At 49.8% G+C, this 71,288-nt stretch overlaps 1 protein-coding gene across 2 annotated transcripts; it reads left to right on the top strand.

Moving 5' to 3' along the window:
• The first annotated feature begins 29,440 nt into the window (after positions 1 to 29,440).
• On the top strand, positions 29,441 to 54,589 carry SMAD9 (SMAD family member 9). Of its 2 annotated transcripts, XM_036250265.1 has the most exons (6): positions 29,441 to 29,852; positions 36,982 to 37,233; positions 40,702 to 40,812; positions 42,490 to 42,711; positions 49,265 to 49,521; positions 54,428 to 54,589. In XM_036250265.1, the coding sequence occupies exons 1-6, from the start codon at positions 29,441 to 29,443 to the stop codon at positions 54,569 to 54,571; spliced, it is 1,398 nt and encodes a 465-aa protein (XP_036106158.1). In that variant the 3' UTR covers positions 54,572 to 54,589. The 2 variants fall into 2 exon arrangements, with proteins under 2 accessions (XP_036106158.1, XP_036106159.1); XM_036250266.1 differs by lacking the exon at positions 40,702 to 40,812.
• The last annotated feature ends 16,699 nt before the right edge of the window (positions 54,590 to 71,288 follow it).

Below are 71,288 nucleotides of genomic sequence, written 5' to 3'. Positions count from 1 at the left end.
TTTTAGAGGGAGAGGAAGTGAGAGGGAGAGAGAGAGAGAAACATGGATGAGAGAGAACATCGACTGGCCACCTCCTGCATGCCCCCCACAACCTGGGCATGTGCCCTGACCGGGAATCGAACTGGTGACCTCTTGGTGCAGGGTCGATGCTCAACCACTGAGCCCCACCGGCTGGACTTAGTTACAAAGTGTGATTTCAGACCACACTTTGGCTGCTTCAGGTCTGAGTTAGCAGGGCCACCACGCAGGCCTCCCCTGGGCTCGTCAGGTTGTTAATTAGGGCAGCTTAAAGACAAGTTGGATTCTAAGGACAGTGAGCTACAACAGTTAGCACGTGGCCCCTCGTCGTCCACAAAGGTCACCCATAGTTAGCAGTGGTGCCAGCACTCAGACGTACGCCTTCCTCCTCCAGTTGTGTGTTTTATCCACTTCTTCACATTGCCTGTTGTTTGTGGAGGCACTGAACTGTGGGCCCTTCCGAACCGGAGTAATAAAAGCCCGCCGGGGGTGTGAGTCTTCCCAGGCACACACTCGTCCGCTCAGCGCCAGTAATCCGGTCCAGACCGGCGGTGAAGGGGTCCTGCGTGCTCCACTGCGTAGGCCTACAGCCCACACGTACAGTCATTTTTACTGTAGTGGTTATACAGGGTGTGTGATGGACTCAGACAGCCGAGCGCGCTGTATCGCTTGCACTGTCTCCATCGACGTTTTCATGAACATCGTTGAACAAGGTGCGGTAGAGAGGCCGCGACCGTCGAAGCGTGAAGTGGCAGGGACGCCTGTGCTCACGGCGGAAAGAAGAGAGGTTGGAGTGTTAGGGACTGTTCGTCATCTTCCGAAGGCGGTGCTGATGTTCTCAGGGTTGTGAGTTGCTCGTCCTTAAAATGCTCCGCCAATGCCCTGGCCGGTTTGGCTCAGCGGTTAGAGCGTCGGCCTGTGGTCCGGAGAGACCTGGGTTTGGTTCCTGCTAAGGGCACGTACCTCGGTTGCAGTTTGTCCCCGGCCCTGGTTGGTCGTGCGAGTGGCAGCCACTCGATGTGTCCCTTTCACATCGATGTTTCTCTCTCCCTCTCTCCCTCCCACTCTATCTGAACGAAAAATGGAAAAATGTCCTCCGGTGAGGATAAAAAAAAAAATCTAGAGGTAGGTTCCTATCTTCCCTTTTTCTTAGCATAGCAGCAAATGTTATAGTTAAATTAGGACACCCCCCCCCCCCGTCAGAGACGGGGCACGTGTGAGTCAGCACACGTGGCCGGCGTCGCAGGAAAAGCGGGGGTGCAGAGGCTGCGCGGAGCTGAGGGCGTCCTTCAGCGTGGGCTGCCCTGTGCCGGTGGGACCCTGGCCTCTTGCCCTCAGGCTGTCAACCCAGCAGGAGCAGCCTGGTGCGAATGCTCTCAAATTCAGCCTATTTTCTTTTGTCAGACCAGCAGACAGTATTTCTTGGGACGGCAGAGTTTTCGTGATGAGCTCACGGGTGCCCTGAGGGGCAGGCTGGAAGTGGCTGAGCCGGGTGGGGGTCCGGGTGGACGTGAAGGTCTCGCAGCCCTTCGGGGTATCGGGGATCCAGGTTCCTTTCCAGGCTCCCATTCTTTTCCATCTCAAAATCAGAGTTTTAAAAAGCCCTCTGATTTCGTCACAGGGAGACTTGATTTGTGAAGTCCCTGGAAGGTGTTGATGAAGTAAATTATCACAGCATTGGCAGGAGGTATTTTTTCTTTTTATCCTCACCCGAGGACATTCTTCCATTTTTTGTACAGATAGAGTGGGAGGGAGGGAGGGAGGGAGAGAGAGAGAGAGAGAGAGAGAGAGAGAGAGAGAGAAACATCGATGTGAAAGGGACACATCGAGTGGCTGCCACCCGCACGACCAACCAGGGCCGGGGACACACTGCAACCGAGGTACATGCCCTTAGCGGGAACCGAACCCGGGTCTCTCTGGACCACAGGCCGATGTGCTAACCGCTGAGCCAAACTGGCCAGGGCAGGAGGTATTTTTTTAAATTTTTTTTTATCCTCACCCGAGGACATTTTTTCAATTTTTGTACAGATAGAGTGGGAGGGAGAGAGAAGAAGAGAGAGAGAGAGAGAGAAACATCGACGTGAAAGGGACACATCGAGTGGCTGCCACCCGCACGACCAACCAGGGCCGGGGACAAACTGCAACCGAAGTACGTGCCCTTAGCGGGAACCGAACCCAGGTCTCTCCGGACCACAGGCCGACGCTCCAACCGCTGAGCCAAACTGGCCAGGGCAGGAGGTATTTTTTTATCGTGGTAAAATATGTATAAAAGTCACCATTGTAACCCTTTTAAGGTGCACACTGTTGTTGCGTTAGGTGCGTTCACAACCACTGTCCAGCTCCGGAACTTTCCCATCGTCCCAGACGGTAGGTAACTGTCCCCACGAAACAGAAGGTCCCGTCCCCGTCCCCCCAGCCCCCGGCGGTCCTCATTCTACTTTCTGTCCCCGTGAACGCACTGTCCTGGGGGCCTCGTGTGAGCGGGGTCCCGTGAAGTTCGCTCCTTTGCGTCTTGGTCAGCTGCGTAGTGTCCACGAGATTATCCTGCTGTGACATGTCAGAGGTCCCGTCGCCCAGAGGACGAATACCGCACAGTTCGTGCCCACGACGTCTTGTCTCCGCATTCGTCTGCTGGCGGACACTTGCATCGCTGCCATCCTGGGCTGAGCCATGCTCTGGGCATTGCCGGGCAGGTGTCTGGGCTCCACACCGCTTAGCATCTGGACCTGGGGGCGCAGTGGCTGGGCCCCACGGCGATTCCGCTTTAATTTCCGAGGGGCTGCCAAGCTGAGACACTTCACGTCGGCACCTCCCGGGATGGCACAGGGCGCAGAGGTGCTGGCATTTCACAGCCTTGGTGCATAGGAGCCATATAATGGACAGAGGTAACTCACTGTGGTTTTGATTTGCATTTTCCCAGCTGTTTAGCATCTTACCACGTGTCCACTGGCCGTTGGTATGTTTGTATTCTTTTGGAGAGATGTCTACTGAAGTGTATGGCACACTTTCGAATTGGGTTGTTTTTTTGTTGTTGAGCTGTAGGAGTTCTTATACATTCTGGATTTGAATCCTTCAACAGATACATGATTTGCAGGGAATGTAATTTTTGATGGAAAGTTTCTAAAACCTATTTCATATATCTTCCACCTATTTGTTTATATGGCTTTTTGCATCTAATAATTAATTTTGTTGGTTTCATGACATATGGTCATGTAAATAAAAAATTTAAGAAGTTTTTTTTTTTTGGTTTCACCCTGGACGGTTTGGTGCAGACTGAAGGGTCACAGGTTCAATTCCCAGTCAAGGGCATGTACCTGGGTTGCAGGTTTGATCTCCGGTAGGGGTTGTGTGGGAGGCAACCAATCGATGTCTCCCCCCTCACCCCCCCAACTCTATCTGAAAAACAAATCAGCGGAAAATATCCTCAACTGAGGATTAACCGAAAAGAACAAAACGCAAAAAACTCTTTTGTTTTGTTTCTGAAATGCACCGCTCTTAGGTCCCATTGATTTTAGACAAATCATGTTTGGATTTGATCCTCTCTAACCAGCACACAAGATGTATCACTGTGTGACACAACATTCGGCGGCATGGCCTTTATTCTGCAAAGAGAATTAGAAGGTCCATGTGCCCTTTCCGCTCTGCAGATTGGATCATTGAAGAGAAATTAGCTGCCATTCCGTTGGCTGCTTTCACCCCCCGTGTCCTCTTCACTAAAAGCTGTCCGGGGAGCCGAGTGATACAGCAGAGAGGTTAGAAATGAAACATCTTGAAAAATGGATTCCAGTTCTGCTTTTGACGTGTTGCTGTATTGATAGTGTTATAAAAAATTCAGCCGCAGAGACTTTTTATTTATTTATTTTATTTTAATTAATTAATTTATTTTTGTTATGAGGTGTTTCTCCTTTTCCCCCCACAGATTCCCCCCTCCCCCTCCCTCCCTGCCCTGTCCCTCGCTTTGTTGTCCATGTCCACTGTTCATGCATATAAGTTCTGTGGTTTATCTCTCCCCCACCATCCCCTCTTCAGGGGATTGTCAGTTTGTACCCCACTTCCACATCTCTGGGACTACCCCTTCCTCAGACTGTTATGTTCATTACATTCCACAAATAAGTGAGATTATATGATACTTGTTTTTCTCTGTTTGGCTTGTTTCTCTTAGGATAATACTTTCCAGGTCCCTCTGTGTCGTCTCAAAGGATAAGAGATCTTTCTTTCTTACAGCTGCATAGTACTCCATTGTCTATATGTACCACTGCTTTTTTATCCATTCATCTACTGGTGGGCACTTGGGCTGTTTCCAGATCTTAGCTATTGTAAATAGTGCTGCTACAAACATAGGGGTACACATATTCTTTCTGATTGGTGTTTCAGGCTTCTTAGGGTCTATTCCTAGAAGTGGGATCACTGGGTCAAATGGCAATTCAATTTTTAATTGTTTGAGGTAACACCATATTGTTTTCCATAGTGGCTGCACCAGTCTGCATTCCCACCAGCAGTGTACTAGAGTCCCCTTTTCTCCACACCCTCGCCAGCACTTGTTGTTTGATGATTTGTTGATGGCGGCTATTCTGACAGGTGTGAGGTGATACCTCATTGTTGTTTTAATTTGCATCTCTCTGCTGATTAGTGATGTTGAGCATTTCTTCATATGTCTCTTGGCCATTTGTATGTCCTGTCTGTTTAGTTCCTTTGCCCATTTTTAAATTGGATTATTTGTCTTCCTTTTGTTGAGTTGTATGAACACTCTATATATTTTGGAAATTAACCCCTTGAGTATTGTTACCTTATTTTGTGTTTTCAGTGCCTTCATGTTTAAAAAATAACCATATATATATGTATCTCCATGACACTTAATTTTTGCTTTTATTTTCTTTTAAACTTTATGAAAATGATTTTATACTCTGTGTAGTCTTCTAGGGTCTCCTTTGTTCTCCATTTAACATTCTGTCTCTAAGATTAATTCTTGTTTGTTGTTACAGTGAGTGTACTTTATTACTACATAATATTCCATTGTAAGATTATCTTGTCATTTATCTATTAATTTTCTAGTTGGCAGATGGGTTATTTCCAGATTTTTACTGTTTTGAATAATGCAGCAATGAAATTCACAGAGTATGTACTAGTGTCACTGGAGGAGTGTCTTTGAAAGGGTTTTGTTGTGACTGTAATCCAACAGGACAGGGATACAAATATGTCTATAAATCTACCACTTTCAAACCTCCAAAATATAATACTTGTTCCTACTTTGAGCAGTGACTGGTAAAATCCAGTGTATTTTTAGAAATGCTGATAGAAATCCAATACATTGATTTAATTAATCGTTTCTCTTTTTTACTTGAATTTTTGGGGGTGCTATTTGTTTGCAAAACCATACAGGATTCAAGGGTACAGCTCAATAAAGCATCTGCACACTGCATCATCACTCACTGTCACCCCAAGCAAACTCTCTGTTCCCATTATTCCCCCCTTTGCTCACTGGCACCTGAACCCTACCCCTCTTTTTCCTTCTGGATGTCACCTCACTGTTGTCTGTGTTTATGGTTACGTGTATATGTTCTTTGGCTGATCCCTTCACCTTCCTTCATCCAGTCCCCCCCCCCTCTGACAGCTGTAAGTCTGTTCCATGTGTCCATGCCTCTGGTTCTATTTTGTTCGTTAGTCTATTTTGTTCATTAGATTCCACATACAAGTGAGGTCATATGGTATTTGTCTTTATCTCACTGGGTTGTTTCACTCAGCATAATAACTCCAGGTGCCTCCATGCTGCTGCAAAAGTAAGAGTCCTTATTTTTTTACGGTCCTGTAGTATTTAATTTTTTATCCACTCATCTACTGGTGGGCACTTGGGCTGTTTCCAGATCTTGGCTGTTGTAAATAACACTGCTACAAACATAGGGGTGCATATATTCTTTCTGATGGATGTTTTGGGGTTCCTAGATATATTCCCAAAAGTGGGATCGCTGAGTCAAAAGGTAGGTCCATTTTCAATTTTCTAAGGAAACTCCATACTGTTTCCCACAGTGGCTGCACCAGTCTGCATTCCCACCAGTAGTGTACTAGGGGCCCTTTTTCCACATCCTCAGCAGCACTGGTCATTTGTTGATTTGTTGATGTAACCATTTTGGCAGGTGTGAGGTGATATCTCATTGTGGTTTTAATTTTCATATTTCTGATAATTAATGACATTGAGCATTTTTTCATATATCTATTGTCCATCTGTATGTCCTTTTTGGAGAAGTGTCTGTTTAGGTCTTTTGCCCAATTTTTTTTACCGGATTGTTTGTTTTCTTGGTGTTGACTTAGATAAGTTCTTTATATACTTTGGAAAGTAACCCCTTATCAGATGTATCATTGGCAAATATGTTCTCCCATACATTGGGTTGTCTTAACATTTTGTTGATGATTTCTTTTGTTGTGCAGAAGCTTTTAAGTTAATGTAGTCTCGTTGTTTATTTTTTCCTTTGTTTCCCTTGCCGTAGGAGATATGTCAGGAAAAATATTGCTACGAGAGATGTCTGAGATTTTGCTGCCTATGTTTTCTTCTAGGATTGTTAGGGTTTTGTGACTCACATTTAAGTCTTCAATCCATTTTGAGTTTATTCTTGTGTGTGGGGTAAGATGGTGGTTTAGTTTCTTCCTTTGTGGATGTGTCCAATTGTACCTGCACCATTTATTGAATAGACTGTCCTATCCTACTGTATGCTCTTGGCTCCTTTGTCACATATTGTTGACCATAAAGGCATGGGTTTATGTCTGAGTTCTCTATTTGGTTCCATTGTTCTATATGTTTGTACTTGTGCAAGTACCAGGCTGTTTTGATTACAATGGCTTTGTAGTATAGTTTGGTATTAGGTATTGTGAATCCCTCCAACTTTGTTCTTTTTTCTCAAGATTACTGAGGCTATTGGGGTCCTTTTTGTTCTATATAAATATTTGGAATATTCGTTCTAGGTCTGTGAAATATACTATTGGTTGTTTTTTTTTTTTTAACATGAATTGCATTGAATATGTGGATTATTTTGGGTAGTATGGACATTTTAATGATGTTAATTCTTCCAATTCATGAACTTGGTATATATGCTTCCACTTATTTGTATCTTCCTCAATTGCTTTCTTCAAGGTTTTATAATTTTTATAGTATAGGTAGGTATTTTAACTCCTTGGTTAAATTTATTCCTAGGTACCTTATTTAGTAGTTGTTACAATAGTAAATGGGATTCTTTTCTTAATTTCTCTTTTTGATATTTCATTATTGGTTTATAAAAAGCCACCAATATCTTTCTACTTTGCCAAATTCATTTACTAGGTCTGGTAGTTTTTTGGTGGCATATTTAGGGTTTTCTAGGTTCAATATCATGTTAATCTGTAAATAGTGACAGTTTTACTTCCTCCTTTCCAATTTAGATGCTTGCTATTCCTTCTTCTTGTCTCATCACTGTGGCTAGTACTTCCATCACTATGTTGAATAAAACTGGGGAAAGCAGACATCCCTGTCTTGTTCCTGATCTTAAGGGAAACATTTTTAGTTTTTGTCCATTGAGTGTGATGTTGTCCGTAGATTTATCATATTTGCCTTTATTACATTGAGGCATGTTTCCTTTATTCCCACTTTTCTAAGAGTTTTATCATAAATGGGTGCTAGATTTTATCAGATGCCTTTTCTGCATCTATTGATATGATCATGTGATTTTTATTCTTCATTGTGTGCATGTAATAATGTATCACATGTACTGATTTGTGGCTATTGTACTAACCTTGCAACCCTGGAATAAATTCCACTTAATCATGGTTTATGATCTTTTTTATGTTTTGCTGGATATGGTTTGGTAATATTTTATTGATGATTTTAGCATCTATGTTCATCAGGGATATTGGCCTATAATTTCCTTTCTTTGTAGTGTCTTTATCTGGTTTTGGAATTAGGATAATGATGGCCATGTAAAGTGAGCTTGAAAATCTTTCCTCCTCTTGAATTTTCTGGAATAGTATGAGAAGGATAGGTGGTATTCTGTGAATATTTGGTAAAATTCACCTGTGAAGCTGTTCAGTCCTGGACTTTTGTTTGCTGGGATTCTTTTGACTACAGCTTCAATTTCATTAATTGTAATAGATTTATTTGGTTTCTCTGATTCTTCCTTATTCATTTTGGAAGACTGTATTTCTCTGGGAATTTATCCATTTTGCCCAGGCTGTTCAATTTTTTGACACATAATTGTTCATAGTATCTTCTTATAATCCTTTGTATTTCTGTGATGTCTGTAGTTACATCTCCTCTTTCATTTCTGAATTTATTTATTCAGGTCCTCTCTCTTTGTTTTTGGATGACTCTGGTTAGAGATTCATAAATCTTGTTTATCTTTTCAAAGAACCAGCTCTTGGTTTCATTGATCTTTTGTATTATTATTATTTTTTAAGTCTCTATGTCATTTATTTTCACTCTGATCTATAATATTTCTTTTCTTCTCCTTACTCTGGATTTTGTTTGCTGTTCTTTTTCTAGTTCTTTTATGTTTAGGGCTAGATTGTTTATTTGAGATTTTTCTTGCTTTTTGAAGTAGGCCTGTAATGCTATGAACTTCCCTCTCAGGACAGCCTTTTCTGCGTCCCATAGTTTTTGGGTTGTTATGTGTTCATTTTCATTTTGTCCAAGTAATTTTTATTTCTTCCTTGATCTCATTGTTAAGCCATTTGATGCTTAATAACTTCCTATTTAGCCTCTATGTGTTTGAATATTTTTTAGTGTTTTTGTTTTTTTTTAATTGTAGTTGATTTCTAGTTTCATACCATTGTGGTCAAAGAAGATGCTTGATATGATTTCAGTCTTCTTAAATTTGTTAAGGCTCTCTTTTGTATCCTAAGTTGTTGTCTATTCTAGAGAATATTCCTTGTGTAGTTGAGAAGAATGTATATTCTGTTTTGGGATGAAATGTTCTGTAAATATAAATTAAATCTGTCTTATCCAGTGTGTCAATTAAGGTCACTAATTTTTTTGTCTAGATGATCTATCCATTGATGACAGTGGGTGTTAAAATCACATGCTATGATTGTATTGCTGTTGATCATTATCTTAAAATCCACCAATATGTTCTTTATATAGTTATATACTCCTATATTATATGCATGTAAGTTTACAAAGGTTGCATCTCTTGTTGTGTTGATCTCTTTAACATTGTGTAGTGACCGTTGCTGTCTCTTCTTATGACCTTTGTTTTGTCAGATGTAAGTATCGCTACCCTAGCTTTTTGTTGTTTGTTTCTATTTGCACAGAATATTTTTTCCACCCCCACCCCACTTTCAGTTTGTGTGTATCTTTTATTCTTAGGTGTTTTTCTTGTGGACAGCATATATATTTGTGTGTGTGTGTAAATGTTTTATTATCCATTCAGTTACCCTTTGTCTTTTGATTGGAGCATTTAAGCCATTTACACTTAAGGTTATTATTGATCAGTACTAATTTATTATCATTTTAATCTTTATATCTACATTTCTCTCTTTTTCTCTACTTCTTTTTAAAGCAGGCCCTTTAACATTATTTTCAGTACTGGTTATGTGATAATGAACTCCTGTAGCCTTTTTATTTTTTTATTTTTTGGTTTGGGAAGCTCTTTATTTTGCCTTCTATTTTATTTTATTTTATTTATTTTTTTATCCTCAACTGAGGACACTTTTGCATTTATCTTCAGATAGAGCAGGAGGGAGAGAGGGGGAAAGAGACAGAGAGAAACATCGATGTGAGAGAGATATATCGAGTGGTTGCCATCCACATGACCCCAACAGGGGTGGGGACAAACTGCAACCAAGGTGCGTGCCCTTAGCAGGAATCAAACCCGGGACTCTCTGGTCTGCAGGCCGACGCTCTAACTGCTGAGCCAAACCGGCCAGGGCTTGACTTCAATTTTAAGTGATAGCCTTCCTGGTCTCGGTTGCAGGTCCTTCCTTGTCATCACTTTGAATATTTCATGCCAGTCTGTTCTGGCCTGAAGTGTTTCTGTTGATAAATCAGCTGACAACATTGTGAGAACTCCCTTGTAGGTAACTGTCTCCCTCTGGCTGCCTTTAAGATTCTCTCTTTGTCTTTATCCTTTGCCATTTTAATTATGATGTATCTTAGTATGGGTGTTTTGGGGTTCATCTTGATTGGAATTCTCTGTGCTTCCTGAACTTGTGTGACTCTTTCTTTCACCAGGTTTGGGAGTTTTCAGCCATTATTTCTTCTAAAAGTTTTTTTTTTTTATCCTCACCAGAGGACATTTTTCCATTTTTTGTTCAGGTAGAGTGGGAGGGAGAGAGAGGAACAGAGAGAGAGAGAGAAACATTGATGTGAAAGGAACACATCGAGTGGCTGCCACCCGCACAACCGACCAGGGCCAGGGCCAAACTGCAACCGAGGTATGCGCCCTTAGCAGGAACCGAACCGGGATCTCTCAGGACCGCAGGCCGACACTCTAACTGCTGAACCAAACCGGCCAGGGCTCTTCTAAAAGTTTTTTTATCCTTTACTTACTTTCTTTTTCTTCTGAGACCCCTATGACGCAGATGTAGTTACATTTGATATTGTCCAAGAGGTCCTTTAGATGTTTTCATTTTTTAAATATTTTTTTTTGATGCTCTGCTTGGTTGCTTATGGTTATCTTGTACTCTAAGTCACTCATTTGATCCTGTGCTTCATCAAACCTGCGGTTGATTCCTTCTAGCGTAGTCTTCATTTGATATTGTATTCTTCATTTCTGACTGGTTCTTTTTCATGGTTTTTATATTATTTTTTATATATCTTTATTGATTTTTTTTTAGAGAGAGAGGAAGGGAGAGAGAGATAGAGACCTCTATGTGACAGAGAAACATTGATTGGCTGCCTCCTGCACACCCCCTACTGAGAATTGAGCCTGTAACCTAGGCATGTGTCCTGACCAGGAATTGAACCAGGACCTCACTCCATGGGACGATGCTCAATCCACTGAGCCACCCTGGCCAAGCTCTGTGTTATTTTTCGTGTTTGCTGTCTCTTTGCTTAAGTTCTCACTGAGATTATTCATTCTTATCCTAAGGTGCTTGAGCTTCCTTATAACCATTGTTTTAAACTGTGCATCTGGTATTTTGGTTGCTTCCATTTTATTTAATTCTTTTTCTGTGGATTTCCCTTGTTCTTTCATTTGGGGCATATATTTTTTTTTTACCTCCTCATTTTTTCTGTATGTATTAGGCAGATCTGCTATGACTCCTGAACTTGTTATGATGGCTCTATGATAAAGGTGTGCTCTGGCTCAGTGGCACAATCTTATCGATCACCTGAGCCCTGTGGTCCAGGGATGTTTCTTGTGGGTTACGCGCACCTCCTGCTGTAGTTGAGTGTTGAATGCTGTTGACTGTTTTGTAGGTGGAGTTAACCTTCGGGCTGGCTGACTATAGGGTTAAACCTTGATCACTGTGTATGAGACTCTGTACAGGGTCTGCCCCCAAGGCAGAGTTGTTCCCAGCAAGGTCTGGTGCCTGCCAGAATCCCCCTTTGGGTGTGTTGCTTGTGTGGCTAGTTGGGTCAAGCTCTGGTGTGTTCTGAAGCCCACCACTGGTTGTGTTGGTTCTGGGTTTACTTGGGCAGGGTTCAGGTACATGTTGATGTCAGATGTTGTGTGCAACCAGCCTTGAGCTACCATGGTGTTCACTGTTTGTGACTGTGTCTCCTGGACCTGGGAGGGGCCCATTTGTATATAGAGGTGGCTTCCTCCAGCTCAGAGCTGGGGACAGATTTGTGAAGGACCAGAGTGTCTTCAGGTCCACCTCCACCTGTCAGCTACTCTGCCTCCTCCTGAGGTTGCCTGGTCTTCCTCCAGAGCCTTCTGAAGAAAGACTGTGGAGGGGCCCAGGCTGACCACAAACCACAGCCCCTCCCACCAGTTGTGAGCTTGATAGGGTGGGGCAGCTGGGGTCGAGAGGGCAGAACTAGTGGGTCCCGTACTCGGGGATCACAACAGTCTGGCATCAGTGAGGGCAAAGTGGCTCCTACTCCAGAGCCCAACCAGCCAGTCTCCGCTGGAGTCTCCTACTCCAGTCCCCTCGGGCTCGCAGCGGGTTGGGTTGGGTCCTGTCAACGGTCCCCTCTGCATGGCCCCAGCTGCCCCAGGCTCAGGGACAGGTCAAAAGAGCCTGCCATTTGGGGGTGACTCCAGCCTGCTCTCGTGGGGGGGGGGGTAAGCACTTCATTCTATTTCAGATAAGAGCCTCAAAGGACTCACACTGAGTGTCTTAGCTTTGAGAGGTCTCCCCCCTCCTCCCTACTGAACTGAGCCCAACGGGGTGGAGTATCTGGGACTTGGCTGGGCTGATCCAGTCTATTGGGGGTGGTGTCTGCAAGCCTGTAGGAGGGGTTCGGGTACTTCTTTACTTTCCCAGAGTAGAGTCAGCTGAATGCACAGGGGAGATAGGAACACCCCCCTGGCGATGTAGACACACACCCCAGCACCCACCCTGCTGGTTCCTGGGCAAATCTTCCCAGGGGGACACGCTCCCAAAGTCCTAGCTCTGGGCAGCGTCTGGCCTCCCGTGCGACTGAACTCAGCAGGACAGGGAGCCAAGTGATCCAACAAGCGATGGGGGTGGGACGGCGGTGCTGGCTGTGTCGTCGGGGTGGGGAAAACTGGCCCTCTTCCCGAAGACCCACAGTTCAGTCACTGAGTCTCCACCCAAAGCCTGCCCAGAAAAAGAGGGTCTTGGGAGTCACTGTGGGTGCAGCCAGCAGCCGGGAACCAGACAGTGCACCCCTGCGGCTGCTGCCGTAACAATAGGGGTGCGTGTCCCTGGGAATGTGGTGTCAGGGGCTCCCAGGCAAACTGAATCCCCGCTGGTTTTCATCACCTGATGCTCTGTGGGCTCCCCTTCCCATCTTTGTTGCTCTGGGTTGGGGATCCCCTCTGGGCTGAGACCACATGCTCCTGGAGGAGGGAATTGGGCAGCGGCAGTACCTCTCCAACTTCCCTCAGTTGCCACCATACCTGGGTGCGGGGACCAGCCCTTTCTGTGTCTCCGGCCTTCTTACCAGCTCCATGTGGCTTCTTCTGTAAATCCTTGATTATAATAGTTCAGTTTAGCTAGCCTGCAGCTGGTTATTCAGGTTGAAGGATCTATAATTTATCTGTAATCCTGTAGGGGGATGGGAGCAGGTGAGTGTAGCTTCCCCCTGCCCTGAAGCCATCTGGAAATTAGTCCATCCAATCGCTCATTTCTACCTGCGATATATAGACTAGTCTAGGGTGCATGTCAGGTGGGATTACTAGGTCTTATGATACGTAAATTTCAGTTGCACAAGGTGATGGCTGGTTGTTTCCAGATGCTTGGTCTACCTATTCCCGCCAATTCCTGTTAATCATTTTACCAACACTTCGGATTTCAGACAAAATATGTTTTCAACAAGAAGTCTATTAACTTAGTAAATCTACTGAGGATGTAGTAAAGATTTTTTCTTATGTTCTAATTTTACAACCAGAATTTATTACCCAGATAAAGTGCCAAGATTTATAGAAAACTGGAGAACACTGAGTTCTCCTATATTCTGTCTGAGATCTTGCTGTGGAATGCCTTTATATTCTTCGCTTAAAAGAACATCTTGCTTAGTATTCTGTTTGCTTTGCTGCTCAACTGTGAAACTATTGATATATCCAGGTGTAGCTTTGTGCTTGATCATTATCTTTTTTTTTTAATCCTCACTCGAGGACATTTTTTTGATATTTTGTTCAGATAGAGTGGGAGGGAGGGACAGAGAGAGAGAGAAAAAAAAAAACATCGATGTGAAAGGGACACATTGAGTGCTTGTCACCCACACATCCCAACCAGGGCTGGGGACAAACTGCAACTGAGGTATATGCCCTTAGCGGGAACTGAACCCTGGTCTCTCTGGACTGCAGGCCAATGCTCTAACCACTGAGCCAAACCAGCCAGGGCTTGATAATTGTCTTTTTATTACAGATATTCCTACCCCCCCCATTGACACCCTTTTTCCTGTCCCCTCCCCCCTACACTGCACTGGAAACAGCCCAAGTGTCCATCAGTAGACGAATGGTTAAAAAAGCGATGGTACATGTACACAATGGAATACTATGCAGCTGTAAGAAAGAAAGATCTCTTATCCTTTGAGACGACATGGAGGGACCTGGAGAGTATTGTGCTAAGCGAAATAAGCCAATCAGAGAAAGACAAGTATCACTTGATCTTGCTTATTGTGGAAGATAATGAACAAAACAGACCCAGAGACATGAAAATAGGGAACAACTGACAAATCTCAGAGGGAAGGGGGTGGGGGAGCTATAAGAAATAAACCAAAGAACTTATATGCTTATAAGAATAACCAGTGGTCACAGACAACAGTGCAGTGAAGGGGGAGGGGACAGGAAGAGGTTCGGTTCCCGCCAGGGGCACGTTCCTTGGTTGCAGTTTGTCCCTGGCCCTGGTTGGAGTCGTGTGGGTGGTAGCCAGTTGACGTGTCTCTCTCACATCGATGATTCTCTCTCTCTCTTCCTCCTACTCTCCCTCCCACTCTATCTGAAGATAAATGCAAATAAATGTCCTTGGGTGAAGATGAAAAAAAAGTAAAAATTGAAACACACACACACACACACACCCAAAACCATCATCAGAACAATCATAACAGAATAATCTCTGGCTCCGCTCTCTATGGGGCTCACTGGGTTTGGCTCCGATGTTGTCGGATCTGCCCTCAGGGGTGGTTCCTGTCCCGCGGGGCAGTTCTCTGGTGCAGACCGATGTGATCACTGCCCCTGCCTGGACCCCGGCCTCCTGGCTGGAGCCCTGCAGGGCGGGTCCCAGGTCGTCCTATGGGCGGGGCTTCCCTACCCAGAGGCGGGGTCTCCTTTGGGGTGTCCAGTTGTAAGTACGGGTTCTGGGCTGCTTCCCCTCCCCCAGGGCACTGGGCTCTGTGGGTACCAGATCGGTCAGGGGGGCTTACAGAGATCCGGGTGGGGTGGGGCCTGTAGCTTACAGGAGGGGCACAGTCTCTTCCTCTCCTTCCAGGGGCCTCAGCTCTGCCTGGGTTGCTGACACTGTCCACTTTGCCTTTCTCCAGTGCCCCCTCCACGCTCCCCTCTCCCCACTCCCCTCTCCCTTCTCCCCAATACCCTCTCCCCTCTCCACGCTTTCTACTCCCCACTCCCCTCTCCCTTCTCCCCTCTCCCCTCTCCCCTCTCCCCTCTCCCCTCTCCACGCTCCCCACTCGCGGCGTTCCCAGTCAGCGATTCCCAAGTGGAACATTCTGCACAGTCCGAGTGCAGTCTGCTGGCAGCATGCGGATGGAACTTCCTTGGGCTTCAGCCATCCTGCGTCCTCCCTCTCTTTCTCCTTGTGCTTGATTATTTTAAAATTCAGCATCGCTGAGAAGCGATCTGCTGAGTACATCCAAAGCTACTGAGAAAACAGCGGCGTTGTCCCTGATACCGTGTGACCTCTTTCCTTCGTAAAATACTGGAACTTTATGGACAGTGGTGATGTCAGGTTTACAGCGCAGAGGATGGGTAAGTATTTAGGGATGCTGTCTAATGGGAAGTTTTGGTGGGTCTTGTCAAGTGTGGCCTTCTGTAGCCTAGCCTCACATCGAAGTGAGGCCTCGGTTTAGCTAGTTTGTGGGTTTACGCTGTCGTTCCTGATGCTTTCCTTCCACTTGCTAGGGAAGGCTCTGTGCTGGGCACCTCTGCTTGGCCTGTGCTGTGCTTCATGACTCTGACGTGGGGAAAGGAAATCTCCTTGTTGGTCTCAAATCAGTCAGTCTGCATGGGAAGAATCTTTGTTCTGCGCAGTGACTAACGTTGGTATTCCTGCGTACCCTCCTGCTGATGACTGACGCTGCTATTCCTGCGTACCCTCCAGCTGATGACTGACACTGCCCTTCGTGCGCACCCTCCTGCTGATGAGTGACATTGGTATTCCTGCGTACCCTCCTGCTGATGACTGACACTGCCATTCCTGCGTACCCTCCTGCTGACGACTGACACTGCCCTTCGTGCGTACCCTCCTGCTGATGACTGACGCTGCTATTCCTGCGTACCCTCCAGCTGATGACTGACACTGCCCTTCGTGCGCACCCTCCTGCTGATGAGTGACATTGGTATTCCTGCGTACCCTCCAGCTGATGACTGACACTGCCCTTCGTGCGCACCCTCCTGCTGATGACTGACACTGCCCTTCGTGCGTACCCTCCTGCTGACGACTGACACTGCCCTTCGTGCGTACCCTCCTGCTGACGACTGACACTGCCCTTCGTGCGTACCCTCCTGCTGATGACTGACGCTGCTATTCCTGCGTACCCTCCAGCTGATGACTGACACTGCCCTTCGTGCGCACCCTCCTGCTGATGAGTGACATTGGTATTCCTGCGTACCCTCCAGCTGATGACTGACACTGCCCTTCGTGCGCACCCTCCTGCTGATGACTGACACTGCCCTTCGTGCGCACCCTCCTGCTGATGACTGACACTGCCCTTCGTGCGTACCCTCCTGCTGACGACTGACACTGCCCTTCGTGCGCACCCTCCTGCTGATGACTGACACTGCCCTTCGTGCGTACCCTCCTGCTGACGACTGACACTGCCCTTCGTGCGTACCCTCCTGCTGACGACTGACACTGCCCTTCCTGCGTACCCTCCTGCTGATGACTGACACTGCCCTTCGTGCGTACCCTCCTGCTGACGACTGACACTGCCCTTCGTGCGCACCCTCCTGCTGATGACTGACACTGCCCTTCGTGCGCACCCTCCTGCTGATGACTGACACTGCCCTTCGTGCGCACCCTCCTGCTGATGACTGACACTGCCCTTCGTGCGTACCCTCCTGCTGACGACTGACACTGCCCTTCGTGCGTACCCTCCTGCTGACGACTGACACTGCCCTTCCTGCGTACCCTCCTGCTGATGATTGACACTGCTATTCGTGCGTACCCTCCTGCTGATGACTGACACTGCCCTTCGTGCGTACCCTCCTGCTGACGACTGACACTGCCCTTCATGCGCACCCTCCTGCTGACGACTGACACTGCCCTTCCTGCGTACCCTCCTGCTGATGACTGACACTGCCCTTCGTGCACACCCTCCTGCTGATGACTGACACTGCCATTCATGCACACCCTCCAGCTGATGAGTGACATTGGTATTCGTGCGTACCCTCCTGCTGATGACTGACACTGCTATTCGTGCGTACCCTCCTGCTGATGACTGACGCTGCTATTCCTGCGTACCCTCCTGCTGATGAGTGACATTGGTATTCGTGCGCACCCTCCTGCTGATGACTGACGCTGCCCTTCGTGCGTACCCTCCTGCTGACGACTGACACTGCCATTCATGCGTACCCTCCAGCTGATGAGTGACACTGTCATTCATGCATACCCTCCTGCTGGTGACTGACACTGCTATCGTGCGTACCCTCCAGCTGATGACTGACACTGCCCTTCGTGCGTACCCTCCTGCTGACGACTGACACTGCCCTTCATGCGCACCCTCCTGCTGACGACTGACACTGCCATTCATGCGTACCCTCCTGCTGATGACTGACACTGCCCTTCGTGCACACCCTCCTGCTGATGACTGACACTGCCATTCATGCACACCCTCCAGCTGATGAGTGACATTGGTATTCGTGCGTACCCTCCTGCTGATGACTGACACTGCTATTCGTGCGTACCCTCCTGCTGATGACTGACGCTGCTATTCCTGCGTACCCTCCAGCTGATGAGTGACATTGGTATTCGTGCGTACCCTCCTGCTGATGACTGACACTGCTATTCGTGCGTACCCTCCTGCTGATGACTGACACTGCTATTCATGCGTACCCTCCAGCTGATGAGTGACATTGGTATTCGTGCATTCCCTCCTGCTGATGACTGACGCTGCCCTTCGTGCGTACCCTCCTGCTGACGACTGACACTGCCATTCATGCACACCCTCCTGCTGACGACTGACACTGCCATTCATGCACACCCTCCTGCTGACGACTGACACTGCCATTCATGCGTACCCTCCAGCTGATGAGTGACACTGTCATTCATGCATACCCTCCTGCTGGTGACTGACACTGCTATCGTGCGTACCCTCCAGCTGATGACTGACGCTGCCCTTCGTGCGTACCCTCCAGCTGATGAGTGACACTGTCATTCATGCATACCCTCCTGCTGGTGACTGACACTGCTATCGTGCGTACCCTCCAGCTGATGAGTGACACTGCCATTCATGCGTACCCTCCTGCTGATGAGTGACACTGCCCTTCGTGTGTACCCTCCTGCTAAGTGGCCACCAAGCATAACCTTGCCAAGCACTGACTTTCCTTGGTGGCTCCAGCGAGAATCCCACTTCCCTTCAGTTTAATCTTGCAGTGCGGTGCTGCCGCCGTGAATCCTCGGGACCCAAATACCCTTTTGTATATACTTAAACGACAGCATCACCACCCTGACAGAATCGTTCCCGGCATGGTTTGTCATTCTGTCATTCTTCCGGATGTGTGTTGTTCTGGCTCGAGAATGTGCAGAGCCCATGCATGGATAAGCTCACTTTATTCCTGCACAGGTGCCATTTTTGTGTGTTTTCTCTTCAGTTTCTGGAACTTTCTCAACAGCAGACATGCACACTGGGGTCTAAGGAAGCGCTTGCCGGCACAGTGGGAAAGAGGAGACGCAGTGAACAGGTGCCCAAGGGGAAGGTGTGGGTGGATTTACAGTGTAGGACTAGTAGACTGCTGGTGAGCTGTCCTCATCACACTGTATCTACATCCTCAGAGAGGTTCACCTGGACGAAATGTAACTAGTAAGACTGCTGGTGAGCTGTGCTCATCACACTGTATCTACATCCTCAGAGAGGTCCACCTGGACGAAATGTAACTAGTAAGACTGCTGGTGTGCTGTCCTCACCACACTGTATCTACATCCTCAGAGAGGTTCACCTGGACGAAATGTATCTAGTAAGACTGCTGGTGAGCTGTCCTCATCACACTGTATCTACATCCTCAGAGAGGTTCACCTGGACGAAATGTAACTAGTAAGACTGCTGGTGTGCTGTCCTCATCACGCTGTATCTACATCCTCAGAGAGGTCCACCTGGACACAATGTAACTAGTAAGACTGCTGGTGTGCTGTCCTCATCACACTGTATCTACATCCTCAGAGAGGTCCACCTGGACACAATGTAACTAGTAAGACTGCTGGCGTGCTGTCCTCATCACACTGTATCTACATCCTCAGAGAGGTCCACCTGGATGAAATGTAACTAGTAAGACTGCTGGTGTGCTGTCCTCATCACACTGTATCTACATCTGCAGAGAGGTCCACCTGCACAAAATGTAACTAGTAAGACTGCTGGTGTGCTGTCCTCATCACACTGTATCTACATCTGCAGAGAGGTCCAGCTGGACAAAATGTAACTAGTAAGACTGCTGGTGTGCTGTCCTCATCACACTGTATCTACATCTGCAGAGAGGTCCACCTGGACCAAATGTAACTAGTAAGACTGCGGGTGTGCTGTCCTCATCACACTGTATCTACATCTGCAGAGAGGTCCAGCTGGACAAAATGTAACTAGTAAGACTGCTGGTGTGCTGTCCTCATCACACTGTATCTACATCCTCAGAGAGGTCCAGCTGGACAAAATGTAACTAGTAAGACTGCTGGTGTGCTGTCCTCATCACACTGTATCTACATCTGCAGAGAGGTCCACCTGGACCAAATGTAACTAGTAAGACTGCGGGTGTGCTGTCCTCATCACACTGTATCTACATCTGCAGAGAGGTCCACCTGGACGAAATGTAACTAGTAAGACTGCTGGTGTGCTGTCCTCACCACACTGTATCTACATCCTCAGAGAGGTCCAGCTGGACCAAATGTAACTAGTAAGACTGCTGGTGTGACAAGTCGGAGCAGCTCAAGTTCACGCCCCAGAGTCCATCCGCGTTGGTCTGAAGAGCAGGGTGACTGTCCTGTGGGTCCCAGTTACACACATGGTCTCACTGGGCCTCGTCCAAGAAGGAAATTCGTTGCTGCTGTGCTGGCCTAGAGTTTCCGACTCTGTGATGATGTCATCACTCTGTTGCCACCTTTGTTTAAAACAAGAATAAAACAAAGCCAGAAATAACCCTCCCCAGATACCTGTTAGTACATTTTTAAGACTCTGAATGTTTTGGAGCAGTTGAATGGCATTTTGCTTATTTTTAGCATACGGCCGGCACCCAGCCCGGGGGAGACACTAAGCACTGTTGACTGAATCAAAGAATGAATGGAAATGTTGAGGATTACGTCGGAATGGCTTCCCAGAGGACATATTTGGGAGCTTTTCAGAGATAATCACCACTCCTAGCGTATGCTAAAGTGAAGTTGCTAAAGTGTTTTAGTCGTGCTTGACAGATGGCCATGCCTCTGACCCGTGGATCTCAGAGGCCACAGTGGGAGAGAGACAGGCGGAGGTCACCGTGTTTGTAAGTACAGGCTGGAGCTACGGAGATGAGCGCAACCTTTTCTGAGTAAGCCCCGTGGACGTCGTTTGTTGACATATGAGAAGTTTTGAATGACAAGTAGGTACAGTTTCTAGACGTGTTTCTGTCCTCGGCGTGGTGCGGGTGGTGAGACGCACTGTTCTTGCCAAGCCGCCAGCTACTCCCAGTTTTGGACAGAGTGGCATTTATTTATTTGTTTGTTTGTTTGTTTGTTTATTTATTGCATACGCACAGGTGTATGTTGGAGGGGAGCTCGTGTCTGGTGCTCCTAAACTCTCATCAGGATTAAAATACGACATCCAAGCTGTCATGAGGTGACTTGGCAACAATGAGATGGTGGGAATAAACCTAGTTGCCTAAAAACTTAATCTTAAAACACCTCTTATTAAAAAGAGAACTAACACCCTGGCCGGCTTGGCTCAGCGGTTAGAACATCAGCCTGTGCACCAAAGAGTCATGGGTTTGATTCCGGTCAAGGGCATGTACCTTGGTTGCAGTTCGATCTCCAGCCTTGGTTGGGGTCATGCGAGAGGCAGCCAGTCGATGTGTCTCTCTCACATCGATGTTCCTCCCTCCTTTCCTCCTTCCCTCCCTGCCTCCCTCCTACTTTATCTGAAAATCAGTGGAAAAATGTCCTTGGGTGAGGATTAAAAAAAAGAGAACTATAGTTTTCTAAATTTGAGCTAAGCTGTTCTATATGGATATCATCTGATGTTTAGAATAATACAGGCCATAGGTTTTCTGAAGGATGTGCTAGGAATACTTTTAAAAAGTGGTTTGTTGCCCGACTGGTGTGGCTCAGTGGTTGAGCATCGACCCTGCACCAAGAGGTCGCTGGTTTGATTCCGGGTCAGGGCACATCCCCAGGTTGTGGGCCTGCTCCCCAGTGGGGGGCGTGCAGGAGGCGGCCAGTCGATGTTCTCTCTCATCGATGTTTCTATCTCTCTCTCCCTCTCCCTTCCTCTCTCTAGAATCCATAAAAAAAAAAATTTTTAAAAAAGTGGTTTATTGACAACATCAGTAAAACAATACTTTATTGCTCACAAAAAAGTTGTAAAATTCATTTCTTTCTTTCTTTTTTTTTTGTTACTCCTCAGCCAAGTATATTTTTCCATTAATTTATTTTTTCTTTTTAGAGAGAGGGGAAGGGAGGGAGAGAGAGAGAAACATTGATGTGACAGAAATGCATTGATTGGTTGCCTCCTACAAGACCTGGACTGTGGGCTGGAGATCAAACCTGCAACCCAGGTATGTGCCCTTGACCGGGATCGAATCCAGGACCCTCCGGTCCATGGGCCAGCTCTCTAACCGCTAAAGCAAACTGGCCAGGCCAACTGTGAAATTCTTAGTTTTACGGATGTGTGGTGTTTTTATGGACAAAGAGTTTATAAGATAAAGTGTCCCCAAACTACTTTTATTTGTCCTGACGTTTGCTAACAATAATGTTATTTTAGTACCCAGTGGAAGCATTTAGATAAAGTGGCCAGAACACATTTTGAAAGTGAAAACTGGATTTTAGAAGGGGAATAGATAGTGAGATTTCTTAGTTCTGCTAAAGAACCGAGATTGTTCCTAAGTAAAGATTTAGATGTGCCTTTGAAAGCGAAATGTATAAAGTTTAGCAGTTAACTCTATCAACTGTAACCTCAAGTACTGGGTAAATATTTACTGAATATTTATTTTTGAAACAGCTGTATGTGATTCGGATTTTTGTACGTTGAATGATACTTTTACATGTATTATGATTCATTCTGTAAGACACATAATCTCTCCGAAATGTGTGTTTATGGGAAACCGAGATTGTCACAGGCCGGAATTGCTTAAGTAAGGACGCCAAACAAGATGCCTCGTGTTCTGTGGGATCTGGTTGCTAAGTTATGGAAAGTTTGATGTTTTTTTAGGGCAACAGTTTTTCACCAGTTTATAAACAATTCAGCAAAAAATAGATTTGTAAGGATAGTTCGTGTGTAATTGGTAAATCATTCATCTGAAATAGTTGGCCTTGATTCCTACTGCCCTTGAGAACGTTGAGTGTTTATCAGCATGGAAGTTTCAGACGAGGGAGGGAAGGATGAACGAATCGGACTGTCGGCGAGGCGATGGTGCACATTTGTGCATCCGTGAGATTTCGCTCGGAGCACTGATGCGAACAATAAAGTGCGTTAGCATTTGGTCTAAATTCAGAATGGGCTGGAAGAAACAGAGCCTACTTCGTTGCAACCTTCTTTGGGTTGCACTGTGAGTTAAAGGCCTTTTTTTTTTTTTAAATGTCTGTCGTCTTGTTTGCTGGGTTCTGACTGTATAATTCAAGTGTGTCCCCGGCCCTGGTTGGTTGTGCGGGAGGCAGCCAGTCCATGTGTCTCTCTCCTGTTGATGTTTTTCTCTCTCTCCCTCCCTCCCACCCTATCTGATGATAAATAGAAAAACATCCTCAGGGGAGGATTAAAAAAATAAATAGATAAATAAAAAGCGTATGCAGAAAGATATTAGAGCGTTCAGCAGAATCCACGCTTGGAAAACCAGCAGAGAGAATGTGTGTCTCCCACTGTTCTGCAGTTTTTCTCTTCTCGGATGTGTACGCTCTGGATGGGAGGTGTTTTCAGCTGATGCAGAGGTACGGAGGCAACACTCTGTCACCTCTGGTCCCTTTCCCAAAGCAAATCACCAGCTCCTGGGCCCCTCCCGGAGCTGTGAGGTCCCCACCTCCAGCCTCTCCCTCTAAGCTGTTATTCCCAGGGGTTCAAAGACAAGTTCCCCACTTCTTTCCCTGAGGAACAGAAATAGCCTGTTACCAGTTCAGAATTCCCTCCGCCTTCCAGTGCGGCCTGGCGTGCTCATCGCCAAAATATTTAGAAGTGTCACCTTTACCCACTTGAGGGCACTGCCCGCGTTGGTAGGCATGTGACCAGCGCACAGTTTGAGAGTTTACTGTAGTGACATTTTTTGCGACTCTTGCAGGTAAGTGCCCACATACCTGCTCCTTTGTCCAGCTCTGGTCACCTCCTTGTATCCTCAGGAGGACAAGGGCCCGGCGGGCAGGACCCAGGTTCTGGGCTGAGCGACGAGCAGTCTCCTTTTCCGGGACCCGAGGTACTTCGGAAACTCCTCAGAGGGGGACCCTGCGGTGGCTTTGTGTCATCCACGCCGCGTGAGGGTCCCTGCAGAAGCTTTGTTTTCTCTCCCGTATTTCAGAACACATTCCTGCCCCCCCCCCGCTCCCCACCTTTTCTCTGCTCCTCGGAGCTCTGACCACCGTTCTTCCCCGTTTTACTCAAATTCCATCAAGACAGAATGTCTCCGAGGGAATGGTCTCATCCCGCGACCAGAATGCTCCTACCTGCCTGTGCCCTCACGGTCTCCTCTCCCTTCTTGATTCATTCCTCTTGGCCTGCACGGTGCTCTCTAAACACGACGTCTTAGGACAGCAAAGCTGAACCACACCCCACGGATCCACCTTCTGTAGCAGCTCCTGCCCCTGTCTGTGTCCCCTGGTCTCCCCTGTACCTCGCACTGTCTTCTGCTTGACGCACTCAGCCCTTCTCCACGGAAGCAGCCAAAGTGACCATTTACAAATAAGGCGGGTCATTTAACGTCTTTGCTTTTCCAAGCCGTCCGAAGGCTCCCTTTGCACTGAAAATCCATTTTCCACGTACGACCTTCAAGGTGCAGAAGGCGCTGCCTGCGGCCGGCCCCTCCTTGGCCAAGGCTTCCCCCCAGTTACTCGGCACCGGGCACCCCTCCCCGCCGTGCGCCTCCCCCAGAACTGTCGCCTGGTCCTTCCTTGTCTCCTCCCTGTGCGACCTGCAGAGGGCCAGGGGTCCCGCCCCCTGCCGCCCTGGTTGTTAGCGAGTACTCCGCAGGGTGTCACACTTGCTCTCTAAGTGTCTAGATGAGACTCCAGGAGGGAGGGCAGGGACCGTCGGCGTTGCGCCCAGGTCAGCGCCTGCACTCGGTCGTGGCTCCGGAAACTGGAAATACACGCACGTCAAGGCTGGGGACGCTGGGGACCAGGAGGCCTGACTCCAGCTCATTGTCTCCGTCCAAACAGAAGCCAGGCCTGCAGCTGTGCTCATGACCCTTCAGAATCACAGCACCTGGGAGTGTGACAGACCTCAGAGGACTTCTCCCTCTGTCCCCGCCGTGCGTTTCAGTGTAGCTCAGTCGCCGCCGGACGGGGTGATGGGGGCCATCACGGCCTCCCCCCCATTTCCTTTGGGAACGCGATTGTGGGTCCGTGGCTGAGGCTGTGCGTCAGGTCTGAATCCTGTCACTACAACGAGCTAGTTCTGTGACCCCGGGCAGGTTGTTTAATTCCAGCGCTTGTTCCTTGGGTGCGCAGTGGCGTCGACAGCACCCGAGCGGCCGCAGTGATTCAGGGGCGAATGGTGGGAACACTCACGTGTACCACTCGGTACATGCTGCCCTGTGCCTTTCCCACCTCTGCTCTGTTTCTCAGTAACTCCGGTCTTTGAAACAGTTTTTATTGTAAAATACACGTAACATAAAATTTATCTTAACTATTTTTATATTGATTTTTTTTCTTTTTCTGGAGCGAGAGGAAGGAAGAGAGAGATGGAAACATTGATGTGAGAGAGAAACACAGATCGGTTGCCTCCTGCACGCCCCCTCCTGGGGATCGAGCCCATAACTCAGGCGTGTGCCCTGATCGGGATTCGAACTGGGATCCCTGAGCCACACCGGCTGGGCTTATAACTGTTTTTAACTGTACAGTTGGATGGTATGAAGTATATTTACAGTGTACATCATAATGTTGGTAACGTTTACAATGAGTGACCGTCATCACCATTTCCATCACTCTTTTCATCTTGTGAAACTAGAATTCTGTACCACTGAACAGTAACCGGCCAGCCTCCCCCACAGCCCCTGGCAACCCCCGATCCGCTTCCTCTGTGAAGTTGACTACCCAGGGGGACTCAGATGAGTGGAATCATACACCACCTGTCCTTCTGTGTCTGGCTTCCTTTTGCATCACCTACTGTCTTCAAGGTTCATTCATAGTGTAGCATGTTTCAGAATGCCTTACTTTTTAGGGCTGAATAATATTCCATTGTACATATTTGTTTATCCACGGATCCACTGATGGACATTTGGGCTATTGAGAACAGTGCTGCTAAGGACATGGGTGTACACGTATCTGTTCATGTCTCTGCTCTCAGTTTTTTTGAGAGTATCAACCCAGCACTGGAATTGCTGGGATCACATGGTAATTCTGTTTTTAGTCTTTCGAGAAGCTACATGCTGTTCACTACTGCAGCCTCACGATTTTGCATTCCCACCGACAATGCATAAACGTTCCGAGTTCTCCGGAGCCTTGCCAGCATCTCTTGTTATGTGTTTTTTTTAAAAAAAAAAAAAATATTGTAGCCATCCTAATGGGTGTGAGGTGTATCTCCTTGTAGTTATGATGTTCACTTCCAGAATGATTAATGACAGTGAGACTCTTTCCATGTGCTGATTAGCCATTTGTATATATTCTTTTGAGAAATGTCTTTTCTAGTCCTTTGCCCATTTTGTAATCAGGTGGTTCATTTGCTTTTGTTGCTGAGTTTTAGGAAGCTTCTGCATATTCTGGGGGTTAATCCCTTACCAGACATGGGATGTGAACATATTTTCTCCCATGGTGTGGGTTGCCTTTTTACTCTGTTAGTTTCTTTCAATGCACAGATTTTAAAAATTTTCATGAAATCCAACTGGTGTATTTTTTCTCTTGTTGCCTGTGCAAGAAATTGCTGCCAAACCCAGTGTCATGAAGCTTTTGAACTACATGTTCTTCTAAGAGTTGCATAGTTTTAGGTCTTACCTTTAAGTCTTTGGTGCATTTCGAGTGGATTTTTTTGGTGTTGGGTAAGGTCCAACTTCATTATTTTGCAGGTAGATATCCGAATTTCCCAGCACCATTTGATGAAAATATTGTGCTTTCCCATGGAATGATCTTGACACCCTTGTCACAAACCACTTGACCACTCGTGAGGGTTTCTTCTTGGGCTCACTGTTCTGTCCCGTTGGTCTGCATGCCGTCTCGTGCCACACTGTTCTGACTATGGTAGCTTTATGGTAAGTGCCAAAGGGACACTTAATTCCCTTAAAGGAACAGACTGTTCCCTTGACTACTCTTACAACGTTTTTATACACCAGTAATTAATATGATGGTAGTAAGTGTTTTAAAGGTGTATAAACAGATCCAAAAGAACATCCATCCAGTTGTTATTATCAGTATTGGCATATGTACATCGTGTCTTATTATTACACTGGTTTCTTTTTAAAAAAAATTTTTTTCTTTATTGATTTTAGAGAGAGAGGAAGGGAGAGGGGAGAGAGGGAGAAACATGGACGAGAGGGAACATCAGATGGCCGCCTCCTGCAAGGCCCCACTGGGGAGCAGGCCCACAACCTGGGCCTGTGTCCTGAACCGGGGATTGAACTGGCGGCCTCTTGGTGCCTGGGTTGATGCTCAACCAGTTTCCTTCTGTATAATGTGCTAAATGAGGTCCACGGAAGGACAAAGGTGATGTACGTGCTAATTCATATTTATTTCACGTTCTCACCGCACATGGACCCCGGCTCCGCAGTCCTCACGAGGTGCGTGGTCATGACCAGAGGCGGAGATTCACAGAGCACCTTTGTCCAGGTTTAGGTAGTTGACTCAGAAAGGTGCAGTGTCGCCTGTAGGGAGGGGGAGGGGAACATATATGTAACGCCTATTAAACAAGCGATCGTTGGAGATTCTGAGCTGGATTTAGTCTGAAATAAGTGAGTCAGGTTGCTCCAGCGTGTTATCAACAGCCACTTCCGACAGTGATAAGGCAGCTGGTTACTGATCTGGAAGGAAAAGAGGTTCTGGGTAAGCAGCTTTCACAGACGAGAAGGCGCGGCCGGACCTCGGGAGACTGGAACGGCTGCTGAGTGGGGGATGTGGCTCTCCTGGGGGACGGGCGAAGCCAGCGGGTTCTCAGGCAGCATCACGGGACAGCGGTACGCTCTACACATATGTGTGCATGTGTGTTTGCGTGTGTGCGCATGTGCATGTGCGTTTGCGTGTGTGTGATTAATAGCCTCTTCAGCTTTCTGGTCTGTGACCCTTTTCCACTTTTTTTTTTTGATCCTCACCCGAAGATATTTTTCTATCTTTAGACAGAGTGGGAGGGGAGGTGGGAAAGAAACATCGACTGGCTGCCTCCTGCACGACCCCGACCAGGGCCAGGGATGAACCGCAACCGAGGCCCATGCCCTTGACCGGAATCGAACCTGCGACTCATTGGTCCGCGGGCCGACGCTCTACCGCTGAGCCCGACCGGCCAGGGCGACCCTTTTCCACTTTAAAGAATTATTGAGACTCCAAGATGCTTTGCTTACGGGGCTCATCTCCATCAACTTATACCATTTCCAGAACTAAAACGGAGAAACGTAAAAGTACTTATTGATTCACCAAAAGATAAACAAACACATTGCATGGTAACATCAACATATTTTTATTTAAAAATGATGTTTAAAAAAAAAACCACAACGAGAGGGGTGTTCCTGTTCCCCGTCTTGCCCGTCTCTAGTGCCCAGCTTGGGGGATCACGCTGGGGCGCTTGTGCTCACGTCTGCGCGACCTGTTGCGACCGGTTGCGACGTGTCGTCTGAGTGGAAGCGCACGAGGAGCTCGAACGACCAGACATGTAGCTGACATAGGAGGGCCGGGCAGCGCCCATGAAAGGGGCTCTGGGACTCTGGGGGTCCTTGGGTCACGTTGAGAACCCCTGTCCTACGAAGTATTTGGAGGGGCAGATGAGCGGAGGGACCGTCAGTGAACCAGTTGTTTTACTTTTCATTTATTCTGCAACAGGGACAAATTACTTGTGCACCTTGCACACGAGAAAGGAAGCAGCGTGAGTATGTTGAGGAAAGATTGTGCCCTAGAGACCGAGGGGGGAACGTTCATATCTGGGAAACCAAAGAGCCACTGTGATTTCTTTTTTTATCCTCACCTGAGGACATTTTTCCATTTTCTGTTCAGGTGAAGTAGGAGGGGGGGAGAGAGAGAGAGAGAGAAACATCGACGTGAAGGGACACATCGAGTGGCTGCCACCCGCATTACCCAACCAGGGCCGGGGACAAACTGCAACCGAGGTACGTGCCCTTAGCGGGAACCGAACCCGGGTCTCTCTGGACCGCAGGCCGACGCTCTAACCACTGAGCCAAACCGGCCAGGGCTGTAATTTCTTAAACAGGCAAAAGACCTGTTAAAAACTGTACTTGGCTCTGGCCAGGTGGAGCACTGTCCTGTACGCCAAAGATTTCAGGATCCGTTCCCGGCCAGGGCACGTACCTCGTTTGCAGGTTTGATCCCTGGTTGGGGCACGTATGGGAGGTAACTGAACAAACATCGATGTTTGTTCTCTCTCTCAAAATCAGTAAACACATACTAAGGTGAGGATTAAAAATTTGTATTTGGGAAAAAATGGGCTAGAATGAAAAGAGATGAGCTACTTTATAGTTTGTCTCAGTAATATAGGTGAGTAGTGAGGTGGGCTCTGCCTCAGACATCGGTGAAAATGTAGAGAAAATACCGAAATTTAAAAGCAAGTTTGAAGGCAGAAATGCCCAAACTTGGATATAGGGAATAAGGTGGGGGAGGAGTTGAGATGACTAAGAGTTTTCAAGGCTAAAACATTTGAGGACTATTTTCTCCCTTGTCTTCAATTTCAACCTTTCCTGAAAAGTATCCTGATTCAGCTTCTGGAAGTCTTGTCTTGTTTTCCAGAGCTGGCCGTGCCACTCCAGGGCTTAGGAGAGAATCAACGCGCTTCCCAGCCTGAGCAGAAGCACAGGAAGATCTGCCACATCCCTGCGGAGTTGGTACCTGCGACATCCCTGCAGAGCCACCCGCTGCTCACCCGCTGGAGCCCTGCAGACAGGTTCCGGCCCCGGGCGCCCGCGGTCCGCCTCTTATGCACCCCAGCACCCCAATCAGCTCCCTCTTCTCCTTCACCAGCCCGGCAGTGAAGAGGCTGCTCGGCTGGAAGCAAGGGGATGAGGAGGAAAAGTGGGCAGAGAAGGCGGTCGACTCGTTGGTGAAGAAGCTAAAGAAGAAGAAGGGAGCCATGGACGAGCTGGAGAGGGCGCTCAGCTGCCCGGGGCAGCCCAGCAAATGTGTCACGATTCCTCGGTCCTTGGATGGGCGGCTGCAGGTGTCCCACCGCAAGGGGCTGCCTCACGTTATTTACTGCCGCGTGTGGCGGTGGCCGGACCTTCAGTCTCACCACGAGCTGAAGCCCCTCGAGTGCTGCGAGTTCCCCTTCGGCTCCAAGCAGAAGGAGGTGTGCATCAACCCCTACCACTACCGCCGGGTGGAGACGCCAGGTGAGCGGCCTCAGGATCACCGTCCGTTTGGAAAGCCACGGAGGGGTGTCCTGGTTCATGCTGATGGGGCGTTAGCGACACGGGGACCACCCCAGTCCCTGAAAGACAGCGTGGGGAAGGGGAAGAGGAGGCTCAGTTTTGAGGAGCGAATCCAAAACGTTGTAGTCGGAAAGATCTAGAAAGAATTTTCATTTCCGCACACAGGTGAACTGTGTGTGATTTTGAACAGGCAGTTTTACTTTGATACGTTGTGGAGACGTCATCGTCCTGTTTTCCCAGTTGGTGGGTTTCATGGTCTTGAAACGGCCTCGGTGTGATTAACCGTGAAAAATAAACATCGTCCGCTCTCCCTCAGCTGACCTGACTGGAGACGTTGCGTGGCTGTCGCTTTAGGGGAGGTGTCTCACTGCTGGATCTGAAAACAGCCAGAGAAAGAGTTTCTGGGACTCCTTCTAGGACCGAAAACCAGGGGGGCTGGGGGAGCTTGGCAGCTGTCCTTAAATACGGCTTCAAATATAGAAGGCCGCTGCCCGGAAACTTCGCACTCGGGGTGCGCAGGTGGGGTACACGCAGTCCCCTCCTCTGCAGAAGCCTGGTGTTGGTGTCTGTTCCCTCGCGTGGCGCTGACTGTATGTCCCTGAGCTGCGGGGACACGTCCGTGTGTGAGAGCCGCCACGCCCTGAGGGCCTACGGGCTGGCACCCGAGCTCGGACATGGTCAGGTCCTGTGGGGACGGTTCTGTGGAGGTAGACAGCCCCGTGGGAGTCCGCTGTCCCCTAGTCAAGGTTCCGAGAGCGTGACAGCCGTGCTTCGTCCCAGCCCACAGCGGGCTCAGCGAGGCGACCTCTCGGACCCCACCCCTTGCCACCGTGGAAAACTAGTCAAGGAGGCCACATGGCTGGGCAAAGGCCTCTGACAGTCACTTCGTCCCAGGACGGAGTCCCTGTACGGAGCTGGTGAGAAAGCCCCTCTGTCCTGGCGCATCTGAGGCATTTCCCCTGCATCGGGTAGGTCTTCGCTTCCTTCCGTCCTTCTCCCCTCTCTGGGGGCTCCGCAGACCCGAAGGGTCACTAGTGTCTGCGTTCACGACAGAAACCACCTGCGCGGGAACGTCTTCGTGGCTCATGGTGGTTTGGTTCCGCGCAGCTGAAGGTCATTTCGGGTGTCCTCTCTTCTTTGTAGAATCGATTTTCTCTATCGATTTTCGTTTTCTTTTATTTTTATTGTTGATGATATTACAGGTGTCCTCATTTTCCCGCCTGGGCCTACGTCCACCCAGCCTCTGCCCACTGTCCCTGTGTCCGTCACCTCACCGTGGTCTGTGTCTACGGTTGTGCGTGTATGTTCCTTGGCTAATCCCTTCGCCTTCCTTCATCCAGCCGCCCCCCCCCCCCCCCGACAGCTGTCAGTCTGTTCCATGTGTCCACGCCTCTGGTTCTATCTTGCTCATCAGATTCCACATGTAAGTGAGATCACACGGTATTTGATTTTCTCTGACTGGCTTATTTCACGTAACACGATCATCTCTAGGTCTGTCCATGCTGTCCCAAACGGTAAGATTTCTTTCTTTTTTACAACCACGTGGTATTCCATGGTGGACACATACCACAGCTTTTTCATCCATCATCTACTGATGGACACTTGGGCTGTTTCCAGATCTCAGCTATTGTAAATAGTGCTGCTACTAACATAGGGGTACATATATTCTTTCTGATTGGTGTTTCAGGTTTCTTAGGGTATATTCCTAGAAGTGAGATCTCTGGGTCAAATGGCAGTTCAATCTTTAATTTTTTGAGGAAACTCTGTACTGTTTTCCACAGTGGCTGCACCAGTCTGCATTCCCACCAGCAGTGCACTAGAGTCCCCTTTTCTCCACACCCTCGCCAGCACTTGTTGTTTGATGATTTGTTGATGGCGGCCATTCTGACAGGTGTGAGGTGATACCTCATTGTAGCTTTAATTTGCATCTCTCTGATGATTAGTGATGTTGAGCATTTTTTATATATGTCTATTGGTCATTTGTATGTCCTGTTTGGAGAAGTGTTTCTTCGGGTCCTTTGCCTGTTTTAAAATTGGATTATTTGTCTTCCTGGTGTTGATTTGAATGAGTTCTTTATATATTTTGGAAATTATCCCCTTATCAGGTGTATCACTGCCAAATATATTCTTTCATACAATGGGTTCTAATTTCATTTTGTTGATGATTTCTTTTGCTGTGCAAAAGCTTTTTAGTTTGACTCATTCCTATTTGTATATTTTCCCCTGTTTCCCTTGCCCAAGGAGATATATCTGCAAAAATATTGCTATGAGAGATTCTGAATTTTTATCTTCTAGGATTTTTGTGGTTCTGTGACCTACATTTAAGTCTTTTTTTTTTTTATCCTCACCCGAGGACATTTTTTGTTCAGATAGAGTGGGAGGGAGAAAGAGGAAGAGAGAGAGAGAGAAACATCAATGTGAAAGGGACACATCGAGTGGCTGCCACCTGCACGACCAACCAGGGCCGGGGACAAACTGCAACCGAGGCACATGCCCTCAGCGGGAACCGAACCCGGGTCTCTCCGGACCGCAGGCCGACGCTCTAACCGCTGAACCAAACCGGCCAGGGCTACATTTAAGTCTTTTATGCATTTTGAGTTTACTCTTTTATACGGCATAATTGGTCGTCTAGTTTCACTTTTTGCATGTATCTAATTTTCCCAACAGAAGACACTGCCTTTCCTCCATTACACGCTCTTGCTTCCTTTGTCAAATACTAACTGTCCGTAAAGACACTGGTTGATTTCCGGGCTCTCTGCTCTGTTCTGTTGCCCCACATGCCCGTCTCGTGCCAGTCCAGGCTGCTTTGATCACCGTGGCTTTGTAGTATAGTTTAATGTCAGGCATTGTGGTGCCTCCAACCTTGTCCTTCTTTCTCAAGCTCGCTGAGGCTTTGGGTTTTGTGTTTGTTTGTTTTTTAGTTCCTTGTAAATTTTTGGAATATTTGTTCTAGATCTGTGAAATATGCCGTTAGTATTTTAATGGGAATCACGTTGAATTTTTAGATCGCTTTGCGTAGTATAGACATTTTAATGATGTTGGTTCTTCACATCCATGAACACAACACACGTGCCACTTATTTGTGTCTTCCTCAGTTTTTTTTCCTCAATGTCATATAGTTTTCAAAGTACAGGACTTTTACCTCCTGGGTTACATTTATTCCTAGGTACCTATTTACTTACTTACTTATTTATTTTCACAACAGTAAATGGGATTGTTCTCTTCGTTTCTCTTTCTGATAGTTCATTATTGGCATATAAAAATGCTTCCCATTTCTAAAGATTAATTTTGTATCCTGCTACTTTGCCCAAATCATTTATTAGATCTAGCAGTTTTTTGGTGACGTCACACAGTTTAGTTACTGTCTAGGCCTCTGGCAAAAGCCTCCCCAGAAAGCAGAGGGCCCCTTGAAGCCACTGCTGGGTGTACCCGCAAAGCCGTCGCCGGGACCTGAGGACAGCGGTGTAGCATCTCCGAGTCCAGGTGAACCCCCGGCTGTGCTGTAACCTCAGGAGTGCCCTTTCCGGGCAGACTGACTCCCCGCGGACTTCCAGTGGCACATGCCATGTGGGCTCCTCTTCCCACTGTTGCTCAGAGTTGGGGATCCCCGCCTGAGGTTGAGTCCCCACACCCCTACGGGAAGGGCGTTCCCCTACCCTCTCGGAAGCCACCACACCTGCAGGAGGGAGTTCCCCCTTCCCCTCTCCGCCCTGCTTACCTGTCTCCGTGCGGCTTCTCCTGTATTCCCTGGTTATAGCATTTCAGTCCAGCCAGCCCTTCGGATGGTTTCCCAGGTTGATGCTTTGTAATGTAGCTGTAAATGGGGCGGGGGCGGGGGCGGGGGCGGGGAGCAGGTGGGCCGGCTTCCAGCTGCTCAGCGGGCATTTGGACCCGCCCTGTGACTTCTTCACAGAACCAGAGTCTTGTGCCAGCTCCCAGCCCTCTGCGCCGCGACTCCTCCCCCATCCTCCTCTGTGCACCCCCGAAGCGTTCAGGTTACCCCAGAGGGGCACCCGAGGGGAACACACGTCTGTAAGCTCGTTATGTCCCGTTTGCTTGCAAGGAGCAGGTCAGACGTGAAGTGGGATTTGCTAATTAGCGGTGGCGGTCACTGTGGAGTGAATGTCTGTTCCCTCAGAACACCCTGTGTTCACACCCTAATGCCTCTGGGGGTGAGTAGGTCATGAGGGCAGAACCCCATGAATAGGTTACTGCCCCTGTAAGGCGGCCCCAGGCGATCCCTGGGCCGTCCACCTCGTGAGGACACAGTGGGGAGGGGGCCCTCTGCACCCTGGTCTGGGACGTCCCAGCTTCCAGAACTGTGAGAAATAAATTTCTGTTGTTTATAAGCTCCCCAGTCTGCGGTATTTCTGTTATGACAGCCCAGATGGACTGAGGCAGCTATGTTTTGAGTCAAAGTATTTAAAAACATGATCTTGCAGATATAAAGTCACTGAGCCAGTCTGGCCAAATAACCAGGAGGATACCATCAGTGTTCCCCACAAATACTCACTGCTTTTGGTTTTACCCAGACGATAAGAAAATAGGGTGTCCCCCAAATGTATGCGCACTTTGAATTTTATAAAGCTAGGGCTTCCTCAAATACACTTCATTTTCAAAATGTAACAGAATCTGTAGACATCTTATATACAATTTTTTGACACCCGGTACATTATCAAGATATTTGTCTCAGTGAAAAATGAAACAAAACATATTCTTTCTTTTCTTTCGGAGCCTGCGTTCTGCATGAAGACCAGAGGGTCTGCATTCAGGAGACCGAGGCGTTTTGTTTACGAATGCAGGGACGCGCTGCAGACACCTCATGCAAACGGGAGTCACAGCTCGTTCAGTCCCGCCCCACTAAAGGCAAAAATGAGTGTTTATGTGAACTTTGCTAACATTGTGATGAAGAAACCTCATGGAAAGGAAGCCGTATGTCATTTACTGGGTGAGCCCCTCGGACGGTTCACGAGCCAAGTCATCTTTTATTCCTGCGTATTTACAGCAGACATAAAAGGAGATTCAGTGGCTTCTCGTTTCTTGTCCGGGTCATTTTTACATTTTTACGTTTTTACATGTCCAGTGTGTATTTTCTACTGCTGTAGGCAGCGTATACAAATACGTTTTTTTTTTATCCTCATCTGAGGACATTTTTCCATTTTTTGTTCAGATAGAGTGGGAGAGAGAGAGAGGGAGAGAGAGAGAAACATCGACATGAAAGGGACACATCGAGTGGCTGCCACCTGCACAACCCAACCAGGGCCGGGGACAGACTGCAACTGAGGTACATGCCCTCAGCGGGAACCGAACCCGGGTCTCTCTGGACCACAGGCGATGCTCTAACCGCTGAGCCAAACCGGCCAGGGCACAAATACGGTTTTTAAGGGGTTAGATCATTTGTTTCTCGGCTACTCTCACCTGCTGCGGCTTAGTTTCCAAGTTTTCACTCACCTGTTTAATGTATATTCTCCATGTAGAACTGAAAATTATTGCTTGTTAAGAAAGAGACCACTGTGTTATGTAGGTAACTGTCGACTCTGTGATTAATGTTGTCTGTTTACTTGAAAACATGTACTTTTCGTGAAAGTTTTTATGAAACTTGCAGGTGGTAAGAAATCAGTAGTGTGACTAAAAACAGAACTACCACATCCGTCTCCGGGAACAACCTCCTTTAATCCATCTTGCTTAGTGCTTGCTCCTCTTCCCTCTATTACTACTAAGAATTATGGATGTAACTCTATATAATCTGCTTATCCATTGGCTTCCACATTGATCACCTTAGGATAGCATCACTGCGTCTAACAAAAGGTGAGGATTGAAGTAATTTATGTTGCCTTCTTTCTTTCTCCCCCTTCTCAAGTCTTAATCTTTATATTTTGGTTTATAGTTTATGTTGTTGTTATTTTGGCCATTCTGTTGGTGTCCATTGTGGGGTTTGAGGGTAAGCATGACTTTCCCTTAGAAGAGATGGTCCACTGCCTTCCTGCCTCCACACTGGTGAGGGGAAGCGTTGGGTCAGTTCGGTTCTGATATCTGTGCAGGTGACCTTCCAGGAGGTCCTCTGGGAGCATCCAGACAATTCCTCGTGTCTGGATGTTTGAAACTCAGGCGGTTGTGACTGAGGCTTTGGGTCTGGGCTGTGCACGTCTGCTTTCTGCAGCTGATGACTAGATTCTTCTCTAGTTCTGGAGATTTTTCTTCGGCCGGTTCTTTGGCCTCTTCCTCCTTGTTTGCTCCGCTTCTCTGTGTGCGCGTCCGTCGGTCCTGGGTGACCTCACGGCACCCTTGCCGTCCCTCTGTCGGGCGCTGTGGCCCCGAGAAGTCAGCAGGAGCTCTGGGTGCGGCTCGGTGCTGTCCCGGAGAACTGCGTGGATTCCCACGTTCTTGCGTAGAACCAGGATCAAGAAGACCCCGAAGGGACGCACCACTGACAGGCTTCCCTTACGCGTTCTCTGTTTCTGCTTCCCCTCCGTGTCCACTTCCATTAGGACTCGCTCTTTGTCTTTTACGAAACAACTTGCAGCGGCCTTGACATCCTGTGGTAAGGACGGGCAGACTGGTTGTACTCCAGGCTCAAGTTTGGGTCGGTCGTCGAAATAATTCCGCCTGGTCCCCGGGAGAGACACCTGTGTGTCACGTACTGATTTATCACAAGCAATGAAAGCCTATGGCGCCCTTTAAAAACCTGCAGAAACGAACACTTTATTATTGCCAGCATCCAAGGAAGACATGAACCGTGAGCTCTCCCAAGCCCAGCGTAGGACGGGCAGCTTTACTGATTGATGGTGGGGGCGCCTAGGCGGGCGGTCCTCGTCGGGGTGAGTGTCACAGGGGTTCTCCTCTAACCCTTGGTCATTGTACACCCCGTGTGAGAGTCGGGCTTTACGGAGAGAGGCCACTGGTGTAGCTCATTCACAAGCCCCCCTCCGGGGAAGAGACGGGACCCAGCTGGGAGCTGGGACGGTCAGGATGGGCACAGGGGGAGCAGCCCTTCCCGAGGGAAAACCGCTTCACCCGGAAAGTGCACAGAAGCAGCAGGCGCCCGCCCTGTGCCACGCCCGCGCCTAACGCCCTGGCTCTTTCTCCGCAGTGCTGCCGCCGGTGCTGGTGCCCAGGCACAGCGAGTACGACCCGCAGCTCAGCCTGCTGGCCAAGTTCCGCAGCCCGTCGCTGCACCGCGAGCCGCTCATGCCGCACAACGCCACCTACCCCGAGTCCTTCCAGCAGCCGCGCTGCGCCTTCCCGGCGCCGGGGCCCGCGTGCCTGCAGCCCCAGTGCGCGGCCGGCTACCCGCACACCCCGGGGAGCCCCTCGGAGCCGGGGAGCCCCTACCAGCATGCAGGTCAGTACCAGCGTCCGGGCGGTCGTGTGGAAACACAGCCCGACAAGGCTGTGCGGTGGCCGTCTGGGTGCAGTCACTGTGCCTCAGTTTACAAGGGCCTGGCAGTCCGCACGGCCACTCCTGCGGGCCCTGGACCCGGCCCAGCCTCTAGGACGGTGGGACTGGACCCAGGTCGGAGCCGTGACCCTGGAGCGGCAACATGTCTTTGCTCTGCGTTTGGCTCTGATGCTCTCAGACACTAAATGGAGTCGAGCAGCATCGCTGGTCATTTCAAGGGACTTTTTTTTTTATCCTCACCCGAGGACATTTTTCCATTTTTTTTTTTTTTTGTTGTTTAGATAGAGTGGGAGGGAGAGAGAGAGAAACATTGATGTAAGAGGGACACATCGAGTGGCTGCCACCCACACGACCAACCAGGGCCGGGGACAAACTGCAACTGAGGTACGTGCCCTTAGCGGGAACCGAACCCGGGTCTCTCCGGACCGCAGGCCGACGCTCTAACCGCTGAGCCAAACCGGCCAGGGCTCAAGGGACTTTTTATAAAATCCCCCAGAGAATATTTTCCCATTTATCTTCAGATAGAGCTGCGGGGGGGAAGGGGGGGAACACATCCCTGTGAGAGGGACACCTGGATTGGTTGCCTCCTGCATGAACCCAACCGGGGTTGGGGACGAACCGCAACCTAGGCATGTGCCCTTGGTCAGAATCGAGCCCGGGACTCTGGCCCACGGGCCGACACTAGCCGCTGAGCCACACTGGCCAGGGCCTGGGATTTGTTTTGAAGGCACGAACAGTGAGATGATGCCGACTTCCTCACGCGGAGCAGGAAGACTTGGCCTGAGGTCAGCAGTGTGATTGCTGCTTGGGCCAGGGAAGGGGGCCCCCTGCAGGCGGGGAGGCCCCGGGGGCCAGGCAGCGCCTTCTCCGGCTGCTGCTGGGTAAGCCCAGCACCGGAAGGTACACCTGGTCCTTCCATAGTTGCCGAATCGAAACAGCGTGTAGAAGGGAGAGGGAGGACCCAGCCCCTTGCACATGATTGCTGCGTGTGTGATCACACCTATAACGTAGGTGTGCGTCAGATGAGGAACAGACGATTTATGTGCCTCCCGAGTGTGAGGAGGAAGTGTGCTGAGTGACCCAGCCCTGCAGGCTGCATGGATGAGCTCGGTCCAGGTGAGGTCTGCCTCACCTGTCTCTTCCTATAGTCGTTGACTTAGCTGCTGTTTGTTCACTCACTCACAGCACCAAAAGGAAGATTAAAAGAGTGATCAAAGTTGCCCCGTCCTCAGAGACTCCCTAACACGGACCCAGTGCGTCCTCTTAGCAGAACGACAAGGGCTTCACATCTACTGTCGAAACGTGTGACGCTGTGTTACGTACTCGTCCGCGTGTCTGGCTTAGAGCCCGAAGTGCAGACGTCACTCGTCAGTGGACTGCACCCACATTTGGGGCTTGGGAGTAGAGCTCGGGTCACAGGCGCAGATTTTGTGGAGTCGGAAGGTGATGACCGAGCACCTGCTAAGTGCCAGCTGGTGCTGGTGCTGGTGCTGCAGGTGCCAGGTGATCGGTCACGGCGACCCCGTCGCCGCCCAGAGGCTGTGACCGTCGATGGCAGTCGGGGAGACGCGGCAGAGCATGCTGAGGCCTTAGCTGCCCAGGCCGGTCCTTACAAAGCTTGACCTAGAGCAGGGGTGTGGGGGTGGGAAGAAGGCAAGGCATCTGCTGTGGTGGGGTCACCAGGACTTGTGGGGTGAAGGCTGAGAGGTGTCCTGGGAGTCACCCCCCAGTGGCGGAGGGGGTGGCCGTCTGGCAAGTGGCTGGATTCACCGAGGAAGCAACTCAACAGAACGAGAACCTGTCTGAGGACAGAGCCCCAGTAAAGGGCCAGGAGGATGATTCTGCTGCAAAATACCCCTCGACACAGAGCCCGTTTGTCCCCTAGCGATTCCCTGTGCTTGTCACACCAGCAGGTTGATGTTTCTCTCCCTGGCCCGCCTGAAGGGCAGACCCAGATCTAGGCAGGAGCGGGCGGTTCCCATTCTTTTCTGAATGATTAGCAGTGAAATGCCAGCCTGAAGGACAGTCTGGCGAACGAAGACGAGGAGGACGTCCTGAGGCGGCTCGGCGCCTTTCGCTTTTCCACGGCTTATTGAGACGTAATTCTCACGTATCCAAATCCAGCCATTTGAAGTGTACAATTCAGTGGTTTTCCATGTTGTATTGTATATTTTTTAAAATATTTTTTCTTTATTGATTTTTTTAGAGAGAGAGGGAGAGACAGAGAGAGAGAAACATGGATGAGAGAGAACATCAACTGGCCGCCTCCTGCACGCCCCTCACTGGGGATGGGCCCACAACCTGGGCATGTGCCCTGACCGGGAATCGAACCGGCGACCTCTTGGTGCAGGGTCGATGTTCAACCACTGACCCACACCGGTTGGGCTGTATTTATATATATATATATATATATATATATATATATATATATCTTCTCACCTGAGGACATTTTTCCATTTTTTGTTCAGATAGAGTGGGAGGGAGAGAGAGGAAGAGAGAAACATCGACGTGAAAGGGACACATCAAGTGGCTGCCACCCACATGACCTAACCAGGGCCGGGGACAAACTGCAACCGAGGTACGTGCCCTTAGCGGGAACCGAACCCTGGACTCTGGACCGCAGGCGGACGCTCTAACTGCTGAGCCAAACCGGCCAGGGCATGTATTATATTTTTTGAGTTGTGACAAAATACACATCACATAAAATTTGCCATTTTAACCATGTTTTAAGTGTGCCATCAAGTGGCATTGATGTCACAGTGTTGCGTCATCGCCGCTATTTCCAAAGCTGTTTGGTCGCCCCACAGGCCCGTTAAACAGCAGCTCCTGCCCCCACATTCCTCCAGCCACACCGGCCCGGGCAGCTCAGCAGTTTTGTGTGGTGAACTGATCCTGGCATCATCTTCCTGACTGCACACCATTCTCCCAGCCTGCTCCCCGTTCAGTCGTGGGGCTGACACGAGGTTGCAGTCAGGTTTCAGCTGTCCTGTGTTTGGGGCCACAGACACGGAACGTCGCCGTGGCCGCTGTACAGCCCATGGCAGCAGAGGACCTGAGAACTGAGGTCACGTCGAGAAGGCCGAGCTGCCCCTGTTGCGAGAGCCGCCACCAGACTCGCCTGCTACTGAGCAGAGCGGGGAGAACAGCTCCGGGTTTGAAACTCCTCCGGAGCCACTTGCGCTCCATGACAACTCCTGAGTCAGAGAGAACGAATGGACCCTTTCGTGAGGGGCTCAGAACACCCACGGCCCCTGTAGGACACTCACAAGGTCACTTCATGACAGCCTCACGGTGTCGCTGGTCTTTCCTCCGCAGAGTCTGCCGAGCGGGAGGTGACCGGTCACAGCGTTGGGGCGGTGGCCGTGCGTAGCGCCCCGGCCTGACTCCCTTTGTCTCACTGTTTTCTTGTAGCTGACACCCCCCCCATGTCCTTTCATGCCACGGAGGCCCCGGGGACCCAGAGCGGCCAAGCGGTAGAGGCCCCAGCCGATAGCCACTTAGTGCTGTCGATGCCTGTCGGAGGTAAATGCGCAGAGGAACCCCTGGATGTAGCCATCTTGCAGAGTGCTCCCGTCACCCCAGAATGAGCAAGTCAGCATCTAAGACCAGACCGGAGGCGCTGGCGTCTGTCTCCCGGGTGTTCTCAGGGGCCGATGCCATGGCCTCTGCATTTCATTTATGTTTTTCTTTATTGATGTTAGAGAGAGAGGAAGGGAGAGGGAGAGAGAGAGAAACATCGATGAGAGAGAACATCGATGGGCCGCCTCCTGCACGCCCCCCACTGGGGATCAGCTCACAACCTGGGCATGTGCCCTGACCGGGAACTGAACCGGTGACCTCTCGGTGCAGGGTCGATGCTCACCCACTGAGCCATACCGGCCGGGCTGTATTTCATCCTTAGTTTGTTGTTAGAAATGGTAGTCTGTCCCAACCGGTGACCTCTCGGTGCAGGGTCGTCGCTCACCCACTGAGCCACACCGGCCGGGCTGTATTTCATCCTTAGTCTGTTGTTAGAGAATGGTAGTCTGTCCCAACCGGTGACCTCTCGGTGCAGGGTCGACGCTCAGCCACTGAGCCACACCGGCCGGGCTGTATTTCATCCTTAGTCTGTTGTTAGAGAATGGTAGTCTGTCCCAACCGGTGACCTCTCGGTGCAGGGTCGACGCACAGCCACTGAGCCACACCGGCCGGGCTGTATTTCATCCTTAGTCTGTTGTTAGAGAATGGTAGTCTGTCCCAACCGGTGACCTCTCGGTGCAGGGTCGACGCTCAGCCACTGAGCCACACCGGCGGGCTGTATTTCATCCTTAGTCTGTTGTTAGAAATGGTATCTGTCCCAGGGACTGGGTGTGAAGACAGTAACAGCCACGTGTCCCCTCTCACACGCAGAGGTGAAGGGACCTGCCAGCTTCCTTCGGGCTGCACTTCCTTTCGGGGTGATGGGAACATGGACCCACTCGTGTCCTTGTTTGCCTGACCCCTCGACCCTCAGAGGCCTGCACAGACCTCTAACTGGGGGGGGTCACCCCCGACTCCCTGCTCAGGCCTGCTCACCAGACAGGTTCCTTCCAGGGCCAGAGCTGGAAGGGTCCCGGCCGCTCCCTCGGCCCCCAGCGCACGTCCTGCGCGGGCCTCCTGTGCACCCGTGGCTGAAGGAGGGCGGCCTCGCGCGGGGCGTGACGTGCGCGGGGCGTGACGTGCGTGGGGCGTGAGGTGCGCGGGGCGTGAGGTGCGCGGGGCGTGGCGTGCGCGGGGCGTGGCGTGCGCGGGGCGGGGCGGGGGCGTGGCGTGCGCGGGGCGTGAGTTGCGGCGCGGGGCGTGACGTGCGCGGGCGTGACATGTGCGGGGCGTGAGCGCGGGGCGTGACGTGCGCGGGGCGTGACGTGCGCGGGGCGTGACGTGCGCAGTGGCGTGACATGCGCGGGGTGTGACGTGCGCGGGGGCGTGACGTGCGTGGGGCGTGAGGTGCGCGGGGCGTGGCGTGCGCGGGGCGGGGCGGGGGCGTGACGTGCGCGGGCGTGGGCTGCGCGGTGCTTCGACTCTGCCGGGGGCGCGCGTGCGTGCGTGCGCGCGGGCGTGCGAGCGCGGGGCGTGGCCTGTGCGGGCGGGGGCGTGGGAGCGCGGGGGCGTGGCGAGCGCGGGGCGTGGCGTGCGCGGGGCGTGGCGTGCGCGGGCTGACGTGCCGCCCCTCTCCCGCAGGCTTCCGGCCCGTGTGCTACGAGGAGCCGCGGCACTGGTGCTCCGTGGCCTACTACGAGCTGAACAGCCGCGTGGGCGAGACGTTCCAGGCCTCCTCCCGCAGCGTTCTCATCGACGGCTTCACCGACCCGTCCAACAACAGGGACCGGTTCTGCCTCGGGCTCCTCTCCAACGTCAACAGGAACTCCACCATCGAGAACACCCGGCGGCACATAGGGAGGGGTAAGGACAGGCGGCGTGTCTCGTCCCGGGCCACCCGCGGGCGCAGAGACAGCCGGGCAGGCCCGGGCCCGGGTGGGGGGCACCGGCCGGGCTCTGGAGCGGGGTGGCGTGTTCTGCGGGGGTGCGGTGCATGGTGGGGAGACACAGGAAATGACGCACGTGAGCGTGGGATGACATGATCGAATACGCGCGCGTGATTATGTCTGAGCTGCTCCGCGATGCTTAGTAATGAGACCCCGTGAAGGAGAATCCTGGCTGGCTGACCCCTACGAGGTGAAGTGCCCCTGCGACCTAGACGCCGGGGAGGCGAACCTCCTGACCGACGTGCACTTGGAAGTGACCGGCTCTCCGGTGCCCAGGCTCCCTGCAGCCCACGGGCCCGGGCCTCCGGGGCCCGGCTGAGGATGTTCCGAAGTCTCCTTTATTGGCAGAGTCGATGGCTGCAAATCCCAGCGAGGTGCAGGGCCCGGTGGAGGGTCCTTAAGTCCTTCCTCATATTTTAGCACAGTCGGTAGCTGCTGAGTGACACCCGCTGCCCACTGTCGTGTCCTACTTTTCTGGAATCGTGGGCAGAGAGCCCGCAGAGCAGTCTGGTCTTTGCTTTCTCCGTCCAGCTCTCGGCCGCCTCAAGAAAGGAGCCGGGGGGTCTTTCCCAAATCCCCTCGTGGTGAGGTGGATGGACCCTGTGCCCAGCGCCCCTCCTGGTGTTGCCTGCTGCCCTCAGGGGACAGGCCAGGGATTAGTTCCCCGATGTCCACTCTGCCTGGCGACAGCTACTTTGTGCTTATTTGTACCCCCATGTCTGCCCCTGTGGCTTTGCAGCGGCTGAGCCTTGCCGTGAAACGCTACGTGAAAAGGGGAACATCAGACGGGGTGAGAGGGCGGGGACAGTCCAGGCACATCGTCTGTGCAGCCACCACGGTGGTTGGACCGCAGTTTCACTCCAGGTTTCTCAGCAGGGCCAGGAAAGGGACGCTGGGTCTGTGATGTAACTTTCCTTTCAAAGCGAGACACAGCAGCTCGTCAACGGAGTTCATGCTTTTACCTCGGTTGACGTTTAAACGCATTTCTCAGGTGTGGTTTCACTGGCAGATTTTTTAATAAGAATATTCAGGTGAAATCTGAGGGCGGAACATTACAGTGTAATTATGTTGTGGGGTATTTGCCGAGGGCCTTGGCAGGGTGTCTGCGTGGTGGACTCCTGATGCCCGTGATCCCAGGACAGGTCCATACTGAGGGCACTGAGTGCATCCGGCTCCCTCCTGCAAGGAGCCCGGCCCGGTGCCTGACGTGGGCTGGGAGCTGGGGTTCTGGTGGTGGGCTGGGAGCTGATCCTCAGGACTCAGCAGCCGTGGAACAGGAGTGTAGGAAGCCCTCTCAGTGCCTGGATGGAGGTGCCACCCGCAAGGGCCGCCCCGGCCTGGAGTCCTGTGAGGGCTGCTTCTCCCTCTTCTCTGAGGTCGGCGGGTCTGGGGCCCTGCGTGCTGTTCGGTTCAGAGCAGGGGCGGCCTGGGGCACCCCTACCTTGGCGAGCACACCTCGCGCTCTGGGAGTATTGTCATGGAGACGCTTCGAGGTCAGAGAGATCGTCCGTGTCCCCGGAATGTCCCCAGCACCTGCTCTTTGCCCGATCACTCTGCCCCTGGGGACGCGGCCGCGGGAAGCGAACCCAGAGCACACGTGTCGCGCAGGAGAGGCAGACCCGGAAGAGCACGTATAGCATGTGAAGTGACAAGTGTTCAGAGACAGAGGGAGGGGAGGGTGGGGAGGGTGTGGTAACTTAGAGCAGGGTAGCCAGGGAAGCCCCGCCCCAGAAGGTGACTTGGAGCAAGGAGCTAAAGAGGCACTAGCAGGGGGTACGAGGGTCCCAGGGGGGCAAGCCTTCCAGCAGACGGAGCCGCAGGTGCAAAGGCCCGGAGCCCTCCTGACCGGCTGTGGGAGCGCAGAAGGCCGGGCAGGCGGAGCAGAGCCAGGAGGGGAGGAGGCTGAGCCAGAGCCCGAGCTTTGGGCGCTTCCACAGGTCGGAGGGGAGATGCGTGCACATCGCGCCTGCAAACCCAGCTTTGAAAGGACCTCCCGGTGCTGCGCTAGTACCAGGCTGCAGGAGAGGCCGTGCAGGGTGTGTGCCCCAGCGCCCCCTCAGTCGCTGTCTGTCACTCTGAGGCTGCCTCTGGTCTGTGCCCCATCACTCAGCCCGGATGGCGGCCCTCCCGGGGCCCACGCGCGACCCCGCAGAGCCCAGCGCAGGGTGGTTTTCTCCAGAGCGCGGTTCATGCTGACTCACTCGCCCGCTTCCTGGCGGATGGACACCCTGGGACGGGGCTGCTCCAAGCAGGTACCTGCAGCCTTGCAACAGGGCGCCCAGGACTGAGCCTGTCACTCCGACCTCCGAGCACGCGGGTGCCGGCACCAGTTAGGTACCCGGGGCAGGGCCCTGAGAACCTGGAACACGGCATTCCCACAGGCCTGCCCCATCCCTCCCTGAGGACTGGGCAGACCACTGGGCGGACCGTCAGGTGTGGGCGAGACCCAGGTACGAGTGAGTCGCAGGTGCAGGTGAGACCCAGGGGCGGGCGAGTCCCAGGGGTGGGTGAGTCACATTTGTCCTGCCAAGTGTTGGTCTGTCCCTAGTAAGTGGGAGAAAGCCCACAGTTATGATCATTCTTGAGGCCTTAACCCCCATCATTGGACTCACTGAGGCAAACCAACTCTTCCCGAAAGTCATGCTCGTGTACAAATCCGTGACCTGTGTTTAGGGCCAGTTCTTCACCTTTTCATGATTTTGTTGTTGGTGTTGCCCATCTCAAGTTCTGTAGAATTCCAGAGTTCTTTCTGTTTTATGAAAAGTGTCATCCTGGGGCCCCAATGTGGTCTTCAGCCCCTGGAAGGAGGGCTTGCTCTTCAAGGTGGTTTGCTGTTGCTTTCTTTTCTGAGAGACTGTTTTCCTGTCTCAACGTGCCCTTTTCATTCTGCCTTGGAACACGTGTAAGGCTTTCCATGCAGCAGATCCTAAAAAAAATAGAATTAGCAAATTAATTGCAGTCCTTAAGTTGTTGGCGCAGAGACACTGGATATCGTAGGAAGTTGTTCACGACACCTGAACAAATGACGACGGTGATAACGCAGCCTAGGGCATCTGCTCCTGGTTTTGCTTTAAAAATGTACCTGTAACAGGTGTTTTGCTCTGATTATTTCTGGGCTGTGGATTCGTGGCTGGTTTTTGTTTCTGATGCCTCTGTGTTTTCTCGACGTTCTCTGTGGGCTTTCTTGCTCAGGTCGGATGGGGTGGGAGGAGGAGGGTGAGGGTGTGCCAGGACCCCAGCAGCCCGGCTGAGGTGTGGGCAGAGGTGGGCATTCAGTGTACCTCGGTCGGACCCAAACTCACTTGCTCATCATGCTGTTCAGAGAGACGTAAAGTCTTTGAGTCCAGATTGGGGGCATCACCCTTGCCACCAGGGCAGGGGCTGCAGTCGTTACATACACGTACCCGGGAAGGTCTCGAGGCCCACCCTGGAGCACACACTGCCCACCTGCAGGTACAGTCCCGTGGACGGCAGCCTCCGTCCTTGACCGAGAGCCCTGGCATGGATGTGGAAATCCGTGCTCTTGTATCATTATTATTTCATCAAAACATTTTTATGGCCCTGGCCGGTTTGGCTCAGCGGTTAGAGCGTCGGCCTGCGGTCCCGAGAGACCCGGGTTCGGTTCCCGCCAAGGGCATGTACCTCAATTGCAGTTTGTCCCCGGCCTTGGTTGGTCGTGCGGGTGGCAGCCACTCGATGTGTCCCTTTCACGTCGATGTTTCTCTCTCTCTTCCTCTCTCCCCCTCCCACTCTACCTGAACAAAAAATAGAAAAATGTCCTCAGGTGAGGATAAAAAAAAAAAAAAAAATTTTTATGTTGGAAAGTTCCAAACATGATTCCAGACAGGAATATGGTCATTTGTGAGGGTCCGGATGAGCCAGGCTTTAAAATGGGGCGAGGAAGGGCACCGGAGGCAGGGGGGACAGTCCCGGAGCCCGGGAAGGTGTCCGTGCAGGTCAGTGTGGGTTTTCCTAAGCGGAGTGGTGGGGGAAGGAGTCCACCTTCTGTGGTGGTATTTCCCTCCCAGGCCGGAGAGGGTTCCCCACACAGGGACTGACGTTCTTAGATTCCAGAGCATCGGAACCCTCTCGACAGAGACAGCCTGTCCTCCTGCCCTGCCCCGCCCCCAGCTTCTCCTCTGTCCTCTCTGTCCTCCAAGGCCGCAGAAGGGGACTCCAAGGGACACCCTAGCAGGTAGACTCAGCAGACCCAAATCTAACCCAACGTATCTCTGGTCCGAATTAACACCATACAGGCCCAACTCTCTCATCACGTGAAAGGTGGGTGCAGGCGCACACACGTGGACAGCTCAGATGCAGAAGGATGAAGCCCAGGAAGAGGTGTGGTTCACGGCATGGGGAGAACTTGCCCGACGACCACGCTGCCTTGGGTCACTTGGGGCATCGCAGAGAGAGCTTTCTTTGGGCAGTTATCCTTACTGCTTGCTGTCCTCTGTGACATCTAATCCAGTACATGTGGTTTAAAGTCACAAGTTTGCCCTGGCCAGTGCGGCTCAGTGGTTGAGCGTTGTCCATGCACCGAAATGTCTCCACGTCTCCACGTGGTGGGTAGAGGCAGCCAACTGATGTTTCTCTCGCATGTTTAGGTTTCCCCCTCACTTCCTTTGTCTCTAAAAAATCAGTTTCCGAAAGAAGTCACTCTTTGCGCCTCGTCCATGGCTGCAAATGAAATCGTGTGTCTACCTGACTTGTCTTTAGATGCCGCTGCCTCTGGCCCCAGCCACCCCTCAGTGGGTTGAGCCCCAGCCTTCCCGGGCTCCCCTCTGCTCTGCGGTTCCGCCAGCGGGGCTGTGGCTTCGGATAAGACCTAAGCAGCACTGAGAACCGTCTGCGAAACCGAGACCAGAGTCAGATAACAGGGCTTCTCTATTGCACTTAATAGGTTTGGGAGAATTATGTTTTTGAAGGTCATTCAATTCAAATATGCACTGAACACGGAGCAGCTCACTTTCCCTGCTCACCCCCTGCCCTCCCTCCCTCCGCTGAAGCCCACAGGCACCCGGAGACAGGCCTGCCACCCGGATTTGCAGTGCTCAAGGGCGGCAGGGTTTGGGGCGCCCCTCCCTGGTCCCCAACATGTCAATCCAGCCAGCCGATCAGGGGCATTCAGCCTGCCCTCGGCCTGGGCCAGGGGTCAGGCCAGCGCTCAGGGAGTGGACGGGGGGTGTGAGAGAGAAGAGGGAGCGGAGGCTGAGGGAGGGGAGGGAGCCGCTGTGACCTGGGCAGCGGCGGCGCTGGGGCTGAGCGGAAGGGCTGAGCTTGATCCGTGCGGCTGGGGCCAGCTTCTTCAAGGTGATCTGGCCGGAATCCGTCACCCAGACAACCATTCTTTTCTACAGCTGGACTGAGGGAGGGCAGATGGGATGGGAAACAGTACGCATGCGGGGAGGCAGTCACATCCAGATGTCTCAGGCGCTACTGAGAAGCTGACCGAGACGCCACCGCTGTGTCCCTAAGGCTTACTAGGTGCAGAGTGACCACAGGTGGCTCTGGGGACCCCGGGGGCTGTGCCTTCCAGTTCAGAAGGTTGTGTTTCCTAAGTGTGTCACGGTGAACCTCAGCTCGCTTCCGTGGGCACCTTGTGACTGCAGGGCGCCTGCGCGCGTCCTGTTCACGCCCTGCGGTGGGAACGGTGTTTCGGTGTTTTCGCTACAGGCCAGGAGAAGACGCGGTCCGGCACTTAATGTCCACGAGGCCAGAACCTCTCCATGTTCCCTACCCCAGTCCCTGGCTATGAGTTTACTGGAATTTCCAGCCCAGACATTTGAAGGGCAGTAACTCACATGTAATTTGGAATAAAAACTAGTGTGAGCCTTTTCATCCCAAGAATGTGGGATAAAGTAGCATTTTGATTGTGTACGTCCGAAAGTGGGGCCAGAATTTCACTGTGTTTCAGTAAAGAACAGGCGTAATTTCTGTGATCCGAGTGAGACGCTGAAAAGCTTTAACATGAAGTAGGTCCCGTGGAGGTATTTATTAAGAAAAATGCTTCTACAGTTGTCAGTCACATAAAATTTAAACATCGTTTATTGTTTCCTTGGAAATGGGTTTAGTGTGGCACTCAGGTAGCATCTGCCGTGACCTTACCTGTGTCCGGTTCTAAATTCTTTGTTTACATAAGTACCTTAGGACTAGGTGATGCTTCCGCATTGTGTGTTTATTTAGGGTCTCATGAGCTTCCTTTTAGGGTGAATGAGTGAGACTGACGAAGGGCTGGGAAGAGCTGGTTTAGTTGTTGTCTTCAGTGATTGTAAACATGGTTTGCCGTCCACTTTCACATGGACCCCTGGGAAAAACACAGATTATAACTACCCCTAGGGGGCGTCTGGGTCCCCGTCTTCCTAGTCTGTGATGGGGCTGGGAGGAGTAGCCCCGGCAGACAGCCCCTCTTGAGCTCCAGGCCGGTGCGCAGAGCAGGGAGGCACCTGCGGTGACCGTGTCCCCCGCAGGCGTGCACCTGTACTACGTGGGCGGTGAGGTCTACGCAGAGTGCGTGAGCGACAGCAGCATCTTCGTGCAGAGCCGCAACTGCAGCTACCAGCACGGCTTCCACCCGGCCACCGTCTGCAAGATCCCCAGCGGCTGCAGCCTCAAGATCTTCAACAACCAGCTGTTCGCCCAGCTGCTGGCTCAGTCCGTGCACCACGGCTTCGAGGTCGTCTACGAGCTCACGAAGATGTGCACCATCCGGATGAGCTTCGTGAAGGTGAGGCGCGCGTGCTCCCGGGCGGGGAGATGGGAAAGGAAAACCGGGTCTCGGAGGGCGAAGGAGAAGCATCTGTGGCCAAAACAAATGAATAAAAATGGCACAGAAAATAAACGGAAAAAAAAAGAAGGGCCCTCAGTCTTTGGTTCGTGGGCAGTTCTCGTAGACGCAGGGCTGCGGAAGTCTAATTGCTTTTAGGAAGACCTCCTCCGTGGATACGATCTCCCTCCTTTAACAATGACGAGAACGTGCCCTGGCCAGTTTGGCTCAGCGGTTGGAGCGTCGGCCTGCGGTCCCGAGAGACCCGGGTTCGGTTCCCGCTAAGGGCATGTACCTCGGTTGCAGTTTGTCCCCGGCCCTGGTTGGTCGTGTGGGTGGCAGCCACTCGATGTGTCCCTTCACGTCGATGTTTCCCTCTCTCTTCCTCTCTCTCCCTCCCACTCTACCTGAACAAAAAAAAAAAAAGGAAAAATGTCCTCGGGTGAGGATAAAAAACAATAAAAAACAATGACGAGAACATGCTTCAGCATAATACTTAGAGAGGAAAACTTTAAGTAGTTATCTGATTTTTTTAATGCCGAAGATGGCATGACAACACTACTTTCATAAGGTGCTCCAGGGATTTCCGTCCCTCACTGCCAAGCATGGCTGTAACGTGACACATGTTGATGGACTTGCCTGAATGAAATCAGAGCCTCTTCTGACGCTTAGCACACAGGCAAATGGAGAAGGTGAGGTTTACAAACAAGCCACAAAACCGAACTGACTCTAATACAACGTATAGTACGTTAAGTGCCTTTCATAAGAGCATAAAATAATCGGGGTAGAAACATTATGTGGGCATGGATAATGCTGAGAAGGTAGCCATGTTCTGTCGATCAATATTTATTAAATTTCTCAAATTACATATTACTCACGTTGACGTGCAGGTTGGAGAACTGGGGTTGTACGTGAAGCTCAAGGCCTCGGTCTCAGCATTGCTGTTTGGACTCGTGCAAAGTGATGGGAGATGATCTCAACATTTCAGAGTCTTAGCTTGGCCGCCTCCTGCATGCCCTCCATTGGGGATCAGGCCCACAACCTGGGCATGTGCCCTGACCGGGAATTGAACCAATGACCTCTTGGTGCAGGGTCGATGTTCAACCACTGAGCCACACCAGCCAGGCTACCTGGTGTATTGACACAGTTTTCACATTGTCACATGGCCATCCAAGGAGTTGGCATGGTTTGTTCTAGGTATTTTTCAAAGTAAAATGTATTAGTTTTTTAAAATTACCATGAAAAATAATTGCCCTTTTTTCTATACTCAAACTGTGTCTTACTACACTTTTAATTTTCATAATTAAAAGAAATAAGGATCAATATTACAGTTTCTAATGTAAAAAATGCTTCTAGAAACCATTTCTTTCATGAAGACAAAGCAGTTTTATTCAGTTTTACTGGTAAGCTCTGAAAAGCACTTTTACATTGTAAAACAGTTAACTGATACCTGGAATTTTTTTAAATTGCTGATGCTTTCGAGTCAACAGCGGGCATTGCATGGCCGTTAATGAGTGATCCTTTGAATTGCATGGTTACTTTTTCAGGTCTTTGTTTTTAAAATTAGGACGAAATACCAATATCTCAGAGGTACATATTTCACTATAATATATACTTGTCCAGAAATCTAATTTTTCTAAAATCAGCTAGATGTATTTATCAGATATACAACATTTAAATCATAAAGCTGAACAATTCACAGAAATTTAACTATTAATGTATATTGCAGGGACTTAAAAAAAAAAAATCCTTAACAAATATAACTCAGGATACAGATGATCAGTTTAAAAGGACTTTAAAAGCTCTTAGCAGCCCGGTGGTGTGGGTCAGTGGTTGAACATCGACCCTGCATCAAGAGGTCACCGGTTCGATTCCCTGTCAGGGCACATGCCCAGGTTGTGGGCCTGATCCCCAGTGGGGGGCGTGCAGGAGGTGGCCAATCAATGTTCTCTCTCACTGATGTTTCTATCTCTTTCTCTCTCTCCCTTCCTCTCTCTCTCAAATCAATAAAGAGACAGAAAAAAAATTTTTTTTTAAAAAAAGCTCTTATATGCAAACATATGTATATGGGAGGTTATGGATCTTAATTAAACTTATTGTGGTAATTATTTTGCAATGTATACATATACCGAATTCATTATGTTATACACTTAAAAGTGATACAATGTTACATACCAATTATATCTCAATAAAACTGGGGAGAGAAGGCAGTACAAATTAAAATAATATAAAATATTTTATTAATATTTATATTGATTACATATGGATAGGATACTATTTTGGATATATTGGGTTGAGTAAAACACATTAGAATTTTTAAAAAATGAAACGAAATAAATGATAGATGACTAAACACTGGGGGCTACTATGGGGGGTGACAGACTACATCATCTTTAAGGTCTGTTTCTGCTGTAAATGTTACTAATTCTAGGACTCATTTAATCAGTCAACAAATGTTTATTGAGCACCTGTCACGTGCCAGGCGCCCTTCTGGGAACTGATACGTCAGTGGATCAAAGTCTCTGCCCTCAGAAAGTCATTGCTCTAGGAGGGATTGACAGACGACAGCAGCTACAGCCACGGGTTTGAATGCGAAGAGAGCTGGTAGAGTAGTAATGTGATGGACACTGGGGTCCGGATGGGGGCAGGTTTCAACAGCGTGGTCAGCGGAGGCCTCGTCGAGGAGCTGAAACCTGAGCAGGGACTTGCAGGGACGCTGGAGAGGCAGGCATGAGGAAGCTGGGGAGCAGCAGACACCAGGGGAGGGCAAGCCCCGGGCAGAGACAGAGCACCGGGGGCGCAGGAGCAAGGAGGCCCATGTGACTGGGGCATAGTGCGTGAGGGGAGGGGGCATCAGAACGGGGGACCAGCTCGGGGCTCTGCAGACCACAGCGAGGATGGTGGTGTTCGCTCCAGAGGGAAGGGGAGCCATTGCCGGGATTTGAGCAGGGTTTTCTTGATCTGACTCAGGCTGCTGTGTAGACAGATATTAAGCAGACAGGGCCGCAAGGAGGGAGACCAGTTGGGAGGCTGTGGCAGGATTCAGGTGAGAGGTGATGGTTGCCCCCCCAGGAGACTTCCAGCAGGTGCTGTGAAGAGAGGCAGGTTCTGTACTGGGAAGGCCGATTCTATGTGGGGTCTGAGAAACAGAGGGGTTCGAGGGCGTTGCCTGCAACCGCGATGGGGAAGATGTCTTGCAGGCGGCTGAGGTTTGGATACAAGACTGAGTTCAGTTTGAGTGAGCAGACATGTGAGGCATTTGTCACGTATCCGAGTGGAGATGCCGAGGAGGCCGGTAGGGGTACACGTTCGTCTTGGCTTGGAGAGAAGGCCAGGTGGAGACGTCAAGTTAAGCCTCCGTGCGCCTGGATGACATCGCCAGCGGTGTGGGTTTAAACAGAGAAGATAAGGGGTCCAAGGGTGCAGTCCTGGGCACTTCAACATTACACAGTAGCAGAGAAGAGAAAGAACCTGCAAAGAAACCGAGACAATGCAACTAGCGAAGTCGTAGTAAAACCAAGAAAGGGGGTCCTTTGGAAGCTGAAGAAGAAAGTACGTTGTCTGTTATGCTCTCTCAGGTCTCTCGGGGGATAAGCTACAGCAAGTACTGTCCAAGGACAGGAAGACTGAGCGATCATTCATCCGAGCAGCAGAAAGGTCTTTTTGGTCTTGACGGGAACAATATTGTGCAGGCTGGGGTGAGATGCTGTCAGATGGGTGTAAGGGGCACCGGAAGAAGCCGCATGGAGACAGTCGTGCAGATAACTCTCGGAGAGTTTTTGCTAGAAAGGGAATCAAAGATACATGGACAGTAATCTATGGTGGTTATGGGACCAGGAGAAGTATTTTGAATATGAAATTATTTCAGTGTGTTTGTACATTGATGGAAATGACCCAATAGAAAGAGAAAGATTGCAGGAGAGATGGAGAGAGTTTCTGGAATGCTGTCCCCAGAGAGGTGCTCGCCTGTCGCAGGGACAGACAGGTGGATGGACTGTTTCATCTGGGAACAGATCATCTGTAGGGAGAGGAAGGAAGACCACGCCTGTGGTGCAGGCTGTGGAATTCTCTCTGACCGCGTCATTTCTCTTGTTGAAGTGGGAAAGAACGCCTCTTGGAAGCGGTCTGGGAGTAGATGACGGAGTGGGGGAGCTGGGGGGGCAGTGGACGGGAGACGCTGCTAGACCCAGCTGGCACTCGAACTTCTGATCACAAACGCAAAGTGTGATCAAGCAGCGAGGTGTTTGAAATCCGGTGTTCAAATACCTCTACGAGGGATCGTGTTCCCGGTAACAAAACTAACTCGCTTGACTGGACCGCTCCTCATTTAAAAGTAATTTCTCATTAGGAGAAAAATATACCAACGTCTTTATCTATCTCTGTATTTACTTATTTGTTGCCTGTCCTCTGAAAGGTAATAAATGGGAAGTTGCCCAAAGTGAGCCAGAGACAGAGAGAGAGGAGGAACAAGCCTTGTCAATCAGTCCTGAAAAACCAAAAGCATCCTCTTGACAAATGTCAGTAGTTACCATCATTGGTCTGTAGTTACCATTTTGTGCGAAACACTGTCTTCAGCCTTGAGGGGGTGAACGTAAGGCCACGTTCCTTCCCTTGTGGAAGGGAAATGATTTGCCAGGGTTGCTGATGAGCCTGGAGCCCAGACCATGCCCAGGTCCATGGATTTAGTTGTGAATCCAGAGAAGCATTGTTTTGGACTCATCTTAGGGTGCCTGGCTCATGCAAACTTGTCCTGTGCTTACGGGAAGGTGGAATCCATGTCCTCTCAGGTCTCGGGAGCCCCCCTGAGCTCCGCCTTGTACCCCGAAAGGCTGACATAAAGTCTGACACGGTCACTCTTGCTTTGCAGGGCTGGGGAGCCGAGTACCATCGCCAGGATGTCACGAGCACCCCCTGCTGGATCGAGATCCATCTGCACGGGCCACTGCAGTGGTTGGACAAAGTTCTGACTCAAATGGGCTCTCCCCATAACCCGATTTCGTCGGTGTCCTAGGGGCAGGCCTCAGCCCACACTCCCAGAGAGTCGCTGTTGTAGAGCTGGTGCCCGCCCAGGCTCACAGCTAGTCAGGTGCGTAGGGAGGTGTGTAAATACATGTAGTGCGTCCTGTCCGTCTGTTTCTCACCGTTTGTTTTGCAGTTAGCTCGATGCCATTCAGCACACCGAGGAAGCAGGTTCCGGGCCTGTGATGGGAGAGCTCAGGCCCGGGGAGGAAACACCGCTGCAGAATGAACGGCAGCGGTAGTCAGCCGTGTCCCTGTAAGGCATCGCGTGTGGCCTTCCAGAACAATCTAAGCTGTTCATAGAGCAGAAGGCAGGTGCCAGCAGCCCTCGAGTCAGACCAGCTAGAGCAATCAACGCGACACGGTTGGAATGCTCTCACTTTCAGTACAGGAAGAAAATACCAAGCTCGGGTAATCGGTTCTGTAAGATAAGACACACAAGCTTTCTCTCTGAAGTTGAAACGCATCCAGCTGGACGATGGTGCTCCTGTCAGCGGTTCATTTGAAACACGTCGCAACTGTGATCGGAAGGGAAAGAAACTGTGACGCTGAAGTCATGTCGCGTCGTGACCTACCCTGTAAGAAAAGGAACGCGGCTACTACGGCAAGATCGGGTGGAAATCACATGAAATGAGCTGTGTTCCTAAACTGCAAGACCGGAACTCAGTCCCAGAATCAGCCACAGAGGCTCCTGCTTCGCACACAGATGATGAGGTTCCTGTTCTGCCGGCCGCCCCCGCGGGTGTCTGTGGACTTCCGAGTGTGCCCAGGAGCCCCGAGGCCGCGCGTGCGGGCCCTGCGTGGGCTGCCGGGGCCTCGCCTGTTTACTTTGACCTTCTCACATTCCCATGTTAAGCCTCTCCAGGCGAACGCCCTCCGTGTGCTGAATCTTCCTCACCTGTTGGAAAATATTAACTCTTTATAGGTTACTAAGGCTATGGTGACGGCTTTGGGGGAAATAAAGACACATTGCTGGGATCAAATTTATGAGTTATGTAACATAGTGTCTCTATGCAATAAATCATCTCCTGGTCCAATCTGGTACCCTCTTATAAAGCTCAAGTCTCAGACTCGGAAGTACCTTCCCAAGTAAAGGGATATTGATTTCAGCATTTCTATAATTGCTGGGGGACAGTGGTACTGAACAATAGGACATTTAAAAAACGTGTTATTATTCACTCTTGGATAATAGAGAGGAAAACCCCCCAATTTTCTAGGTACTATCATATATGTATATATACATCCTGCCCACGAAACACTGCATTGCTTGGAAAAATACTTCACATCCACTTAAAATATATATAATTTAAGGAGGTAATTATGCTTGTGACAGATGCAGTAATCCAAGAGGTTATACATTGTATCTCAACTCCTTCCAGCATTAGTCACACAGTGGTTCTTTCTCGTTACATTGTATTCAAAGTAGAGACAACCACGTGGAAGGAGCTGCTGCACCTCTTCCCATGACTAGTGTTATCTGACAGGAACTTCCGTAGATACAGCAGAAAACAAAAACCACGTTCTCCCTGAAGACTGGTGGCCATTTAGTCTTAGAAGCCCTCGGCGCACGGGCTCCTCACTGTGCGTTTGCTCCTGTGCCAGGTACAGCGCAGGTGCTCGGACGGACCGCCAGCCGCCCTCTGGGCTGCGGCACAATAGTAACTCTTCCTGGGTCCACCTGCTTCAGAACGTGCAAAACGCAACAAGACGGGCCAACTTTCTTAGCTTAAAAAATGTAACTGATTTCTTAATTACCTCTGTTTCGAAACATATTTACTTTCTCTTCCGAGCGGTCAGGTCGTGGATGAAGGCTTCCTTGCGTAATTGGTACTTTTCTTCTGTGTTTCAAGGTAGTTTTCGTGTCCTGTTGCTTCTATTTTTTAATAAGTTTCTGTCCCCGCTTCTCCTTGGAAAGGGCATTGCTATGGCGACTTCCTCACACAGGCATCGGTACACGAGAGATCAGTCGGCTCACATGGCTTTGGTCCAGAGATCAAACAGCCCCCTTTCTTTTTCTTTTCTTTTTTTCATCCTCACCTGAGGACATTTTTGCATTTATCTTCAGATAGAGCAGGAGGGACTAAGGGAGGAAGAGAGAGAAAGAAATTGAATCAATGTAAGAGAGACACATCAAGTGGTTGCCCCCACACAACCCCAACTGGGGGCGGGGACAAACCGCAACGGAGGTACGTGCCCTTAGTGGGAACTGAACCTGGGACTCTCTGGTCCACGGGCCAGTGCTCTAACCGCTGAGCCAAACCGTCCAGGGCCAAACATAGCTTTCTTGATCAATATTATCCTCTGATAATCTTATACCTTCACAGAGTTCATCAGAACTGCTTATTTATAAATGGCATTTAAAAAAAACTTTGAGTTGCATACAGTTTTGGACGGTGTCCAGTGAAGCTGAATTATTTGTTTGAAAAATAAATGGTTGAAACGGTCCATCCGCATCATCATCATCATCAGTCCTGTCTCGGCAACGCCTTCCCTGGGATGTGTGAGGTGCAGAGAATTTAGAATTAAGGAGGAGTTGACCCTTCAGTCAGTGCAACATAGTCATATTTTAATGAGCCTTTAAAAAACATTTGCCCTGGGCAGTTTGGCTCAGCGGTTGAGCGTCGGCCTGTGGGCCAGAGAGTCTCCTGCTAGGGGCACGTACCACAAAAGAAAAAGAAAAAACATATGCTAGTGAAAGTTGTCAAAAGCTGTAATGCAGTATTTGATTATTGATTTACAGATGTGCTCATTGCATTTTTTTATTGTCCTTGAAGTAGACAATAAAAAAGTGTCCTCGCGTTCTTTCGGAGGATAGCTAGCTGAGTGCACATGCTAAACCAGGAAACGCACCAGCGATGCTGAACTTGGACGCTGTTACCACGGACAAGGGCTGTGTAATAGCGCATAGTAACACTTTGGCCTGCTCCCGGGACCCAGAACTGTATTCTGCTGTTCAAGCCTGTGTTTTTTTATTTTCTTTATTTTTTAATTGAGATGTGAAAAGTGTTAGAGGATATTGTAATACCTGCCAGTGCTTTGGAACCACAAAGATGTCCTTGTTCAACACACTGATTTTGTGTTTTATTTTTTTAGTACTCATATGTCAGGAAAATTTGGGATATAACCTAATTTCCTTTCCGTTGTCTTCTAAGGAACTGAATACCCCATAACAAGAACACACGCATTTTATAAATATCACATGCTACACTTGAAGCACCTGCTTAACTTTAATGTGCCCTGATCACTTGTGTATGTAGTAAATAAGCAAAATATAACATGCATTCCAAATTGTGTCTTTCCGTTACGATTTAACAGCATTCAAGATTAAGTGATCCTGACATATGCTAAGGATAAGTTCAAATTAATGTCAAACAGAACTACTTCTACTTAAGCCACGTTTTTTATTATAATATCTAGATTTCAACTCTCCTTCAGTGCACACTTGTACTGTTATCCAATTGTTTATAATAAAGAACACTGTACCTACATGTCGTTGGCTGATTTTTCACTGCAAACCTTACGGCGGAATTCACGGTACATGGGTCCTTAGAATGACTGATCTTGAAATGTCTGGTTTTGAAAACTAAAAGTGGTTTTACATGGAGCATCTTGGGATGACTAGCATTAACTATAGGATCTTGAAGATACTACAAGACACTGTGATGTTATTTAGAGAGGATATGCATAGAAGCTTTTGTTTCCTTCTGAAGAGTTGAGGGTGGGGGTTGGTGGATGAACACAGTGCCCCCTTGAGGTGTGCACTCCCGCGGGCCGGCCCACCAAGGACACAGATGCGTGAGAAGTAATGGGGTGGAGAGCCGCCCTCGAGGGAGCGATGCGTAGCCCGAAAGCTGGGTGGGCAGAGGCGCTGTCTCAAGGACACGAGGTGCAGGGACCTAGGGAGCCGCTTTGCAGATACGCTGGCTGCATCCGGAGACGGGAGCACTTGCTCCTCACGCTGCTCCCGCCCTCCAGGCCTGGGTGCTGGTGGTTCATTGGCTGCATCCGGAGACGGGAGCACGTGCTCCTTACGCTGCTCCCGCCCTCCAGGCCTGGGTGCTCGTAGTTCATTGGCTGCATCCGGAGACGGGAGCACTTGCTCCTCACGCTGCTCCCGCCCTCCAGGCCTGGGTGCTCGTAGTTCATTGGCTGCATCCGGAGACGGGAGCACTTGCTCCTCACGCTGCTCCCGCCCTCCAGGCCTGGGTGCTCGTAGTTCATTGGCTGCATCCGGAGACGGGAGCACTTGCTCCTCACGCTGCTCCCGCCCTCCAGGCCTGGGTGCTGGTAGTTCATTGGCTGCATCCGGAGACGGGAGCACTTGCTCCTCACGCTGCTCCCGCCCTCCAGGCCTGAGTGCTGGTAGTTCATTGGCTGCATCCGGAGACGGGAGCACTTGCTCCTCACGCTGCTCCCGCCCTCCAGGCCTGGGTGCTCATAGTTCATTGGCTGCCTCCGGAGACGGGAGCACTTGCTCCTTACGCTGCTCCCGCCCTCCAGGCCTGGGTGCTCGTAGTTCATTGGCTGCATCCGGAGACGGGAGCACGTGCTCCTTACGCTGCTCCCGCCCTCCAGGCCTGGGTGCTCGTAGTTCATTGGCTGCATCCGGAGACGGGAGCACGTGCTCCTTACGCTGCTCCCGCCCTCCAGGCCTGGGTGCTCGTAGTTCATTGGCTGCATCCGGAGACGGGAGCACTTGCTCCTTACGCTGCTCCCGCCCTCCAGGCCTGGGTGCTCGTAGTTCATTGGCTGCATCCGGAGACGGGAGCACGTGCTCCTTACGCTGCTCCCGCCCTCCAGGCCTGGGTGCTCGTAGTTCATTGGCTGCATCCGGAGACGGGAGCACTTGCTCCTCACGCTGCTCCCGCCCTCCAGGCCTGGGTGCTCGTAGTTCATTGGCTGCCTTGACCCCGGCCTCTGGGCGTCGGCCTGGGCATCCAACCAGGGGCTCGAGCACACGCACCGAAATCACGAACACGCAGGGCGTGATCCTTGAGCAGCAGCGTGACGGGATGTGACAGGGAATGAGGGAGTTAGGATCAAAGCAGAAGTACCCTCGGGTGATGGCACCTGCAGCCAGTGGCGCCGGCCGAGGACACCGAGCGTCCTGAGGGGGTCGCAGGACAGAGGGCTCGGGCTCTCGGGAGATGGGGCCTGAGCCCAAGTCTTACAGCAGCTGCCGCGAGCAGCTTCACGGCCCTGATCCCGGCCGGCGCTTGCGGCTGCAGGGGTGTGTAGGAGGGCCCACTGCATTGTGATGCGTGGGTCAGAGTGGGGGTCCCTTTCAGGGTGCACAAGGATTTGGGGTAATCTCTCCACCTGACGCTTCTCCATGGCGACAGGTAGATGCAGCATGGCAGCCGCTAACGGAGGACACCAGCCCCAGCAGCGCCCAGACTCCAATCTCCCCTACGGGGGCGACTCCGGAACCCACAGCCCCCCATGGTCATCAGAGGGGGACGAGTCTCCTTCCCTTCCTCCACTTTGTGGGGGATCCCCCAGCGTCTGAGTTCCCAGCTATGGAGGGCCGTCTTACTGAAGCCAGGAAACCTGAGATAAGGGGTAATAAGTTATGAGAAAATGAACAAAATAAAAGTAAAGAGGAAGCCGTCTGGGTGTGCAGAGGGCGAGAGACGGTAGAAGCTCAGCTTGAGGGTGGGGAGCCAGGCGGAGGCTCGGGGAGCAGGCTTCATTTGCCTTGGTGCCCCCCGAGAACAGTGGGTTTAAGGAGACCGTGAAATAGTTACATGCTGCCCATATTCGGTCAGTGTTGGTAGATGTGGTCCCGAGAGGGGTGCCGGGCTGGGAGCACTGGGCAGCGTGAAGTTTGCCGGGCGGCTTCTGTTGCCCAGCCAAGCCCTTGCTCCATTGATACACAAGGGCGACTACTTTCAGGATTAGTGGACACGGGCAGACATTTCTATTAAACCAACACAGGAATGGCCCTAAGCCCCGGCCCCCTATTAATTACCGGAGTGCGAGGAACTCAAGCTCCTCCACACAGCCCTGCTCCCTTTCCTGTACACGTCCAGATGGGCAAAAAGGATGGTTCAACCTTATGTCATGGAGTCCCCTGAATTTGCAGGGAAGGGATCCTCCCTCAATGGGGAAGGGTTATTCAAAACCTTCTGGCCAGGGGCCACTGGTAAAATCCCCTCCTTTCACCGGCCTGGAAGACAACAGCCGGCACGGGTTGACCATTAGCTCTTAAAAGGGGAAAATTACTACATGTAAACAAAGTAGTAGAAGAACAATCGGAAACAGGTCATAGGGAACCTTCAGTCGGTCCCTGGAACACCCCCCTTTTTGTTATTCCTACAAAAGGTGGAAAATGGAGATGACCCCATGACCTGAGGGCAGTCAAGGCTGTTACGGAGCCCATGGGAACATCACAACCCGGGCTCCCCGATCCTACAGTGATTCCTGAGACACGGCCTGTGATTGTGATAGATCTTAAAGATGTTTCAGTGGAAGGCACTACCCCAGGGCATGATGAGGAAGCCATTTCCTGCCATTTAGACCATTATATGGAAGATATTTTGTCAACTGCCTCAACCGGAGCAGAATTGAATCAGGCCATGTGATGCTTCCAGAGACTTTGAAAGAGGCAGGATAAGTTGCTCCATAAAAGGTACAGCAATTAGAACCTTGGCAACACTTGGGGCAAGGACTATTCCCCCCCAGAAACTTACCCTTCCAGTTCAGGTAACAACTTTAAGTGAATTACAGAAATCACTGGGGGCCATCAGTGGACTTTGACCTATGCTTGGTATCACTACTCAGCAGTTGACTCGTTTATTTAACACTCTCAGGGTCCAGTACTAGATTCACCCACAAGTATCTGTAGAGGGGCAGCAGGAACTTAGAGAAATAACACTCAAGTACAAACCCGACACGCTCATCGTAGGTCATTAAAGGACCTTATTTGGCTATTTGTTATCCAATTGCGCCATACCCTACAGCATTCATAGGACAATTAACTCCTGAAATAAAATGTCTTGAATGAATCTTTCTCTCAACTACCCCATCTAAAACAGTAATTCCATTTATAGAACAGTTGGCAAATCTAATAGCCAAAGGTAGGAAAAGGTCACAAGAACTGACAGGGTATGACCCTCAGATTCTACATGTATCTCTTAACTCAGGAACAGTTCACCATTTTGACTTCCCAGGCAATAGATTTTCAAATGCCTCTAATAGAGTTCATTGGGGACATTAATTATTCTCTTCCAGCAAATAAATTCTTACAAAGTATTTCCTCAATTACACCTTAACATGGTGCAAAAAATGAGTCATAACCCATCACCTGGGGCTAGAGCTGTGTTCATTGATGGTCAGGTAAGTCTCGCAAAGCAGGTGTAGCTGGGGAAGAACATGAGGTGTGGAGAAATATCAGCAGCCTTGAGCCTGGGTCAACCCAGCGTGCTGAATTACAGGGTGCAGTATTAGCCCTTCAGCAATTTACAGAAGAGCCCTTAAATACAGTTAGTGATTCACAATGTGTAGTTAAAGTGTTACAAAGAATAGAACAAGCCTTTATTAAGCCTTTAACTGATCAACATCTATTAACCTTATTCTTGTCTCTCTAAGCTTTAACGTTAAGGGTCACTGGTGTCCTGTTTTGCACCTATGGGGGTGCCACTGGAACTTAAAGCAGATAGTGGGCAGCCTATACACCTCAAAGCATTAAATTGTTTCTCCGACAATGGAGCATTAGCCATAAAACTGGCATCCCCTATAACCCCACAGGACAAGCTATTGTTGAACATGCTCATGCGACTTTAAAATTAATTGTAAAACAAAAAGGGGGGAGTATGGGTGATCCTGCTGTGAATCAGCTTTCTCTGGCAATCTATACACTTAATTTTTTTAATCGAGATCGGTTTGGCACTACAGCTGCGGAGCGACATTTTCAACAGAAGGCTCCTGCCCAGGGCCCAGGCCTTCGGTCCAGCACAGGGAACCAGAGCAGAGGCCTGAATGGCGGGCCCTGCAGAGTTGCTGGCCTGGGGGCGGGGTGGGCTTGTGTTTTGTCCCCTACAGGTCCCAGGTGGCTGGCGGCTCCCGGGATAAGACCTCACCATGGGCAGGAAGGACCTGCCCTTCAACCTGGTTCCTCGTAACCTTGGACACTGATCGTAACACTCAGGCTCAGTCTTGGGGCCCCTCTCGAACCTCTCCTGGGGTGACCCGGGGGAACCTGAAGCAGCTGCAGCAACGTTCTGAGGAAGTACTAGCCAGAGTGGGGCTCCTCCACCCCGGAGAGGACTATTTTGGCTTCTGTAGTGCCCACAGGGTCTGGGGTGGGCATTGTGTTTGTATTACTGAGCCCTGCAGCAGAGCAACACTTACATTGGGCTCATTTTACAGACCCCCCTCCAGTCCGCACTGACGCTGGGTGGCATTCGGAGGCCTGGTTATCCAGCAATGACACTTGCTGGGCAGGAGGAACCTGGCTTCCCCCAGATGGGCCACAGCAAGAGAATGAGGATCCGTTCCAGTCCAATGCCACTGTTTCACTTTTATTGGAGCAACCCCCCATTTGTCCTTCCATGACCCCCCTGGCTGTGTTCTCACACAATGGCAGTGGCATTCATACTAATAGCCGGCCACATCGGGCCAGGCTGCCAACTTGACCGTTATCACAGGTGTTGGGGTCAGAGCACCGACTGTCTCTCAAAATCCCGACCCCCTGTGTCTATCCCCACCTGCGCTACATTTCTAGGAACTGCCCTTGAGTCCCTGGCCCCACATTGGAACCCGTGCCGCGTTCCTTTGTCTTTGGTCCTGGCCCAAGAGCTTAGCTGCTGAGAGCATCATCCTGACACACAGAGTTGTGGTTCCATCTCCGGTCAGGGCACATTGAAGAATCAACCAGTACATGCATCACTAAGTAGAACCACATTGATGTTTTTCTCTCTCTCCCTCTCTAAAATCAATCAAAAACATTTTTAAAAGAAAGCATTTCTGTTTTTTTTAAATTTTTATTTTTAAAACAGGTTTTTTAAATAAATAAATTGAGCCATTTATTCAACAGAAATATTTTGTGGAATTCCAAAATGTAAGCCAATGAAACAGATATTCTGAGCCAGATAGACACAAGCCAGATAGACACAAGCCAGATAGATACAAGGTAGATAGATACAAGCCAGATAGACACAAGCCAGATAGATACAAGCCAGATAGACACAAGCCAGATAGATACAAGCCAGATAGACACAAGCCAGATAGATAAAGGTAGATAGATACAAGCCAGATAGACACAAGACAGATAGACACAAGCCAGATAGACACAAGGTAGATAGATACAGGCCAGATAGACACAAGCCAGATAGATACAAGCCAGATAGACACAAGCCAGATAGATACAAGGTAGATAGATACAAGCCAGATAGACACAAGCCAGATAGACACAAGCCAGATAGACACAAGACAGATAGACACAAGCCAGTTAGACACAAGCCAGATAGACACAAGCCAGATAGACACAAGCCAGATAGACACAAGCCAGATAGACACAAGACAGATAGACACAAGACAGATAGATACAAGGTAGATAGATACAAGACAGATAGACACAAGACAGATAGACACAAGACAGATAGATACAAGCCAGGATTAAGAAAGCTCCAGTTTACGATGTAAGTTTATGGGGAGCAGTGATTGTCTTGCTTGTCTTTGCATTTCCCGTGGTTCCTGACCCCGTTTTTGCATTTCAAACACTAACAAGTAGTTGTGTTGACTGTTTGTTTGACAGTCAAAGAGAAAAGAGGTCAGTGCCCCTGGCTAAATAGTCAGGTACCGCATGTTTAGAAAATTCTAGCAGCATACCGGTTGAAAACCGCTCACGTAAAGTCTTGCTCTTAAACATGAGTCTGTCTTAGAGAAGGATTATTCTCATCATCCCAGAAACTTTCAGATACTCACTTATCAGATGGTTCTGATGCCTCAGCCACGACTCGGTCGGCACGTAGATAAAAATGGCAACAGTGTCTGCCCTGAAGCAGCTTACCAGTCTGTGCGGGTGGATGGAAAGGTAAACCAAGAAAGCTCAGTGTGCCCTTAGTTTGACAGGCTCCTGGGGGACCCCGGAATGCCATGTCCTTCAGGCACGGGGTGGGTCCCCAGCGAGGCTTCTGGGCTGATCTGACTTGCCTTCCTCCCATCGGTTCCCTGAGCAATCATTCTAGACGCCCCTACACCAAGTCAGGTGCCTCCCCCGTGTCCCGTCACAAATCGTGCTCATCAGCGGTCAGCCGCAGCCCTCCCGCCACGCTGTCCGCCTGCCATCTGTCCGCCAGGCGGGGGCTCCCTGTGGGCAGGCGCCGCGCCTTCAGATTATTGTCCTCCAGCTACTGCTTGTGGAGAATGGCATTTGGGTTCACGTTGCAAAGGCAGAGATGGTATTTGTTTCTAATTCTCCTTCTTAAAAACCAGCAAGAATTTTATTCCTCTTCTGCAAAATAAAACTGACTGTAAGTCCAGGGACTATGCTGTAGCCAGGGGAATGAGAGCGGCGTGCTTATGATTTAGTTGGAAAGGCCAGCTGACCCTTGAGCAGTGCGGGGGTCAGGGGCGTAGATCCCCACGCAGTCGAAAATCCACACATAACTTTTGACTCCCCAGAAACTTAACTACTAATTGCCTACTGTTCACCAGAAGCCTTACTAATAACAGTCAATTGGCACCTATTTTTCTGTGTTATAAGTATTATGTACTACATTCTTACCATAAAAGTAAGCTGGACAAAAAATGTTATTAAGAAAATCATGCCTGGCCCGTGTGGCTCAGTGGTTGAACGTCGACCCTGCATCAGGAGGTCACTGGTTGGATTCCCAGTCGGGGCACCTGCCCAGGTTGTGAGCCCGATCCCCAGTGGGGGGCGTGCAGGAGGCGGCCAATCCATGTTCAGTCTCATCAATGTTTCTATCTCTCTCCCCCTCTCCCTTCCTTTCTCTGTAAAATCAAGAAAGAAAAAAAACGTTAAAAAAAAGAAAACCCTGAGGGAGCGATGTCAGCATTGTGGCAGAGTGAGGAGACGCTTTGCTTCCTGCCCGGAGTCTACAGGTTGGACAACTATCACGCAGCAAGGGCCCCGCTCAGCAGACACGCAAGCCCGAGAGAGCTGCTCGTCTGTGCCTGCAGGTGCACTTGTTGTCGAAGGGGAAGGAGAGGGGCCAGCCGCAGCTGTGGTCTGAGACAGGCATGGTGGTGGTGACGTCTGGCTGCAGCCCTCACGCTGTGGCCTGGAGTGTACGAGGGCCACGGGCATGTCCCTCTGGGAAAAGGCAGCCCACTTCCCCGTCCCCACTGCAGCCCAGCCTGCAGAGCAGCGGGCACTTTAAACAGCACAGGGTACTGGCAGCCGTTGGTGGCAGGGGACAGAGCCACGAAGTCGTGAATTTGCTTTCCTTGCCCTCCCCGTCCGAGCAGAGCCCACAAAACCAGTTCCATGCCACCTGCCACATCCCCCGCCATGGAGGTGCTGCCGGTATCTGGTGGGAGTTGGTCACAGAGGGGACACACGACAAACCAGTATGTGGCGTTTTCCTCGACAGAAGCAAAGCTGCTCCCCCACGACCCCAGAGGCAGACAGAGCAGGGGCGAGAGAATAAAGACCTGTGCTATAGCACCATCTACTGCAGAACAAAATAAATTTCCCTACGTATCAATCTGCTGAATTGCTAAGAGCAAAATCATATCTAAGCAAGAGAAGAGTCCACTGCGCAGACAGAGGAACAGTCCGTCGAGTGGCACGGACCGTCAAGGTAACATGAAAACGGAAAGACAATGAAACGTTTCCCGAAAGCAAACCTAAAGTCACGGAAGACTGAAGTTGAAATGACAGAAAATTTAAGATTGTAGTTAGGAAGAGACTCAAAGAGATGAAGGAAAACGGAGAAAGTTGGTTCTGTGAGCTCAGGAATAAAATCAGTGAACGAAAGGAATATTTTGATTAGAACTATAAAAAAGAACCAAACATAAATCGTAGAGCTGAAAAACTTAACAAATGAGACGAGGAATGCATTAGAGAGCATTGGACATAGAGCAGACTGGATGGAAGAGAAAATTAGCGAGCTTGAAGAGAACCTAGACATTACTCAGGATGAAAAACCGGTGAGAGCAAAGAGTTTAGAATATAAACGGACTGTATGAGAATTATGCCACATTAGCAAGAACAACATAAGACTAAGAGGGGTATACCAGAAAGATAAGTGAAGGACGAAGGAGAGGCTATTCAAAGAAATTGAAGACAACATTTCAAACCTATGAAAAGAACTGGACCTCAGAATATGAGAAGCTAACAGAATACTTAGTTATCTCAATGCAAGAAGACCTTCTCCAAGTATATTTTATTAAAACTGTCAAAAATAGATGCAGAAAACAGTGTGGTGGTTACCAGAGGGTAAGGGGGTAGGGAGAGGGGAAGAGGGTGAAGAGGAGATAAATAGTGATGGAAGGAGATTTGACTTGGGTGGTGAACACACCATACAATATGCACATGATATATTGTAGAATTGTACATCTGAAACTTATATCATTTTATTGACCAATGTCACCCCCAAATGTTTAATTTTTAAAAAAGAAAAAAACTGTCAAAAATTAATGACAAAGAGAGAATTCTCAAGGGGGAAAAAGAGACAGTAACCTACAAAGGAAACCCCATTAGATAATTATCAGATTTTTCAGCAGAAATGTTACAAGACAAGAGAAAGTGAAAAAAATATTCAAACTATTGAAAGAAAGGAACCATTAGTCAAGGATAATGTATCCAGCAAAAGTATGTATTATGTATGAAGGAGAAATAAAGGCTTTTCCAGAAAAACACAAGCTGAGAGAACTTACCACCACCAGAACTGCATTATAAGAAATGTGCAAGGGACCTCTTTTACCATAAACAAAAAGAAAACAATTCATAAAACTTGAACTAATATGACTAACAGACAGAAGTAATTATTGCATCTGTACTTCCTAGTAAGATATTAAACACTTAATTGTAGCATAAAGTTTAAAGGGGAGAGGCATTAAAAATAATTTTAACTACTACAGTTTTATTTAAAAAATGGATAATTTTTTGCCCTGGCTGGTTTGGCTCAGCAGTTAGAGTGTCGGCCTGTGGACCAGAGAATCCCGGGTTCGGTTCCCACTAAGGGCATGTACCTTGGTTGCAGTATGTCCCGGCCCTGGCTGGGGTCATGTGGGTGGCAACCACTCGATGTGTCTCTCTCATGTCGAGGTTTCTCTCCCTCTCGTTCCCTCCCTCTCTCCCTCCTGCTCTATCTGAAGATACATGCAAAAATGTCCTTGGGTGAGGATTAAAAAAAAAAAAGAATTATTTGTGACAACAAAAACATAAAGGGAGGAGGAAAAGAACTCAATGTGTACAGGTAAATGTATATAAGACACAATCAGAAGAAAAAAGACTGTTTTTTTTTTTGTCCTCACCCGAGGATATTTTTCCATTTTTGTACAGATAGAGTGGGAGGGAGAGAGAGGAAAGGAGAGAGAGAGAGAGAAACATCGATGTGAAAGGGACACATCGAGTGGCTGCCACCCGCACGACCAACCAGGGCCGGGGACAAACTGCAACCGAGGTACATGCCCTTAGCGGGAACCGAACCCGGGTCTCTCCGGACCGCAGGCCGATGCTCTAACCGCTGAGCCAAACTGGCCAGGGCGAAAAAAGACTATTGTTATGAGACATCTTACACAAACCTAATGGTAACCACAAAACAAAAACCCAGAGCTGAGACATGCATGGAACATACAGAAATGGAAAATATTTTATAGAAAACCATCAAATTAAAATAGCAGACAGAACCACAAGAGAAAAGAAACACAGAGCTATCAGAAAACAAAAAGATAAAATGGCTATAGTAAGTTCTCATATATCAATAATCGTCTAAATGTAAATGGACTGAACTCATTAATCCAAAGGCACAGAGTAGCAGGATGGATTAGAAAACAAGACCCGCTTGGTCAGAGTGGCTCAGTGGTTGAGCATTGACCCATGCACTAAGCAGGCACTGGTTCTATTCCTGGTCAGGGCACATGCCCAGGTTGTGGGCTGAACCCCCAGGAGGGGGCGTGCAGGAGGTGGCCAGTTGATGTTCTCTCTCATCGATGTTTCTATGTCTCCCTCTCCCTTCCTCTCTCTCTGAACTCAATAAAGACACCAAAAACAAGACCCAACTATGTGTTGTCAGCAGGAGACTCATCTGAGCTCCAAAGACGATGTAGGCTCAAAGTGACAGGATGGAAGATGACATTCCAAGCAAAGGGCATCCAGAGAAAAATGGGTGTGGCAGTGCTTGTATCTGACAGAAGAGATATCAGGATAACAAAGCTAACAAGAAACAAAGATGGACATTTTAAAATGTTGAAAGGGATAATTCATCAAGAAGATATAACATATATCAATAAGACAAAAAAGAGCAAGTGGAGAGGATGTGGAAAAAAAGAATCCCTGGTACACTGCTGGTGGTCAAGTAAATTGGTGCAGCTACCATGGAAAACAGTATGGAGATGCCTTTAAAAATAAGACGGGAGCTCCAAGGTGACCCACTAATTTCTCTTTTGGGTATCTACCCCAAAATTTTGAAAACACTTATTTGTAAAGATATATGTACCTTGTGTTCATTGGAGCATTATTTACAATAGCCAACACATGGAAGAAACCTAAGTGTCCTCCAACAGGTGATTGGATAACGAAGATGTAATGCAGAGGTGTGGAACAAAGCTGTGCGTCTTATGGGAGCCAGCAATCTAGGTGGTGGTATCATCTCCATTTTACAAATAAGGAACATAAAGCTCAGGTAGTGCTAGCTGTGCAATAAATTAAGTTTTTAGAGGATTTCCATGTTGGCAGTGGATTAAATAGAAGCTACACTGACGCTCTCCCAGGATAAAACTGGAAGTACAGCTAAAATACAGAAAAATCATTCTGAATAACCAACTGAAGACTGGTTGGAGAAAACCCTTACACCAAGGATGTAAAGAGGAGGCCACATCCAGACTGGTAGGAAGTGCAGAGGCAGGAGGGGGCTGGCTGGGCTCCTACAGGCAGCAGCTGATGTTCTGGAGGGATATTTCAGATGCAGGGTGTTACCCCTGAGACGTCTGGGGTCTAAACCAAATGCTGCATTCCCCAGCCCAGGGTAAGAGAACTGGGAAAGGTGTTCACATCACATCTGACTGTGAAAGGCACTAGGGGTTCTGTTCAGCAGGTAGAATGGCTAGAAACACAGACACTCTCTTAAAGAGCCAACACACTAAATTTCCTTTGCAGCCACTCCCCTTGGGCTCTGAGAGTGGGGAGGCAGAGTGGATTGAGCTGCATTCGGAGTCTGGGGTTGATGGCTCTGGGGGCAGAGCTGAGAGGACAGCGATCACAGTCCCCGTGCTGAGTCATTCCCCCATGCTGCAGAAGCCATCTTTCTCACGCAGAGATTTCCCATGAATGCTGCTTTAGCCTGGGGTGAAGAAATAGCCCCACCTATTGGAAACCCTCTTGCCCCACCCTGTGGAGTTTATGCCCTGCTGAGGACTACAACCTGAGGCTCATTAAGGAACTGAGACTAACAGTTAGCCTGCAAACAGAGGCAGATCTCTGGGTGCTTTGAGTCTTTGACGGACCTTCTCCTGGGCTCAGGGCTGGTAAAAGCAGAACTTGGTGTGCAGGTTGGTCCTTTGCACATGCACCCAGCCACACCAGAGGAGCTACAAGGTGTGGATTTCTGATAGCTCCAAATAGGGTACTCAGGGCCAGTCTCAAACAGAATGACATTGGTCTGTACCAGAGAACTTCTGAAGAGGCCCCAAACCAATAAACCCAGTGGCCAGCTTCAGACAAAAACAGAGAGGAATCCAATAAGCTCCACAAGCAGTATATCCACAGGGAGATCTTGGCAGCCACCAAACCCTGCTGAGGTGAACTCCACTTCATGTGGTCAGCACCTGCACATTGTCTTGGGTTTGGGCCTCACTGTCAGCCAGCCTTAGAGTTAAGCCCCTGCATGAATAAGCCAATAGCAATCAAGACCCAATTACAACAGGAGGGGCCACACAAGGCACATGATGGACATTATTAGAGCATCCAGGTCTGGTGGTCAGGTAGACTTCACCACTGAGTCCTACAGGTTATGTACTACAAAAGGCCACACTACCAAGATTGGGAGTTATAGCAGATCTACCTAATACACAGAAACACACCCAAACAGGCAGCCAAAATGGGGAGACAAAGAAACAGGCCTCAAATGAAAGAATAAGAGAATTCTCCAGGTAATGAGATAAATGAAATAGAGATAAGCAATTTATCAGAAATAGAGTTCAGAGTAATGATTATAAGGGTTTGCAACGGCATGGAAAAGGATATAGAAACTATGAGAAACAACCAGTATGAAATAAAAAATGGTAGTTCTAAAAAAGAAGGATCTCTTACCCTTTATGACAGCATGGAGGGACTTGGAGAGTACTATGCTAAGCAAAATAAGCCAGTCAGAGAAAGACAAGTATCACATGATCTCTCTTATATGTGGAATTTAATGAACAAAATAAACTGACAAACAAAATAGATCCAGAGACCTGGAAACATGGAACAAACTGACGAAACTCAGAGGGAAGAGGGGCAGAGACAGGGCGTGGGACAAGATTAACCCAAAATGTATATGCATAACCCATGGACACAATCAATAATGCTACGAAGGACT

The sequence above is a fragment of the Molossus molossus genome, unplaced genomic scaffold (genome assembly GCF_014108415.1).
Source record: "Molossus molossus isolate mMolMol1 unplaced genomic scaffold, mMolMol1.p scaffold_m16_p_9, whole genome shotgun sequence".
Taxonomy (NCBI): Eukaryota; Metazoa; Chordata; class Mammalia; order Chiroptera; family Molossidae; genus Molossus; species Molossus molossus.
Note: the sequence above shows the minus strand (reverse complement) of the source record. Positions and strands in the feature narration are given on the sequence as shown.

Coding starts and splice junctions, on each gene's coding strand:
- SMAD9 (XM_036250265.1), top strand. CDS start 29,441: ATGCACCCCAGCACCCCAATCAGCTCCCTCTTCTCCTTCACCAGCCCG. Junction 29,853..36,981: donor CCGCCGGGTGGAGACGCCAG/GTGAGCGGCCTC, acceptor CTTTCTCCGCAG/TGCTGCCGCCGGTGCTGGTG. Junction 49,522..54,427: donor TCCGGATGAGCTTCGTGAAG/GTGAGGCGCGCG, acceptor CTTGCTTTGCAG/GGCTGGGGAGCCGAGTACCA.